The 72,089-nt window shown below is 41.3% G+C and overlaps 1 protein-coding gene and 1 long non-coding RNA gene across 3 annotated transcripts; one reads left to right on the top strand and one right to left on the bottom strand.

Moving 5' to 3' along the window:
• Positions 1-15,705: 15,705 nt before the first annotated feature.
• triqk (triple QxxK/R motif containing) lies at positions 15,706-40,855 on the bottom strand. Of its 2 annotated transcripts, none has more exons than XM_085791669.1 (4): positions 40,837-40,855; positions 36,342-36,416; positions 26,711-26,796; positions 15,706-17,067 (listed from the first exon to the last, which is right to left on the bottom strand). In XM_085791669.1, exons 2-4 carry the CDS (start codon positions 36,400-36,402, stop codon positions 16,960-16,962), a joined length of 255 nt encoding a protein of 84 aa, XP_085647795.1. In that variant the 5' UTR covers positions 36,403-36,416; positions 40,837-40,855; the 3' UTR covers positions 15,706-16,959. The 2 variants fall into 2 exon arrangements, with proteins under 2 accessions (XP_085647795.1, XP_085647794.1); XM_085791668.1 differs by lacking the exon at positions 40,837-40,855 and adding an exon at positions 39,102-39,295.
• A 17,794-nt stretch (positions 40,856-58,649) lies between these two features.
• LOC146978766 (uncharacterized) lies at positions 58,650-68,047 on the top strand. The gene is made up of 3 exons (XR_015037114.1): positions 58,650-58,769; positions 62,777-62,833; positions 67,663-68,047. It is a non-coding gene; the product is annotated as an uncharacterized LOC146978766 (long non-coding RNA).
• Positions 68,048-72,089: the final 4,042 nt, after the last annotated feature.

Raw genomic sequence — 72,089 nt, 5'->3', positions numbered from 1 at the left:
AGCTAGCTACTTACAATTTAAGAATAAGTATATTTGCACTTTTACATTTTTATGGGTTAATTAATGTTCTTTTAATCTGTGTGTTTCTACATATATTTTGGAAGAATTATAAGTATTTCAATAAGCACCCTGTGAAGGTTTAAACTACCAACAACAAGATGAGAGTGAGCTGCTATGCCGTGCCGTCAGAACTGGTCAGATTGTACACGTTGTTCAGTGATTGTGTGTTTTTTAAACTTTTTTATTTTTAACTACTGATTTCATGCTAACTGCATGTTTTAGACGTAGAGGAATACAACTGATTTGCTACAGTCTTCAATGTGTCTAATAGCTTACTGGTCCGTGCCACTGGCAAATACTGGCAAAGAATTACATAAACATGTATTGTCGTGCTTTCATGCAATTGTTTCCGTCCATATTTTTCACAAAGTCTAGCAGTGCAGCCCCTCTGGCAGCCAGAGAGGATCTCTTGGCATGGCTCTGCACCACTCTCTGTCTCCCCTCTCTTGTTTACAGTACAAACACATCTGCCTTTCACGCATAAGTGGCTCCTCAGAGTTGTGCAACGGTAAACGATATCCCCCCGCTCCCAGATAGAGGTGTGTATTGCAGAATAATGTCCCCAAAGCTGGGAGGACTTGGCAAAAACACACAGGTTGTTTTAATGAGCTGCTTATCATCGAGTGGGTGCCTAGTGTGTGTGTGTGTGTTTCCAATAGACATGCACGCCAAATAAATGTTTGAAGTCTATCAACCAAAAAACTAACAAATGTATACAAAAATGTTAACAAACCCCGTTACACAAAAAAGCAGCCATTTATTTTCTAAGTCAATACTGATGTATTGTAGTGCACAACACTGCCTGTAACCTTTGTGAAACTTCTTGCAGCCCAGACTCTCATTAGAGCTGAATCAATATGCCACAGAATGGGACACCTCTGAGAGGAATCTTGATGGGGGAAATTATGGGCCATTACCAGGCAAATGCCTTTTGCGTAATTATTACGTGCTGGATGCGGTTACAAGCCATTATATAAATGTCCTATTCATACTGTGCATGCATATTGATGTGCTGAAATAATTGATATATATACAGACATACAAACACACACCTACATAAGTCATACCTTTTCCTATAGTCTCCACCCTTTTTACTTTTTTACACTTTGACTTTTATTCACTGTATCACAATTTCATGTGCCAGGATTCTTGTTACTTATTATGGGACATTTATGGAAGGCTACCAAAGACCTTTGATTTAAAGGCAGTGCTGCCATATAGTGACAAAGTGAATGTAAATCTCTCACCCACTGGGAATGAGAGCTGAAATAAAGGACTCTCTGCCACTATTCTGACATTTCACATTCTTAAAACAAAGGAGTGATTGAGACCACCTCCCCATTCGAGTGAATGGGAATATACTGCATATCTGGAACATGCAAAAAATGTTTAAGTACTCTGTTTTAACTCACTTCAACTGGCTCTGGTCGGCACTGATTAAAAAGCTAGAATATGTAAAATAAGTTAAGTGTTGCAGTGACATGAAGGGACAACAGGATCATCACTTCCAAAATTAAACAGTTTAATTAACTCCACAGTCAACAGTGCAGGCAGTTTCTATTAAACAAACAGATACATGAACAGACTATAGAGGTGGAACAGTGGTTAGTGCTGTCACCTCACAACATTAAGGTTGTGGAGTTTGGACCCGTGATACATGAGTGACCAGTGTCTATGAAGTTTTATTTTCACAAAACAGGCAACAGTGTTTTTGCACACACTCCTACTACTACACAAAGCCCCGGACTCCATCTGCACTGAACAACATTAGCTACATCAAAGAGCATCACTTTGAAATAATTTATCTCTTTAATCCTTCGTTTCTCTTTAATTTACCAGAACACTGTCATGCTGGGGGAGCTGTTGTTGTGGTGGAGGGTTTAGGGTTTGAGGTTATGATGGTCAAATCAGATACAAATGGAGTCTCACTTTCTTTTCTTTGGCTACTTCTCACATCCTCCTTCTCCACAATGTGCCTCAGTGCCTGGGCAAAGAAAGACAGGGGCATGGAGAGAGCAGCGGAGAGCCAAACTGTAAGGCAACTCCCCAACAACCCACCTAACCAAATAGTCAGCGAAGTAGCCGACCTCGAAACCAACCAGCCAGTCAGCCAGAGCCAGTGCAGCTGAGTGTCTCCTTCACGCTGCCAGCTCTCAGTTTCCTCCCAGTAGCTACAATGTGGGATTGTTTACAGCTCTTTTTATAGTCCAGTGAATAAGCCCTTATTTTCTCCCAATCTACCCCTGCTGGGAGAGCCAGCTCAGACAGTGGGAAGTGGCCCTAGGAAGTCGTAATTATATTTGGCAGTGTGTGCAGACCGACAGACTCTTGCACGCACGCGCTCGCACACGCGCACACACACACACACTCACACACACACACACACACACAAAAGTGTTTAAACGGCATCACTCGCACTTATGCAAAAACACCTGTGAAAGGAAGTGTATTCACAGGTACCCACACAGTGCTGAGTGCTTGGCTGCTGTTGATACACATCAACCCATATGGAACAGTGCACATACAATTTTACTTAAAAAAAAAAACACTCACAAAATACCCAGTGCCACAGCCGCCCTCACAGAAAAAGCCAGCATGCTTATCCATAAAGGACCTGAGACTCCTCCACAGCCTTACAGCTCTCGCTTGAACTCGCCTCCCTCTCTGCCTGAAACATATGTTTAACAAGCACTCTGGACCATTTGGCTGACTCCCTCCAAGACGTGAGGGGACAGTGAAAGTTCATGTGACGCATAACGACAGCGTATCCTGATTGGGCGTGTTGTCTTTTCAACCTGCTCCAGACAGAGAAACATCACCAGTTACAGTCACTCCTTTGAAAGCACGGGCTCCGTGAAGCTTGACGCATGTCTCATCCAATGACGCCTGTTGTTGTTGTTGTTGTTGTTATCAGTATGTGCTGTGAAAAGGTTGTACACCTCTCTGCTTTCACTAGTTACAAGATGATAAATATAGGAAATATATTTGCCTAATGACCATACTACTGAGCTGCAGGTTATCATGTGCCTCAGTCCTATGTGTTACAGCAGCTGTACAGTTTGTTCTATTTCAGTGTAGGGAACTATATGTGCTTCATTTTACAGGCTCACTGTTCTTGTGAGCGAAGGACAAATTCCCTGGAGAGAATGCGCAAATGTGTATAATTAATAGTTAAGTGTTTGTCGTTGCACCTGAACACATTATCCTGCAGAATCTCTGTTACTGTAGCTGCAGATTAAACTGATTTGTAAGAAGTAATCTGGGAGTCAGACTCTCAAGTGAGGGTCACAGTGAAATAATGGGAACAGTGGGTGTAATCCTTTTCCACCAGCAGCAGTTCCAGGGGTCCTCTTAAGCGCTCTTTGTGTCTGTGCAACATGTGTAAATATGCCGTAATCCATTCCTTTTCACAAATGCAATTCAGCCTCTGAGAGTAACAACATTAAATGAGATGAATAGGCCATCAATTGCGCCACAGAAAATTTGCAGCGGAGGGCAGCACATGGCTCCAATTGAGGACTGTACAGAACTGAAACTGCGTATAAATGGTTTATATTCTCCTTCTTCATCTTACATTTCCTAGTTTGTACTTGAGTTTTTATTTTTTTATTTTTTACAAAGAGCCTACAGTATGGTTAATGTTACTGTACATTCTGTTGATGTTTTCAAAGCACAATGGCTATGGGCGGAGGATGAATTGGATCATAGCTCTGCAAAGAGCACCACAGGAATCCCATTTATCTGAGGGTAGTGGTCAGATTTTGTTAAAATAGCGATGCCTTCTTTTGCAAACCTGAGTTAACATGAACAACCAGACTAGATTCATTTGTTCACAGTCAGGTCATTTTGCAGAACAAAAAAAGCTATACCGTATTAGTGGCAACCATCCTCAAAGCACAGTGCTTTCAGGTTTAAGTGGACACTTTTATGAGTGACTTAACCAGCACAACGAGCTGGAGGGAGAATTTGTGAAGCTGTGTATACTGAAGGCTCAGGTTTTTACGTGTTGAATGTTTACGTCATCATAAAACATATTTCCTTGTGTGAAATGTGATGTGAGGAAAGCATGAAAACACTCAGTCTGCACTCCCTGTTTTCTCTCCACTCCACCACTGCTGTTGCTGTGATTGTCCATTACCATCAATCAGAGCAACAAAGGGTCAAGCTAATTGGTGTCCTATCTGTGTCAATTGATTAATGCCTGATTTCAGTGTGATGTGGAGAGATGGGTGCACCTCTGTCTTAGATACAGTCGATAAGTAATTATCTGATGCAATACACTGGAGAAAAACAAAACTCAGTCCTGAGTTTAAAATATGGAAACATTATAAAAATGCTTAAAAGTGTAAGTGAGTCATAAATTCTTTCAAATACTGGACAGAAATGTTGTTGGCTGATTTCCATGATACTGATCATTATATTTAGTTTGAGTCAAGGGAGCAGAGCAGCTCTTTGCAGTGAATGATTTCCCTTTTTTTTCAAATTTCATTGGACAAGAGCAGAATCTTGTAATTTAAAGAGCAATGTGATAGAAATTAGAAAAACTGTGTTTCAGATGACAAAGTGTTTGCTGCTCATTTTCTACAGTCAGCGCGTCATTACAAATGTGTATAAATGTGTTAAACCTGCAAATTAGCTGCGCATGCTAATTAAAATATTCCTCCATATGCTCTGATATTAGTGTTTGTTTGCGGTTTAGCATCTCATAAAAAATCTTGATGAAAAGATGTTAATAGAAAAAAAAAAGACAAAGGTGGAGAATGACACACATCCAAGCTTTTGAAAACAGTAAGAGGGCATTGAGTGCTATGATAAAGAGGAAAAACCAAGAAAATGACTGAAAGCTAAAGCAGTGAGGGGAAGAAAGATGGAAAGAAGACAGAGTAAAAGATAAAAAACTAAATCTTTTACTTCAAATGTAAAGAAAAGGGCGAGACAGATAGGCAAGCTGGCAGGGACAGGCTGCGTGGGAGATAGAGGAGGGGACTTGGATGAGCTCACCCCAGGCTCACGGGTGAGTCAGGGGGCAAGTATGCAGGGGATGCGCCCTGATTCACCCTGGTACCGGCCGGTGTCAAGGCCTGGGATCCGTCTGCCTCACCCCCATTTTACACTGATCGGTGGTAGAAGGAGGGAGGAGGGGCCCGGCCAGGGCTGGGTAGGTGAGTGTGGGTGTGTGTCTGTCTTTGCATACGTTGGGGGCAGTTAGAGTTGGAGCTGACAGTTGTCGGGGTGGGAGAAAGAGATGGAATATAATGTTAAATACTCAGTCAGTTGCGCAATGGTGGAGAGGCAGTGCTGAACCAGAAACAGACAGCAGAAAACAAAACAAAACACGTCTCTGCCTGACACACGCGCACACACACACACACACACTTGTAACACGTATTTAGACAACTAGTCAGCACCTGTAAATGATTTGCAGGGACCTCCGTGCTCCGTGTTTCCCTCTGGTCAAGGTGATGGAATGATGAGTACAACGTGTGAGGAGGACGGCCACTGTTGCCACTCTCCGTCTGCAGCTTATAGACTTTAGAGTCGGGGGTGTGGGGAGTTTACTGTGGAGCATATTTCATGTTAAATCTTAAGAAAACACTGGTTGATGTTAGCCCGAACACAGTGATTTATCAGCCTGCGAGCAGCTTTGTTTATTTTTGGGAAGGAGAGTGGAGGGGTGACAAAGAAACCAAGCTGTGAGCTGGGCTGGAGGAAAATATTATGAATGCTCTGCTTCAGCCTGCTAAGCTGCAATGAATACTTTTGTCATAATATCATAGCAGGGATAAGTAATAAAAGGTACCTTCCCCCCAATGTGTTTGAATATTAGTGCATATTTATTTCTCTGTCGTCTATGGAGTAGAGCATTGATGGGGAGAAGTTGGCAGCAATCTCTAAAGCATTTCATGTAAACATCCAGATTATTTGGATTCAAGGCTTAAATATGCAGATTTATTTGTGATAAAATAACAAATGGACATGACATGTAAGACACAATCAGTGTGTCTATCCTTTGTAAATTTTTATTTGCACTGAAAGACAAAAACAGATTTGGATTTTGTATTCAGGCGAAAACCGGAGACAGGCATGTTTTGTTCTTTGTTTTCCTCATTGCCAATCCTACTTTGTGAATACTGATGCATTAAGGTCATCATTCAACAATCACCGCAACACAATAACGGTAAAGCAACTGTTGTCAAACAGAAACAGTTTTTGAATGAAGGAGCTGTCAAACCCACATTTCCTTTCAGTGACGTTCATGTTTACACAGCATTTGTCTTCTGGAATTGATTTTTATTATTTTTGTGGCTCAACAAAAATAAAAGGAGATATATTCAATACTTTGTTCAGGGAAGTTTCGTGCCTTCTCCCAGATGATTTTCATAATATATTTCAATAATGGAAAACCACAGGCTGCCGCAAAAATCTGGGTTCAGTCTGAAAATCAAGGCAAATGTGATTTGCAGTGGACTGTAACTTTCCTCTGAGGCTTTAAGATACAAACAATTATTATCAGATTTGGAAAGAGCTAATATTTACATAAAGCAAACTATTTGTTCTTAACAGAAATGTCACTCTGGGATTCAGGAACATTCAGGTCTTTTGAGGGCTTGTTATGGAAGCCAGCCACTCTATTCTTGGGCGAAAGATAATTAAGATGAATGAAGAGTTTGGGAGCTAACGAGAGGGAGAGAGGCAGGGGAGGGTGTTGCACTGTACTTTGCATACTGTGGTTTTAACAACGTAAAAAGAAACACCCAAACATCCAGGATGTGACTGTGCATATGTGAACGATTGATCGACTAGTCAGCGGTGGCAGATAAGCTGAAGTCGTGTATGGTTCAAGCCTCTGAAGCAAGTCATTGGACAGTGTGGAGACAAACACAGGATCAGACCCTCAGCCAGCGGGGGGGAGTGTGTGTGTGTGTGTGTGTGTGTGTGTGTGTGTGTGCGCATGTGTGTCAGTAATGAGAAGGACACAGGTGTGTATTCTCTAATCCCATCATTAAAAATAGGTCTGCTATAGATAGGTGTCACATACACACCCCTACACACACTGCGCTCTATTGTGTATTAAATTTAATGGCACATGCCCACTGTGGTGTAAGAGTCGTCCTTCAGAAAGGTATTGGGTATTAGGCCTGTCTGAGTAAATGCCACTTTAGCCCTAAGGCCTGTCAGCTCGCTGTCTCCCTCTCTCATTCACTCCCTCACAGTGGCCCTCATTTATGAAACTTGCGTACACCAAAAAAATGGGTGTACACCAAATTCACCGCAAGGATCGGCATTTATTAATCTGAGCGTGAGCGTACGGTACGCACAAATCTCACGCCAGCTCTGACCAGGTGTACGCACATTTGGAACCAGCGTAGAACATGCAGGAAGGAGTGCTGCTGTGTCAGAACGATTATTAAACCATAGTCTAATAACGCAGCGATGTGGACCACATGTTGTTGTTGTTTATATTGATAAAAAGTTAAAAAGTAGCCAGAAAAGAGAAACGCTACAACCAAGTCCGTGTTGAAAATTTAACTCGACTTTTATTTTGAGCAACTGAGATGAATTAAAAACCATGATGTGACAGATGCTCGTTAATCAGCTGTGTCAACAGAAACAGTCAATGACAGACAGACCTGTTATTGTAGATCACACACACAAACTTCCAACATCTCCTGCACCAGAGCATGACCGGACGGCTCCTCAGTCTCTCTCTCTGCCGGACACCGGAGCCGGCGGGGGAGGGGGGGGGGGGGGGGCTCCGCTACCTGTCCAGGTCCAGCTGATCTCCGCGGCGGAGTGTTTTTTTTTCTTCCCCAGTCACCGGGACCTGTCAGCGGGACATCGGGCCGGTGTTTCACATCCCTCCATCAGCCGAACCATGCCAAATCCTCAGTCACTTGTGTTTAGTAAACTACAGGAGCATTTCATGAGATCGCTGGGTTTCCTGATGTGGTCGGTGACACGTGCGTCTGCAGCCTCCATCCACCGGGATGACGCTTATCAATCACAAAAACTATCAATCTATCAATGTCCAGATATTTAATGTTGCCGCCCTCTCCCTGTTCAACGCGGTAACGCCAGTAAAATCCCTCTTCTTGGCCGTCTTCCGTGTCTCCATGTCGTAAAAGGGGCAGGGCGACGCCTCTAAAGCAGGAATATATCGGGGCGTGACATTTAAATGACGCTCGTTTTCAGCCGCCGGATTTATCACCACCACGCCGGTTCTACCCCGAAATCAGCAGCGTACACACTTTTAGTAAATCACACGTGACACTTGGCGTACACTGATATTTACACCAGAATCTACACCAGATCCTGCGCAAGTTTGATAAATGAGGGCCAGTGTGTGTGTGTGTGTGTGTGTGTGTGTGTGTGTTTTAGAGGAGGATATTTAGAAGTCAAATGCAAATATCACAGGAAGTTTTTTTTTTTCCTGCTTTGGAGAGTGGACACCTGTGTAAACTGCCATGTCACTCGATGTGTCACTGCGTATGTGTGCAGACAGCCCAGACAGCCGCCTGTCAGGTGATGTTGATTCTGTGATAACTTCAAGCTCTTTATACACAATGACTTCAAGGCACATCTTGATGATATAAGCAGCTTTGTAGGGTTTAACTCCACTGGGGCCCCTACGTGTCCTGCCAGTAATATTTCTGAATCTATTATCTCTGAAGGATGACAACAAACTCTTAATGCTATAATAATAATAATTTCGCTCCACTGAAGCTGATGTGGTGCTTTCAGTCTAAATCACCCCAAAACTGCCTGGAAAACCACAAATCAACATAACAAGGCCTACTGTGTGTTTAACTCAGAGCAACGCTTTCTGCTGGCAGCTCTATCCACCACTAAGGATAAATCAACTGGACCTGAACAGAGAACAGAGAGAGAGGCTGAAATAACAGTGAGATCAGAGAATGGCAGGAAAATGAATTATGGGAAAGTATTTCAAAATCTATTTCACATGCATATATATATAAAGTGCTCAAAAGCATTTTTTTTGTTTCACATTATTCATGTGAATTTGTAAATTACACACTATGGGGATGTGTAAGTGTGTGTATCAGTGTGACAGCCCCTCCTTCGACTGAACTCAGTCATCACTAGAAATCTGTTTTTTCACTTCAGTCTCCTTTTAAATCATTAGTTATAAATGTTGAAATTCACAAAGCTTGGCCATGTGCAAAAAAACATCCGCACAGCTAACGAGTATGTTTCTAATGAAAATGCTAATGTGGTGATGTTTAACAGGTATGATGTTGACAACCATGTTGACCATGTTGGTTTAGGGTGCTAATTGGCACTAAACTCAAAGTCAGGTTATTTCAAACATGAGGTCTACAGTATTCACAAACTAATAAAAACATGGTATACTATGTATCCAACTGTAACAGCAGGAGAAAACCCAGTGTCAGTGAAGCCCTCATCCAGGAAAGGTAAATATATTATGTAGCCAAAACTTTCTTTTTGTCAAAACCTTTGATTTCTGTTTGGATTTTAATTGTAATTTCATTTCTATTCGAGTTTTAATTAAAATTTCACTGTTATGACCATTTTTACTGTTCTATTGTTGTTTTGTTTGTTTTTATGTCTCCATAAAACCCTCTGTTTACTTGTTAAGAAAAGTGCTGTATAAATAAGGATTATTATAACTGTTATTATTATTATATTAGACCACTGAGGATTGCCTCCCTACTTACTGACAGAAGGTTGTCTTGCTTAAAAAATGAGAAACAAGAGAGGCGTTCTTTCTGAATGGCGCTCTTTCTTCCACTAATGTCCCTCGGACTGAATGATATCTGCCCTGACCCCTGGTGACCTGTGGCTTAAGAGAGAGAGTGGACAGGGCTGTGCACATAGAGAGGGCAGTGTGTGGGTTTGTGGGACAGAGAGAGGGAAGACTGATAGAGAAAGAGGAGGAGGACGTGTAAGGGAGCCTGCTCTCCCTTTGCCCTTGGGGCATGAGTCTATGGCTCCGACTCTTCAGCAGATCTTTGAAAGACACAGATGAACAACCTTACCACCTTGAAAAAAGGAGCTGGTCTGTTTTTTCTAATGCTGCATCTAAAAGAGTAAATTGGATTGAGAGTAGTGTGTTGAGCTCTCAGGGTCACTGTAGTAAACACCCCCTAGGGACCCCATGAGATACGCACCATTGAGACTGGACAGTAGAGAGGTGAGCAGGTAGACTTTCATACAGTCATTACCCACAATGCACCAGTACTCATATGAAGACACAGGGCTGCTACATACAGCTTACTGCCCCTGCAATATAGCGGGGCTGCGTTCTGGCTCGTTACCCCTGCGTCACGTGATATTTGTTCAGGTTTGTTTCACTCACAAAGAGGGAACAAGTGAACAAGATAGAGAGGTGAACAGAAAGATTGATAGCCACCATCTTCTCGGACCATGTATCATCTGCCATTGTAGCTGTTGCCAAAACACAGCGACTGCTGCTTCAGCCCGTTAAAATGTCACCGCTAATGATGTAGGTTATGGCTTCTAATGTAACTAATGTGTTGTTCCTGTGGGGTTTGGTATCCTGCCCAGGTCGACCCCATGCTTGTAAAAGGTGAGGATGGAAGGACGGCTGATTGTTCAGCTCCTGCTGTCACGGCTCGGTCTAGGGGAGGAAGACAAAAAGAAACTTAAATTAAGGCTGAAATCAATTTCAGAGCGAATTCCAAGTAAAAAAAAATTCTCTCATCAGCCTTGTTCTCAGCCGCAGGCAGCTGTGTGGCACATTTAGCAGCTAAAGAGCCAGATCGTTCTCTCGGGAGTGAGACTGGATATTGGCCTTAAATTCATCAAGTGGCCGGAAACTTGAGTCCAAATGAATGTTTAATGTGTCGTGTGTTGTGTGACAGATTAGCCACATCAACTTTATAATGTGAGAACACGGCGACGTTGTGATAGAAGTCCTCAACCTAAACTCTATTGTTGTTCACCGGATATTCACTTTTACTTTGGAAATGTTCTTTCTGTCTAACCAAACAAACTCATTCTTTGGCCTTTAAGGTTGCCATCATGCTCTCTAGTCGCTAACACGTCCACATACACATGTCTGTGATATTGAAGTGTGTCCACGTCCGTTGTGTGTGTGAGTCCCAGACTCAGTGTTTATGTGGTGGGAAGAAAAAACTGCACACCCCAGAATTTAAATAAGCAAATCACATACAAACAAATGTTCTTAGAACAATGCAATTATTTACTTTAAATGAGAGCACAAGAAGAAGCAACAACTGCACCACTTGAACGATTCAGTTGCTGAACTTTACTAAACTAAGTACTGATTGGAGAGCCTGATGCTTCAACAACAATCAGGCGAGCCGCTATGCTTACCTGAATGGCCCAGCATGCATCAGTGCTTGCCAACTCTCTGGAACAGTGATTCACAGAGAGAGGAGGAGGGAGCTGAGATCTCCTTACTTACTCCAATGAAAAACCACAACAAAACCAAAAGAACCAGAAGAAAACCTGTTGGTGTTATTCCCTCAGGTAATCCCACGCTCACTAGCGCATGGCCAAACACACCAGCGAAACACAGCAACTCGGCTGCTCCGCTTCTTGGAGGCCTCTCACTATAGGTATCACTCCCACATACTAAGAGCCAGGTGTTGAAAAACCCTGAATATGCAAGAAAAAGTCATTGGAAACTAGTGTAAAATATTCTAAATAATTTGCATTCATTTGTTTTAGAGAGCGTTTTAAGATCTCAGAAACAAAACATTTCAAAAGAAGAGCTTGCATATGCTTTTGGCTTCAAAAATCTAGTCATCTTTGTTGCTGAGAAGGTACGCTGATCTAAACAGACAAACGACAGCCACGTTTGGCATCTGCCACTGAAGCTTATTCACTGAAAATGAGCTCAGAAAGCTGTGAAGCACTCTGTTGCTTTTGTTGGCAATGATATACCACTCTTGAAAGGCAAAACAAATGGTCTCCCAAAAACAATCAACCTCAGAGAATCCCACAGAAGTGCCCAATAACTATTAGCCTAATGTGCTAACAGCGTCCTCTGTGCTCTTCTTTCCATTTAGCTGTTGTGTACAAGAGGCCTGATTCTCAGATGAGTTGGATGGTTTACTCAGGGTGTTGGGTCTCCTGGGAACTGAGGGATAGGATGTCAGCTGCTGCTTCCTGCTTTAGCCAGTAACAGGAACTGGCTGTGTTCCAATGTTTTCGTGAGTGTGTGAGTGTGTGCATGTGTGTGTGTGTGTGTGCGACAGAGGACTGGGCAACAAGCCCAGGTGCAGCAGAGCCCAGGTGCTCCTCTATGAAGAACACAATGAGCGTGTGCAAACATGGAGGGACAGACAGGCAAATGGAGAGGGATTGGTATCAGAGAGCACACCTGTTGAGCACCTGCTCTATCCGCTCATGACACACTGATTATGGATGCCACAGTTGTAAACACACACACACACACACACACAAATGAGAAAGCCAAAAGTTGCACATGCACATTTCCTTCAAGTTGCCAGTGCTGTAGTGCGGAGACAGATGAGCGACGTCTCAAAGTCAATCACCGAGACAAAGTCATCGTTTTCCATCGAGAGACTCCCAGACCTCCGAATATATTTTTGTGCCTTTGCAACTTTTCTGTCACTTTCTCCCTGCCCTTCCTGCCTTCCTCTGCTCTCCCGCTGCTTTCTTCAGTCTCTGTGTCATTAGGCAGCGCATCAGGGATTAAGAAGGCGATGGGAGGTTGTGATTTGCAGCAGAATCCACTAAGTCTGGCATTACCACACACCTCACAAAGCACGGGGGAGTTTCTAATCCACCGCACAGCACAATCCTGCTAATGCATTCATATCAGACGCACAAGGCAACAGAGGTCGACCAAGAATTAAACACCAAAGTATTACTGTCAAGTTTAGCGTTGACGTTTTCATGTTTGTTTTTCACATTTAGAGCCTGGAGGTACCTGCATATTTGGTTGCTAAGGAATGCGGGACGATCATTTGTAGGACAAAGACAATACAGAGCCGTGAATATCACATGTTCACACAACACAGAGATATTCAACCACTGCATGAAAACCTTCATAGAATAAGATTCAACTAACAGTTATCAATGAGCTACTGCTTTCATCACTGTGTTGTTCACTGCAACACAGCGTCAAAGTGAAATTTTAGCTTTCATGCTTGTAATGACCCTCTCACCCCGTGTTCACCAACATTACTCACATGATGGAAATCTACATGCTTTACATATTTAAGCAGAACCGCAGAGGCAGCGAGAGATGTGCATAAAGCGGCAAATCAATGAGAGGGGAAAGAAAGAGGAGAGAGTGGGGGTGGAAAAAAAAGGAGGAGACATTATGTGTGAGACTAGCAGTAGTACTTTGTGACATGCATCATCAGTTCTGTCTTCTCACTATATCTCCCTAATGGGAGCACAGCAGTGTGTGTTTGTGTGCATGTGTGTGAGAGAGAGTGGGAGCGATGAGCCTCCCTGTCAGAATGACTTGTAGAGAGACTGTGTGTGTGTGTGTGTGTGTGTGTGTGTGTGTGTGTGTGTGTGTGTGTGTGTGATAGAGATAGGGACTAAATGAGCTCCTGGCGGGACTGACCCTCCTCACTTCTCACCGGTCCGTCAGAGAGACTGAGCGCTCCACTGGAGCATGGCCACAGGCACGGTTCTGAATATTGAAAAATACACACAAAGATGAACACACAGTGGAGACAGGAAGCTGCACAAATCTTTTCTGTACGCTCACACACACACACACACCAAAACAGAGGTAAACGCCATCTTAGAAGCTAAACAAGACACACTGAGGTCAGCGGGCATTTATGTTCACATGACGTCATGGCAGAGACTGAAGATGTGACAAAATGCATGTGTTTGTTTATGTCAAAAGCAAATACCATGCAAGCCAAAGCTCAGCATGCTCAGCAAGTGTGTGCAGTGCAGAGTCGGGTTCACCAGCAGTCATAATTATGATTCATGTCTCGGTAAACAGCCATACATGTATGAGAATGTTTCCTCCTGCCTAAAGTGTGGGAAAGTGCAGCAGCATTGCATTGCCTACTCTATGTGTGTGTGTGTGTTGGTGCATATACACATTTTGGGGTAAGTATAATTACTCTTGGTGACACACCTCACATGACTAATGAGTGGGATTTGGGTGCGTGGCGTACAGCTCATTTGTCACAGGATGGTAGGTAAAGCCTCAGTGCGTTCAGCTCCTGTTAAGGTCGCGCTAAATGCTCATACGCCGCTACTGCCTGATTAATTTCCTCTGTTTGACTCGCCGCAAATAGAAGTCAGCGAAACGCCGTCAATTAGCAGACGTCACATGACACGCAGGGACGTCACACTCGTGTCCTTTTTGTCATTGCTGTGGATTAACGCCGCCGCGTGCAGCCTGAACAACAATGAATATTTCCAATCTCACTGCCGCATCTGATCTCAGACACTAAGGGAATCCTTGTGTCAACATCCTCACAGCTTCACTGTTGACACACACAGATTTGCTCTTAATAAGGAAAAGGCCATGACATGACACGTGGACCAATGAAGTCGATTCAATTTAACAACCCATCACTGATAGAACACTGTTGTTTATGGCTCGGAAATAAAATGATCTAAGAGGAATAATGGCGAGCTTTTAGCCCATAAAAGTAAATCGGCAATAATTTTTTATTCATTAACTTTTAAGACACAAAGTAACGACTACACACCTTCGTTTAACAGCGAAATATAAACCTGTAGGGCTAAAGAAGAATGAAACATTACTGGTAGTTAAACTTAATGTCAAGGTGTTATCTTGGGTATGCACAGCCTGATCAGTTGTCATCGTGATTAAATTCAACCCCCTCTTTTAGATCATTTAATATTTGCAATTACAGTAATTACACTGCCACATAAACGGCTTAAGATGTGACAAATTTGAATCATCAGCTAAAGGGTCCAGACTTCAAAGATGAAAATCCATCAAGTCACACGACATAAATGAATTGCAAGTGAAATTGTCCTTTAATCTTTTAACATTATACACTTTTTCATTTCCTTATAAAGACAAACATGATTCTGGTCATTTTTAAAGCAATAGAACTACAAAGTAATGATGAATAGTATGTCACACAGTATCCAGTAACTGAATCATAATAACAAAGCAAATAATAAAATGTTTATATCTACACCAAACAAAGCAACATAAAAATAGCACTGACCATTACACCACTGGGAAAAGTATAGCCAGCATCTCATCTTGCCAAACATGGGTCTGAACAAATAGGCCGTGCTGCCAGATCTTTTCCACTGTGCTGATGTCAGAGCCCTTGTGTTTGGTAATGGTGACCTTTCAGATAACAGGTGTCATGTATGAAGGTCCATTTGGTCAGGCTGTCTATTGTTACACATGTGGAAGAAGTGTGTGTGTGTGTGTGTGTGGGGAGGGGGTCTAGATGTACCACGGCCTGATAAAAGCCACAGGGTGAGGGTACGGGTGCACGCTTATCATAATGGCTTCTTTGACATGTAGTCTTTTACTAGAGGTCGGAGGGTCATGGGAGAAAAGGGGAGAAAAGGCTGAAACTGAAAGCTCAAAATGTGTCTCACATTTCGAGAATCCCATAAGCCCACAGAACACAATCGCACACAGACATAAGACTTTCTTTTTTTTTTTTTTTAAAGAAGAAGACTGGAAACAAAAGCAGCCACAAGGCCTTTTGTGCATTTGGAATTGGCCTTTTATAGATTACTCAGATATAAAAGAATCAGTTCAACAATCAATGCATCAGTTCAGACGCCGGAACTGCTTATAGCTCAGGGTGATGTGTGATGTGGAAAGCACAGAATATAAAGTATTCAAAAAATGAATAATTATGTGCAATTTCCAACCGAAAAAAAAAAGAGCAAATGGACTTGTTGAAAAGACCCTGACCGTCCACTCTTCTAACAAAGAAACTCAAACAGTGGAAGCACTTGGACTCAAATGGTTAACAGAAGGTCAGTCCTTACATCTAACTGGTCGGGTGCACAAAGAGTAAGAGAAGAAAAAGAAGCATTGACTAGACTAACCTTCATATTTTGCTCCACAGAGACACATCACAGCCTTAAGGGGACAACAACGCATACAGTAATTGACAGGAAGAAAACCAACAAGGTGTTCCTTGTTAGGAACATGTGGGCTCACCTTTATTCAATCATCCTTCATGTATGTCATTTCCATTCAAATGAAAGAGCAGCGTTATATTTGTGATGCTAATCCCGTGGGTGTCTCTCTAAGTGCTGCATGTATGTGCAGCAGGTACAATGTGTCGCTCTGTATTCTGCACACACGCTCAATCAGGACGAGGGCTTTGTGGATTCTAATCTCACACTTTGTGATCTCCAGATATCCGGGAGGAGAGAGGTTTGTGCACTGGAATGTGAGGCAAGTGTTTGTCTGGATGTGACGAGAGCTTCAGCGGGAGATTTACATTTTTCTATTAGAGGAGAAAACACAGGGACGTGACTCTGCAGAATAAGATTAACAAAGCTTGGTCTCGGCTGTAGTTTGGAAGACTGGTGTGAAAAAAAAAAAAGGGGTTCGCTTTCTTTTGCTGATTTTGCAGCAGAATGTTTCAAGTACCATGAAGCAAAAGGGGTCATTGACTTTTACAGAGAACAGGAATCAAAGCTACATCAGGGAAATAATCAATCATATAGATGTAAAACCGTGGTAGAATTAATGTCAGTACAGTTTTATTGCATATCCCCACACGGAAAATAAAAGGACGGGAGGAAATTTATGTCAAATCCCAAAAATGGCCTGAAACTGTTTCATGCGTTGCAGTGTTTCTCCATAAGAGGCAGTTCACCGTCAATGTGTCGGCAAGAAAAAAAGATACAAAACTGGGACAGACTGTGTCCACACCATTTAGACACAAGTCTTGTACAGTAACAGTATTAATCCACGTCCGTATCCAGGTTAATCTCAGTGCTCAGGTTGAGGTAGAAGAAGGCGTAGACGCAGAGCACAAACAAGACGATTGCTGCGATGACGAGGAAGGCATCCTGAGAAGGGAAGAGAAAAACATTTTAAGTACAGGGTTCTTTTATGGAGCTATTTATATACTGTGAACCCTCGTCTGTCTTTACACTTAGGAACAGCTTGAGTTTGTTTGAAGCGTTCTGTAATTCTGGTATTTATTTATTAGTGTCATGTCTATATTTGCCAAGTCCCCATTGTCTTTCTTTTCATCTAGATTTGTTGCATTCCTAATAGACTTTTTTTATATCAAATATTTTATACAAGAAAATTTAAACTGTAACTTTTGTTTATATCCATGCCCTTAAAAGACAAATGTATCTATACCAATGTCAGTCATCACTCTTTTATTTCAGACTTGAAAGTGAAAAAACATTTTGGCATATAGAGACAAACATGTCAACGCTGTTTTCACACTGCTGCAGGTAAACATTAAAACGCTGTGTCAAACACCTCCCTGTCTCCTTGCAGTTTGTGATCTTAATGTTTTCTGTTCACACACACACTGAAGTGCCAAAACAACAAATGTGTCTTCATCTTCTCTTTTACTTTGTTAAAACTTTTGGTGTGTTGTTGCTGGATACAGTAAGTGATGACTTCAGGAAAGTGTTTGACTTCTCACTCAGTTCGGTGACTGCCCCATAAAACACAGTGACTTTGTTTTATATAGTAACTGTAATTCTTGGACTCTGACCAATTTTGAGTTGTTTTTTTTAGTACAATCCTCATTCATGTTTTGTACAGTTGTTTTACATAGAAATGTCTACATTTTACATATAAAAATAAGCAATCAGCCCTGTTGGTTTTGTTTTAACATGTTAACAAGCTGTTAATCATATGTCAGTTTCCTGTCTCAGACTGCTGTTTTTGAAGCAATTTCGCACTGAAGAGGTTTTCTCTCTCTCTTTTTTTTAAATTGTTGAAAGCTTTGTTTGCAGCAACAAGCTGAGGGCTGATGAAAGGCCAAAACAGGCCTAAACAGATGCATTTTAGAATGTACCTTTGTTTTTGTGTGGAAATGGCTTCAGGCTCTTTAAAAGTAAACCAGGTCCCCACAGTAGGTGTTCTCATTCTGATGGAGCCATTTGCACATTAATGACACAAACACTCTCTGCTGCTCTCAGAGACTCACTGTGGGAAATCGTGACTCAATAAAATGGTTCAGGTGACAATGAAGGCAAACATAATACTACAGAATTGATAATGGTAGAAATGCTGTATTGTATATATATATTGTAACAAATCAAAGTTTAGAGTAGTTCCTTAACCCTGGGGCTGGGGTACGCTGCACCAGACTAGGTTTGACCATAGATTGTAAAAAATATGGACGTAGCACCCGTGACGTCACCCATTGGTTTTGGGGAGTCGTTTCTGTGACTCAAATATGGCGGCCTGAACAGCGCCATGTTGGATTGGCCGGCCGAGAACCCGCCCACTGGCCTCCAAGCAGCTGTCCACGGAGCTGCTCGGACCTGTCACTCAACGTTTCCGCGCCCTAATTGGCCAGAATTTTAACCTAATAACAGTAAAACTACCGTAAAAAAAAATTCACCCCCCTCAGAGTGTGTGCGGGGGTAGAAACTATCGATTGAGAAAAAAAAACGTTCTGACACCAGGCTTTTAACATGTTTATTGAGGATGTAAAGTCGGCGATTTTAACATGGGAGTCTATGGAGAATGCGCCCTTCTGACACCAGCCCCCAGAGGAAGCCGGGGGGATTTCAGTTTTTTGAACGCGGAAGTGAGCTTCACTTCTCAGACCGACAAATGCCCCCTTGGGTTTGACCACCAGCTTTAAGATGTTTTTTTTTCTTTCCAGTTTAGAAAAAATGGATAGAATTTGTATTTGGGGTTTGTAAAATTTTGTTTCACTAAAGTGTCACATACACCCTGAAAATTCATGTTTGTTTTGTTCAGGGTTTTTCCAAGATGGAATATATATACAATACATACTATGGAATTAGGGCTGAAACGATTCCTCGAGTAATTCGAGTACCTTGATTACAAAAAATGGTCCGAGGATTTTTTTCTGCCTCGAGGAATCGTTAATTTAATTGTAGTTCAAGCGGCCGCACGGACTTTCAATGTGGCACAACGTGCGCCGTAACGTAACCTATGAACGTAACCGTGCGGCCCCCCCCCCCCCCCCCCCGCGCGGCCGTCCGCCGCGGATGACGGCGGAGATGGGGAGGAGGGGGGCGGCGGCGAGGCGATGGCCGCGACGACCGGGGGGGGGGGGGGGGGGTGGGTTGACGGTGGCGACGGTGGCGACAACACAGCAGAACAATCCTGCCTAGGAGCTATCCATGGTTAGGCTACTTAACCAAGTCTCTTGAAATATCAAACAAAGAAAAGGACTATGGACTGTGGAAGTTTGAATGGCCAAAATACTGAAGTTATCATGACGTGAACCATCTGTTGCGGTGAGACCGTTGATTCGGTAGAAACCTTAACGGGGGGGCGGACGTATAGGTGTTTGACTGAGGGAGAAAAAGGCGACAAAAAGACAGAAAATGTCTCTCTATAGGCACTCTAGTTGTAACACAGCCCTTGCATACCACAACAGCACGTCTTCCATGTTGCAGCATCTCCGCAGAAAACATTTTTGATATCTTGAAAGTAATTTAATTTAATTTATTTTTGATATCTTGAAAGTAATTTAATTTAATTTATTTTTATTTGTGTTTTATTTATTCTTATTTATGCTAGCAGCAGTCGCCTCTTTAGTAATGTTTCAAGACCAGAAAATACTTGCTTGTGAATTTAAGAAATAAAAACAGTTGATTCTACAAAAGGAAACCAATTGGTCATTCATTATTGAGTGAAATATGTTATTTTCTCTTGTGTATTCATAATTGCTCTTTAACCAAGCAAAAATACGTTTTATCCGATTACTCGATTAATCGATGTAATTTTCAGTAGAGTACTCGATTACTAAAATATTCGATAGCTGCAGCCCTATATGGAATAAAAGCTGGAGCCACATCCAAGAAAAAGACTTTTCACAAAGTACAGTATCATGCACCGATCAGTCACAATAACAGCAAGAAAGCAAGCTCTGACTGACCACAGTTATGATATATCTATTCTTCTATCAGCAACCACCAGGCTACACAGCTCGCCTGACATTTGTCAAGTGAAACGCAAACTTTCTTCGAAAAAATGCCCTATTTTTTTTTTTTTTTTTTTAGATTTTCTATTGGTTAATTGTCAAACAAATTCAGGCTTTCCAGAGGAGTGGCATTCAACTTGAAAATGGGAATTTGGAGCGCTCGTTCATTATGTGGCGCTCGCACGATTACAATCTTCATCAGCTGGAGTTTCATTAGGGCCACTCAGAGTATTGAACAATGCCAGTTATTCTTTATCAAGAGAACTCATTAGCAGCAAACTTTCTAATCAACACTGGAGAGCTTGGAGAGCTTTAAAAGAGAGTGCAGAGTACAGGCTGATTGGAGGGTATTAAAAAAATAATAATAATTTGATTTGAACATGGAAATTAGTTTTTAACAAGCAAACTGGGCCACGACAACACAGGTGACATGACATGTGAGTTCAAACCGTTTGATTTTAGTCAAACAGCAGTTTCAATTTCTACTAATACAGATATTTTTAATTTTATTTTTCAATTCATGGAGGGAAAAAAACTACCTGAGCCATGTAAACTAAGTCAGCCTGTAATGTCTCATTATGCTGTGTATTGAGTGACGGTCGAGGTGATACAAGGTTACACTGAGGGAGAATGACAAACAGAGAGGCAACAAACAAGACAAAACAGAAGGAGCTGGGACTGATGTTGAAAGCACAGACGCAAACAAAAACATATACATATGAATGATAATTTGAGAAAACATCAGCTGGGTTATAGCCGTACGCAGCAGGCATACGCTGAGACAACGGCAAATTCAACCCACTGGCCAGACTGCAGAGAGAAAAGACAGAATGAAAAACAAGAGCAAGTACGAGAGGGAAAACAAGAGCGAGATAAGGCTCGGCACAAACGAGGGGTTGGTGGGGGGCTAATAATAATTCCTCTCTGATGAAGGGGGTGGCGGCGGCGGCGGTGGCGGTGGAGGGGGTGACAATTAAAAGGCGTTGCAGCATCCACAGTTATCTGTATACATGTTGTAGTGCCTAGTCATCAGCAGCATTGGTCTTCATTAGCCTCAGCCCACGTTTATCTCCATCCCGACAGCCTCCAAACAGCTTAAAGTCCCCGCTTAATTGGAAAACTTTTAAATTTCATGCACTTCAGTTTCATATATTAACTGCCAGGCTCCCACCGCTTGATTTACTTTTCTATTTTGCCGAGGCCTCAGAGAAAAGAGAACTGTTACCAAATCACAGTGCCTTGATTGTTTTCTGCTTCTGCCTGTGTTCTCTGGCAGCTTTGAAAAAAACATGAAAAAAAAAAGAGAAAGCGTTTGTAATTCTTACAAAAAAAATTGCAAAGAAAATGTTGAGTCTCTGACGTAGGTAAGCATTTCAATCCATTTTTTTGTTACCCTGTCTGTCTGTTCCTCTGCCTCAGGTTTCAAAGAGAAAGAGAACAGCTGGTTATAGTGACTTGTCTATGAAAACAAGCTGGAGGGGTTTTGGTGAAAACACTTGAGTGGTAGAAAGCACCTGCACTTGATTGAGATCATTGTTTTCGAGAGTGGCCCACTGTGTTGACTCTTGTCTTGTCTCACAAACACGTTTATGGGCAGCACACACACACGTGCACACACACACATCCACATACACACACACCAACACACAGTCTCTCTACCCACATTCTGATGGAGACCCCTGGATGGGGCCCAAGCACATCATCATCTTCATCATGTGGCTCTCTTAGCACCGGCGGCAGCTGCAGCACACTCAGCATGCTGGGAGCTGGGTCTCTGTCACCTTGGCGACAAGCCACAGCTCAACAGACATCCCCTCATCTGGTCCTCCTTTTATTCTCCTCCTGGGTTTGTTTGTGTGCGTACGTGTATGTCAGTCTGTGTGCTCCTACGTGCTAAGCCTGAGAGTTTGTCTGTGTGTTTGTGGCTGTATGTGGGCGGCACATACACACGAGCTACCAACAACTGCTCGCCTCCCAGCAGTTGTTGGTAGCTTGTTGGCCTCCCTGAAGTATTCTTAAGCCCCCCCAAAATAATTTAGTGTTTTTTTATTATGTGACATATACTGTATTCTCCTTTTAAGAACCCCAGCTGTCACAGAATCTGTCTCTTGTTATTTGCGATTTGTGTTCCATTTAATTCCATCGTTTAATTCGTTTGTTAAGGACAACTAAAGTGTGTGTCCACCCCCCTCCCAGTTGTGTGTTGGTAGCGCCCATGTAGCTGCGGATTCGTTTGAAGCAGCGCTCCGAGCGTCCAACGACGAGTTGTAGGGAGCTCTGATGTCAACAGAGGGAGATTCCACCTTTAGCTAAAAAGCAGGATAGCAGGCAACAGACAGTAAGCTACTAGATCTCTAAATAGCAGTGTGGTTGTCAAAATAACCACGATAATTTTTTAATTAATGTGAAATATTTATTGCGTTAAAAAATTGCTCAGGTTCTACTTTTGCACAGTTACTCATTAGACATTACTTTACTAATTCTTTGGTTCACTGGGCTATTATCCCATGATTCAATATTCTAAATTTACTCTAAATAATGTGTTTTTTTTCCTAGGCGGAGATGAAAAATTTACATTTTCTACCGTACTCTAGATTTATTTACTCAAACACCTGTCTTCATTCTAACACGTCTATGATCTCACAGGTCTTAGCTTTCTTTTCTTTTTTTAAACAGACTGATTAAAAATACAAATCTAATGGTTCCCTAAAAATTTTACATAGTACTGTATCTTTGTTAGACTTGTCCAAAAAAGTTTGTGAAAAAGTTTGCTAAGCCCCCCCTGTCCTTAAAACCTAGTGACGCCCCTGACTGCTGGTGCATTTGGGCCATGGACGGTTTTTCATGGGTACAAGTCCCAGTAGTAAAATAACCAGCCATCAGGTTACATTTCAAGACTGGTTAAATTAACGCTGTTGTAATGTTTTTCAGAACTGATTTTTCAGGATTGGTGGAGCATTGTAGTGTGCGAGTGTGTGTGAATGGGCGTCTGTGTCTCTATATTGTATCATGTTTTTTGTTCACTTTCTATTATGAACCTGTACTATTGATGACTGAACTCTTGTTTTATATTTTTGTTGTTAATAAGGACCCCCTCCAAAAAGAGGGGCTATCCTTGAACATAAAGTCACATTTTACCCTTTCTTCCCTTTACATCCACTGATAAGTGAAACGAACTGGCTTATTACATAACTAAAGCTCTTACAGCTCTGTCTTTCCTGCAGGCTTGTAAACAGGAACAGGAGAAGCCTCATCACCACTATCACCACTCACCAAGTCTTTTCATACATCTTATTGTCAATTAAATAGCATAAAAAGGCAATAAAACTACCAATCGCCATGTGCTATCTGTCAAACTAAAAAGTTTAAACAAGCCTCATAAACCTATCGGCCAGCACAGATAACAGATCCACACGTCGGCTCCAGTTCAGGAGGCTGACGCAGATGCTACAGTTTGGACTTAGGTTTTCAACACAGCATCCCTCTCAGTTTATCATGAAACATTTTATTAGTGATAACTATGGATGGTGCTGAGTAATTGCAGCTCTTATCAATTAGAGGTGTTCCTTCAGGATAAAACTTCATGACACAGGAAATATTAATGGTATAAGCAAACTGCTGTGCTGAATAGAAGAAATTCAGTAGGAAAGTGTAAACTAAAACAAAATCCTGTTCTATATGGTCTGCACACAACATACATTCAGAAATGACAGTTGGTATAGCCTCCATCCTCTGCCAAGTCCATATTTCCCCAAACTTTCTAGGCTCAGCGACTAAAAAAGACTGAGGGAAAACAGTGCAGAACTGAACAGAAGGCTCGAGTGCCAATTAGGCTTGTTTCCTGTGCTGCGAGCTCGTGTATTGGAGCTACTTCGAAGGTGCTTCTTCTTCTCTAGGCAACCTGAGGAGAGGCTGCAGCAAGACTTCCTGCCAGCGTCTTAATCTCTGCTGACCTGAGGGTGACCTCATGCCTCTCTTCATATGGGAGTTGCAGATCCGCGTTCAGGCGACAAACGCTATGTTCGTAAACACAACACAACATGACTCGACGTCTCTAGGAAAACATGCAACAGCACAACAGGTGGTCGGTCTCCTCTGCTTCTCAGGTCAGTATTTTGCGCACCCCAAACAACTGATCGCTGTTGAGTGAACAGAAGTTCTCCCTTTGTCGCTCTCTCTTTCCTCGTCCCTCCATCTTTTTCTCTGCCAACTTATCCAGACTGCCCTGCTACTAGGAAGAGCCCCGAGACAGGCTGCCCCGGTCGATGCCAGATTCTCTGTGCCCGCATGTCTGCTGGCCCTTCTGAGATGCCAGCTGCATCTGAGAGCAGCATTTACACAGAAGAGAAGAGAAGAGAAGAGAAGAGAAGAGAAGAGAAGAGAAGAGAAGAGAAGAGAAGAGAAGAGAAGAGAAGAGAAGAGAAGAGAAGAGAAGAGAAGAGAAGAGAAGAGAAGATTTATGCAAAGAGCAACATGCCTATATAAACCATAACCAAATCATTGCCAGCAACCAAAGGATTCAGTAAGGAAAGGGGGGGGGGGCGTGTTTCTCCTGTCATCGCCAAGCTGTGTAAAAATCACAACTTTATATAACGCTAAAAGGACTCGATGGGAAAGCAAGCGTGACCAAATATCCATTACATCTGGGCTGAATTTCAATCGAACTGAAGGCCAAGAGGTCTAAGTCAGTTTAATATCCTCGTCCCAGAGGTATTTTTAATCCGACCCCTGAAAATTCTCCTCGTCTTGGGCATGAAAAACCTGAATTATTCATGAGCAATATCAATATTTCAAGATATGGACTAATCTAATTGGATTAAAGACGTGCTTAATGAGGCCGTGCGTGTCTAAGAGATGCATATTTTAAAACCTGACCGTTTCACCCAGTGTTTAATCCTCACTATGATTTGTTCATCTATGTGTACTACATGCCAACTGAAGCTTAATGAGGAAGTGAAGCCTTTTGGCTTTTGATGTACTGTAAACAGAACCAATTTCCAAAGCCATGAAGAAAAACAAACATGCAAAAAAACAACAGCAGACATGTCTGAGATATGTTTTCTTACAACTGACTTTCACCTTAAAGAAAAAAAGAAAAAGAATGAGAAAAGCCCCACACAGGACTTGATTCCATCAAATGGTGTTTGCAATTTTAAAGAGGATTTAAAAACCTAAGACTGTAGATTCACAAACAATTTCACTGGCAAGAGGAAAAACCTTGAAATAGTAAAATTGTTTGTTGGCAGGCCAAATGAATGAGGTAAAGCATAAACAGCGGTGGCACGTTTGCCAGAGTGATAAACGTGGAGTCATCCGTCTCTGCCTGCACAACAGCCCCTAATCGCTGCAGTGTGACAAAGCAGCGGCAAGAGACGCACTTTTCAAGCCTGGCAACACCTTCGCCTCCCTTTTACTTACACATTACCCAACTTTATCTTATCACTTTTTTTTATACCTTTTCTCCTTTACACTCTGTCTCTTTCAAATATTTTCACTAAAAAGCGTGTATAAGCAGTGATGCAGAATTGTTGAATGGACACAATGCTTGATTTCAAGTGCATAACAGCAAAAGACTAACAATACAAAAGACATGGTCAAGTATAATGCCTGTGCCATGCACTTTAACTCTCTGTCCTTTCCACATGTAGCATAATATTTCAATATTTATCAATGTTCAAGTCTGTGCAAGTTCCTTTGTCAATAAGGATATATTGAATTCAGGTGGAGTCATTGTTGTTATCCAGGATTTAAAAGTTGGCATTTAATTCTTTTGAGCCATATGGTCTATGTAATAACATGAGATGATGACTGGGATTGAGATGTGAAAAAATCTTTCATAAAATTGCCAACATTTTTGGTTGAACCTGGAGCTTCATCTGGGTCTGTTTTGTCATTCACATACAGTTGTTTAAATATTTTATTGAGAATGTTCTTCATATTTCTTCTTAATTTAGATTCTTCTGAAATATTAAAATAATATAACTTAGCGTCACTACTTCAGTGTAAAAACTTAACAAAATCTTGTGTCCTACGTACATGCACATCACTCCTCAGCTCCCCCTCCTTTTCTCTTTTTCTTTTCTGCGTTTGTCTTTCCTTGTCTCATTCCAATGGAGATTTTTGACTCTTAAACCTGCCAGGAATTCATTATGTGTTAAAAAGCCGTATTTTATGTCATTGCGGATGTGATTGAGTACATTGTAAATTTTATTCTATAGGGATCCTTCCTTTCCTCACCGATAGTTTTCAGCTCCTTTACAGATCTTAAACAGATAGGCAGGGGGCCACGTCACATCATTTCAGACGGATTTATACCGTTACCTTCCCAAAGGACCTACAGTAAGTTGTAAAGGAGTTAAGGGTCTTGGATATCAAATGTGATCTGGTGAGGCAGGCTCTCCAACCGACAGGCAGACAGACAGACAAATGGAAAGAAGATGGTTGGCAGAAAGACAGTCAGGCAGATGGGCCAGACCAGACAGGCAGAAATAGAAGAAGACATACAGATAACAGACCTCGGTAATGTGAAACAGAAAGTAAGTCCAGGAAAGTCTCACCCTGAATCCAGAGGAATTCTTCTTTGCTTCAGCTTTCAGCCGTGTGGCCTTCAAGACCGACTTTGTCTTTTTGTAGTCCTGTTTGCCTGAAAGAGAGAAGAAAATCAAATCACTGTAGAACTAGCTGGTGTCATTTTGAATACTATGTTTTGTTGTATTGAGTTCTGCTGTAATTTCAAAGACAAGCTCCATTAGCAGTCTCTCCATTTTAATATTTACTCCAAATGACAAGAAGAAAAATGCAACTCATGACAGGACAGGTTTGAGAGAGGATTGATATGTTTTAACTGAGGCAGCAATGACAAGGTCTGAGCCTTCTCACCGTTTTCCTTCTACTGTAACTTGTAAAAACTGTATACAAATTAATAAAAGCAAGAATAAAAGATGGTGAAATGTAATTCTGAACTTTCAGAAGTTCAACAATGTTCTGCACATGTAAGTACAGAGCGTTTGTCTGGTCTGAGCTGCACACGGTTCAACCTGTGCTTCTCTGACTTCCCGTGGGCTCAAGTCTTAAGGGTGAGTCTTTGGGGCAAACCAGCCACCTGGTTGTGTGTGTGTGTTTGTGTGTGTGTGTTTCACACGAGGCAGAGCCGACTGTCTGGGTCTAATTAGAAATAACACACTGCAGGAAAAGGAACTTTGCTAACAATAGGGTGGAAGGGCAACAGCTTGCTAAACAGTGTGGCGGTGTGTGTGTGTGTGACTCATATTGTGGACATATTACCAAGTCCTTAAAGATGGTATTTTTAGGACTTCAGTGTGAGGGAATAGAACAGGATTAGATTAGGGCGAGAGCTGAGATCCTGGCTGGGGAATCTATGGATCGTCTTCATCCTCATAAGGATAGAATAATATGTGTTTGACGGAGTGGGACCAAGCCCTTGGGCCAGCTTCAAGGTTTTTTTTTCAGTTAGTGATGCGACATGCTGAGTTTTTACCCCAAGCCAATTGAACTTCATTTACATTGGAAGAGGAAACAAGTGGAAGAGGGAGGAGGAGGAGAAAAAAAAGCATCCACATCCCTCTGAAAAGGTTGTGGGGGAGAAAAGACTGAAAATGAGCCAGAAAGACAGGAGGGCTACGGAGTTGTGTGTATGTTGTGATTCTGAAAACAAACAGAGCTTCATACTACTACACTGTCTCTTTTTCAACCATCTCACTCCTTTTGCTTCTCTTTTTTCTGAGATCTTCCACTCAATTCCTCTCTCTCTCTCTCTTTCTCTCTCTCTCTCTCTCTCTCTCTCTCTCTCTCTCCATCCCTCCTGGTCACGGACTTCTCCTCCACCTCCCTCCGACTCAGTGGAGGGCTAATAGAAATGGGGAGCATGTTGCCAGGAGCAGACAGTGCGCTAGTGGGAATTCATTAGGAGGGCCACTGGATGTCTCCTCCACTTGTCAGAAAGTGGAGAGGGGGAAATTTGATTGGAGGGCACCTCAGGTTGTTCTCCATTCACAGAAACAGAGGGAAAACTTTCAGACTGCAAAAATGGCTGGTTGTGGCTGTGGCAAGGCTGCAAGAAGCCACATAAAAAACACTGCAGGACCAAATAGAAGAAAGCACAGGGTGAGATAACATCTTGAAAGGTGTGTAAAAAAAAAAAAGTGTAAAAATGAATAGAGAATAGGTAATTATCTTGTCTTGCAGGTAACATGCAGAGAATTGTTGAAACTCTATTGGCCTCATGTGGCCGCCATAAATACAGATTTTTAAAAGTTTACCAAGAAAAAAAAGCTGTGCACAGACTTGAAGCCAGCAAGTCGACTATTTGCTTTTTTCCGTTTTAATAGTAGTTCACTTTGTTTGGCAATCTGTTATCTCTCATGGTACCTTTTCTGCTGCACAAAAAGAAAAAAAGTGCTCAGGGAAACTCAAAAGACAAAACAATATTAGAATTTAAGCAAGCTGGGGTTTAAATTTCAAAGGCAGATTTTTCTTTCTTTCTTTTTTTTAAAGCGGTTTTGCAGTTTCACCTGAGCTGTGGGGATAAACTTGTTCCACGTCTACATGGAGAAATTATGTTTATGTGAAACAAATCGTCACAACCCAATACACCCATAACCATCTGGTAAGAATCAATACTTAACTGGAGCAAAATCAGAATAATTACACCAAGTAGGAGTATGAATCATTGATACTGAGGAGAAATGCCAAAGAATTACGTCTGACTGTGTAAGGTGTTGTAGTGCTGTTGTATTACAGCTCTGCTCCTATTAAAACCTCATGTTGCTTTTCTCCTGTGGTTTGTTTGCTTGGGTCTGAAGCCTGCACGCCCACACACACGCACGCACACACACACACACACACACACACACACAGTCCTGATGATATTGAACTGGGATTATGAGCACTCCTATTTGTCACAGCCGTTCCCCCCGCTGCACCGGTGCTGTAGACACTTTCTGTCACCAATTATCTACCTGCGCTGGGCTACACGCCGTCCCTCCCATCCCTCCCTGCTTCTGCCTGCCACGCTGAAAAGGCATCACTGTCCTCCTGTACAGCAACCACAATGCCGTGTCTCAGAGGAACATTAGCCCTTGTGAGGCGGCCTGGAGTGCCCGCTGAGAGGCTCCGCTGAGAGTGCCTTTCATTGAGGTCGTCAGTGATTTCGTGTCAAGGGGACAAGAGAAAAGTAAAAGTGGCCCTCATCTCCCACGCCATTACTGCAGATTCTCTTCAACGCGTTTCGGGTTTTTTCATCATTGCATCACTGCGTTTTTATCCTGAGCTATTGTTCTGTTTAGCATGAGGAGACAGGTAGGAGTTATTAGCTAAAATTAGCCACATGTGATTGAAGGAGAAGGGGAAAGGTATGTGATTTGTGTGTCACACAATCTGGCCATTAAAATGACACCAGAAGAGCAGTGGTAAATACCTATGCTGCATGTACTACTGTTTGAATATACTCCATGTTCACACTCAGTTTACACAGTGCATTAAACCATAAAGGCAAATCTGCCAGAATATGCCAAGAGAGGAGCAGGGTGACAACACAACAACATATAGGGCTGCACAATTAAACACAACGTAATCCAAATTGCAATTTGGCCAAGTGCAATATCCAAATTGCAGGAGCTGCAACTATTTTCTGATAATATGCATTTTTGTTCAATGTTCATTGTTAGAGCTGCCCAGGCCAATAATTAATACTTGAGACATAAAGGGACAAGACCCCCGAAAAATCACACCATCAATTTTATATTCTTTGAGTAAGAATTAGAAGCAAAAACGATAATTCCAAAAGAAATCACAAATCTCAAAATTTACCCACATTATTTGTCTTTTAAAGGGATAGTTCAACATTCGCCCATTGCCATAGTCCCTATAGTCATAGCAGTAGGTTCGTTACCTTTATTTGTTGGTGCAAGATATTTTTAGAACAGCGGAGCAGAGCCGCGAGCTGCTCAGAGCTACGCTACAGAGGCTAATGGGATTTCTTGGTTTCCCTCATCAAACTCATCAAATACACAATCCATCAACTCCAAAACGCTCTCGTGGACAAGTTGTGACCTGCACATTCACCATGCTTTTGCATGAATTTACATTACGTTATTACTGTATCTCATAGCGTGGTGAATGTGCAGGTCACAACTTGTCCATGAGAGTTGTTGAATTGTGTATTTGATGAGTTTGATGAGGGAAACCAAGAAATCCCATGAGCCTCCGTAGCGTAGCTCTGAGCAACTCCGCCGTTCTAAAAATAGCTCACACCGACAATTAAAGGTAACAAACCTACTTCTATGACTATAGGGATTATGGCAATGGGCCAATTTGCCAAAATGTGAACTATCCCTTTAACTAACAATTTATTCAGTGGTTTCTTCTTGCAGGATTAGATCAGAGATTGCCAACAAGAAGGTAATTTATAGATGCCTCTGTGGATTACTTATCGTATGATGTACAAAAAAGATCGCACACTTACAGTAGATTGGTTATCCATCCATCCATTGACTATACAATTTATCTGTACTGGGTTGAGTCATTTAAAAAAATGTACAGCAGGGTTCATATGAAATGTATCTGGGTTGTTAAGGTCATGGCAGAGGTGGAAAATCCTGCTTTAAGAAGTTATATAAAAAAGGGATTTAAGTATTTGTTTACACAGTGTTAATATTCTGATGAGTGTGACAGGCAGCTAATCTGTGACGGTTTCATGCCACTGGTGAACCATCACTTGCATCAGAACCAGCATATCCAGCCTATAACAATGTGTCTGTTAAAACTGAATCATGACTTGCTTTCAAACATTTCACATTTCAGTCATGCATCATTTAGTAAAGGAGATCTATTTGACATATTTTTGTTATGATTAAAATAAATTAAGAATACTGTATAAAAAAACAGTAGCATTCTGTCTCTAAAAAGCTGCTGTCGTCTTGTTTACTTGTGTCAAATAACTGTGGAAAATCAACTACTGCCACAATAATCAAGGACTTTTGTTATATCGACCAAACATGGGCCATAAATTAAAACACTGGACTGCTTCAGGAAACTCGTTGTTTGTTGTTCATCAATTGAAGATCAGTGGATCACATGGGAGACTGACCTCTGCATGCCGAGCTCTATAGGCTGGTTTGAAAAAATAAAAACAGGCCTTCAGGGGGATCTGGCATTTTTATTATCTCCACTTGTCCATTCAATAGCTTCTTTTCAATTTGTGCCATGTTTTCAAATATGACAAAAACCTGGTGCTTCTCTATTGGATGCAGACATGTGACCTCAGGTCAGGTTAGTTTTAAACAAACAGGCCATTCATTATGTGGAGTATCACATGAACAAATTACAGTAATAACATTTATTATGCTACCATACGCTACTGTACACAACTGTCATGACAACAACAAAACAAGAGTGTCTTGAGAAACAGGCTTCATATCTGAGGAATTCAGTGTACGTGTTGGTGTCCATGGGGAGTGGGACTAACAGTTCTGCATTAAGCACAACATGGAGAGTGATGGGGTGGTTTGGGCAGACAGGCCACCATCCTGTAGTCTCTGAGAATCCTGGGACAATGACAACACACTGACAGCATGTCTGACAGTTCGTGGTGCTATGATTTTCCTCTGTGTCTGTCTAGCATGGCGGCCAAATAGCCAATGACCACATGGTGCAGATCGCTGGCATCTGCCACAATGCATGGCAGTGGAACTGGAGGGCTGATGCCAGACACTTGGGAGATATTTATGCCTATTCCTTTGCATCATGTCACAGGAGGGAAGGGGGCTCAAATCTCAGGTGGAGCTCAGACATGCATGAAAATATGATTACAACTTGACCACAGTCAGCTTTCTGCCAACTAAATGAAGACTATCTGTTATATAAGGAAAAGAGAAGAAAGGCACTCCTTTAAGCCCTATAGCATCTAAATTTATCACACTTGATTGCCAGGTAGACGATTTCCTATACATCTTCTTCAAGATGTGAACGATGCCCTCTAAGCCAATATTTTTCCAATCTGCTGTGCTGTACTTGAAAATGTAGGTGTATCCGTGCAGTCAATTTTCTCTGGCTTGTTCAGTGGGCAGCAGCAGAGTGACCACTTGCACTTCCATGTAAGAACACTAAAGCTTTGCCTCTCCTGAGGGCAGCTTGGAGTAGTCAATTATAACAGGCTTAATAATGGTATTTTAAAAGAGTGTCAGCAGTGGCCCCTTGATGGCCATCTGACATGACAAAAGCACTCCAACAGAGATGATGGTACAGCTCAACAACCAGCCTGGACTACTGCTGATGCACCATGAATAAGTCACCCTATTACGATTTTAAATTACCATGTGTTGCCCATTCCAGCTCTCAGAAGACCCAGCCCCATGCTATCTTTGAAGACTTCATTTTCCTCTCCAATGCCCCCCCCCACACGCACTGTTTTCCACCTTTGCTGTTAAACAGTGGTTCACTGAAATTGCCTGATGGCCATTCTTTTCAAAAAGGAAGGGAAAATGGAAGAAATTGAGGGTTTGGAGGGAGGCGGTGGAGGAGAGTGGACCAAAGTGTCCCTGACACCTCTGTTACATATTTTTGAATTGATGAGATGTGCTGAGAAAGAAAAACACTAAATGGGAAGGAAAAAGGAAAAAACAAGATTTCTGCGCCCCAGGTAAGGGATGTGACAGTGGGAGATGAGCTTGTTATGTTATGTCTGTCTCTCATTTGTTGAACCTGCCGCGTTTTACACAATGGCAGGCGGTTAAGGGATATCTGCAGGCTAAATAATCCAATTCTTCTGTCCCAATATGAAAACATACGCAACCATGGTGCTGCTTTATGAGGCCCAGCTCCTATAGTCTCACAGAGTAAACAAAACAAGGAAATATCTCAAAAGGCTATGTTGTACATGAGAGAAAGATAAATATAGTGATCTCTCTCAGTTTGACAATGACATTTTTTTTTAAACATTGGCAGATGGGATTAGAAAAGATGGATAGGATACAAAGAGCACAATGTAAAAGTGATAAAAATGTGCAAAATCTGTGCTCAAAAGACCATCTCATGAACCTTTTAATACTTATCCCCTCACTATGAGTTTGAAACCCCAGGAAAATCTGAGGCTTTGTATCAAACGACAAAGAGCCATCTTCTGAGAGGAAGGGGGCCGGTCCACTGTAAACATCGATTAGCTACTGTAGCTAACTGGCTGGCCGAACAAACTGTGGACTACATGTCCGGTGGGCAGTGGACATTAATCCAAGAACCTGTATGTTCTGAAGAAGTCTGGATTGTGTGAAAAGCATTAGTCGTGAAGACCATGACTATCTCAGTGCTGTCTGCTTCAGAAAAGGGCTCACTGAAGCACGGAGCTGATGGTCTTCCTGAGGGCAATAGGCAAACTCCAACAGGAAAATAGAGATTCTGGCAACTCCTTGTGATCATGAAAGAGCTGCTGTTTTGAATGATTTACCAGTCATGAAACAACTTTTTTTTTTTTTTTAGCATTTTAACAAGCAAGTCAAGAACAGCATTTAAAGACTTTATCCAAGCATCTTTTATTCCCACTTCTCTGGTTAAGAAAACAAGTTGAGGGCTTCTAACACCCTCAAAGAGGTATATTTGTATGCAGGGATAACACATCTAAGGTCAGCAGGGTTTCAGGATCCTCCTGATTAATGTTTACCTTGGATGACTGATCAAATAAAGCTCTTTTTAACATTGGATGGCAAATTGGATATGATAAAATAAGAGAATCTGTCATGTCCTCACCACTTCCGGGTGAGGATTTAAATGGACATTGGTAAATATTAAGCCAACTTGGAGGTTCTCTTTCAAATTGCATCCTTAAACACAGTTATGTAAAGGATAATGTATAGTTTGGAGGTTGTTATGGAGAAATAAACCCCGACAGGTTGTATGGAACCCCGACGCGAAGCGGAGGGGTTCCATACAACCTGTCGGGGTTTATTTCTCCATAACAACCGACCAACTATACATTATCCCGCTTAGAACAGGGCCTACAACTAAATCATTCAATAATGTAACACAAAATAATGATAAAAAGAGATTTTATTCATGTAAAATTAGACCGTTGCTCGGGACGCCGCTCTGACCAGCGCAGCACAGAAAAGAGAAAGTATGCAGGATATTTACCTTGTGTTTCATTTTTACCGTCATTAAATAGCTTCGGACTAATAGTGATGTTAGATAAACGACTTGTAACCTGTTACAGGGAGAGTGGAGGCTCCTAAGTTATTTCCACATCGTGGCTGAAAAGTAAACTTGCATCAGAACCTCTGACCGTGTCACAGCTCCTCTCCTCTCTGTAGCTCCGCGACACAAACGCACCCCATAATCTCTTGTTTATGACAGATAGGACTACACAAAATACACGTAACGTGTATGGTAATCCATCGATCCACTGTTTGATTATCAAAGGCTTCAAATGCACGAACGGGAGGAGGCTCAGCAAAACAGCGGCCGTGACCGGACATGCAGAGTCGGCCGTTGCTATGGAGTCCCTAGCAACGGTCCGCTCAGCGGTGGTCTATCGAGAAATAAACACCGCAGAATATTGGTGATTGACCAATCAGAATCGAGTATTCAAGAGAGCCGTGTTCTAAGTGCACTGAATGCCTCTGTGACTCCTCTTCTTCTTGCATCGTGGTAGCATGGATGAGCTACTAATGAGATTAATTTGTCTTGTCTTCCAGATTTAAAAACCTTCAGGCCTGTCTCACTGAATGACATGAAAAACCCCAGTCATTACCAAATGGGAGGCTTGAACTGAAACGTGAAATGTCAGAGGACTACCTCTAAAAACCTTCTTCTCAGACTTCCAACAATCAGAGGAATCACCATGGATACACTCATCTGTCATAAAAATCCAAGGTGTTACTTTTACAGCTTCCATCACCTGGATGGTGTCACTCGTGTCGGCTCATCCTCCAGAGCTGTGATTGTTATCATCTCAACTGAAGGAACGTGTTTCTCCTGGTTCCTGGTAAGGTTACTCGTTGATGAAGACCAATACCAGAGATTTTGTGATAGCCTCGTCTCATTTTGTTTAAAAATCTTCTTCCTTTGATCTGTAATCAGGCACCTTTTGTATCTAAGAAGACTACTTTGCAGCATTTCAAGTGCACAATATACCACTCCTGGGATTTAAAGTAAAAACTTTAAGCCTGTGTGTTTGCGTCACTCATAGCTGCTCACAATTATCCTGCTTTGCCACTGGCGACTTTTTGGTTTTGCTCCACAAGAGGAAAACAAAAACAAAAAGACATGATATGAGCTGTGATCTTCAAGCAACCACAGCTGGCATGCTGAAGGGGACCGAACTTTTGATTGATACCAACCATATTGCCTTAGTTAGGCCTTTGTGATGTAAGGGGAAAGATGGGGAAACAAAGTACCGCAGGATTAGAGCAGTATTTAACTTTGACAAAACAGCTTCTGACATGATATGAAAGGGGCAGTTTTTTAAGCACGAAAACTTGCTGTCCGTCTGTAACGTGACCTCAGAGGCTGCTTGTTCATCTCTACATGTAATTACTTCCACAGCATGTACTGTATACTAGTTCTAATCCAAAGGATCTGCATTGAAGTTTCTTAATCCACTACAAACTGGAGAAGGGTCACGGTGCTAAGAAATTATGTTATTTCTTACATAGCCAATGTCACTAAAGGTCTTCAATAAAGTTGAGCTATTAGGCACTTTGGGAAATACACTTAAGAGTTTTACTGCAACACAGTACCATGTATAATTTATTATGCTTGACATTAGCTTGTTTCTATGAACACTGAGTTGATTACTGTGTTGTGGTTGAGACGGCTCACATCAAGCAGTGAGTAATGATTTTTGTTGAAATGCAGTTACACAATCAGTCGAAGACCAATCTCAACTGTCAAAAAGCATCATGAATTAATGAACAGACCTTATTGTTTTAATTGCCAGTTAATGTATTGATTATCTTTTTGATTAAACTGTCAGTCAAAGAGCATACTACATGCAATATTAAAGGCAGACGCCCGGAGAGCCCAGAGAACTTCTTTAAAGTGACGAAACAATGAGGCAATCTGAGCACTTCTTTACATCTGTTTAAAACCAATGTCAAAAACATCTATACGATGCTTCTTGATTGGATTGCAGCGGACTAATTTACCATTGATCAATAAATTGATTAACAGGAGACTCACCAATCTGCTTTCGGTACTGATCAACTGGTAATCCGGTGGCATTGGCATCCTTCTTCCCCATTTTCCCTCCTCAGCCTGATAAGACGAAAAGGAAAAACAACCTTCAGAGTGAGAGAATTTCACAGCTGGGCCTCAGTGGTTACACCTGATCATTTAGTTTAATCAAATACGGATATAGCTCCATTCCTGTTACTGTAGGCTGAGATAACTTGTGAAATCGGTAGCAAGGATTCAAGTTAATACACAATCATATATAGAGAGGAGTAGTCGGTTTTGATCAGGCAGATGGTTTATCTTACACATACATCTGCTAGACATAATTAAATTCATTCTCACCACCTTCGATGTGTGTTATGTTCACAGTATGTGCACTTCCTATCCATCTCATTTAGTCTAACGCCATTTCCCTTCACACCACGAGTTCTCTCTTTGATTACCCTGACAGCTCACAGGGACGTAAAGAGAAAGAGTTGAGAATAATATAAATAGCATGCTCAGGTTTCACATGTAACTAACCAAGTGTGTGACCATGCTTGTGTAACAGAATAAAATTCCAGGTGGCACAGCAGGGCTGCCGCGAGTGCACGTTAATGTCAAAGCATGTGCATGTATAGATGTATAGACACTCAATAGAAATAAACAAGTCTGTATAATACTTTTTTTCTCTGTGTGTTTCTTGCATCCATCCAACATCCTTGTTTCTCAGTGAGCACTCTGCTCTAAATTCCAGACAGGCTCCCTCACAACACACTGCATCAATCAATAGTCTAGCCTTTTGTTTAAAATAGTGGAAAAAGCGAGTGTGAGTCGAGGGGCAGGCCCAAGCTTACTGATGATACCGAAATCTCTAACATGTTCCCTTGGCTAAAAGACATGAGAATTATTAAAAGGAAACATTCACGCCGTCGCCTGCTCATATGCTTAAGCAAATAATGCTGCACATCTATCACGCCGTGTTAATCTAATGATAATTGATGATAAGTTGGAAAAAAAAGTTAACATGTGACAGAAAGAAAAATGTGCAAGCAGGTGCGCACAGGGGAGAACTGAGAGGTGAATACGAAAGGAAAAAAAAAAAAAAACCTATGTGCATCCAAGAAGAACAAGAGCGGTGGAGAGTCTAGAGGTGCAGCCGGGGAATAGAGGGAAGAGACTGAATTAGCATGTTCAAGAAGCGTGGCTGGCTGCCTGTGCTGACTGATACCTTCTCATGGGAGACTGCTGCTGCTGCCCTGGGAGACCTGGATTTTACCTTACACTAAAAACACTGTTTTCACCTACATTTCAAACACTGTTAGTGCCAGCAGAAAAGGGAGGATATATGCACGGCTATTGTTCTCCAGCAGCTGGAAACCACAGTCAGCAAATTAAAGGAAGCGAGAGGAGGACAAAAGGAAGAGAGGAAATTGTCCAAAATGTAATGTTTACAGTTGGACACAGTATGTTGTATTGTGCAGCATCGTCACAGTCAGTGTTATCATAAACCAGCAAAAACAACACGTTTCAAACCTTTGCCATCACCCGTAGTGATTCCCCTCGGAAACTTCTACCCATCATGTGTTATGGTATGTTTTGAATTTGCAGCTGTGAGCTATAAAAAGCGAGGCAATATGCTGACTATTAGAGAAAAAAAATCTAAGCACACTGTAGTCACAATCACAGTGTTGGTGCTCATGAAATAATTTACCATCTATTTTTGTAGTTAACAAATATAAAGGACAATAGGATTAACGCATTTTAGTCAGTGTAAACCGTAATCTCACTTAATTGGAAATCTAATCTAGGCCTAGCAAGTGTGACATTTTTTAACAATGACTTTAATGATTAAAATTATTATATGCAGGTGCACTGCGCTGCATAAATTAATCCAAGGAGTTAAATGTCAGATAATAATAATATTTGCTGCATGGGTATGGTTACGCAACAAAATTTAGAAAGTTAGCATCAAATTTCCACAAGACTGCATAGAAGGAATAGAAACCAATACGCAAATCAGTTTCCCTTAAGACTTGACGCCAGAGGGCATGTGGACAGAACAGAAAACAGGAACTACACTGGATGAAAATTAATTTTAGGTCCACCAAACTAAGAGAAATACAGTCTGATGCAACAGTTCTGCATTAAAATCCACCTTCATGAGAGCTTTAATGTTCAGTTATTGATGAAAATGTGTCAGAGAAGTGATTACTACTTGGAGTTGGTTTTAGAGGTTGAGGTTTTTTTGTGCCCCAGCTTCTCCAATGTGCACAACTTCTGCTTTGCTCTGTTTCATTGAGGATTGGACTATCATCAGAAAAACACAGAGCAAAGCAATGTTACACTGGACTCAGGAAGTCAGTTACTGTATCTGTGCCCTCTCACTCTGTTGCAGAGGTGGACAACATTATATCAAGTACAGTTTAATTGTCTATCTATCCTAATTGCAATGAAATGAATGTGCTGATGCTCACTTCTTTTAAATTCATCTAATACCTTCTTAAAACAGTGTCAACAGAAAACTTATTAGCCTACAGGGTGCCTGTATTAGGACAGGCTTTGTCTCAGGACAGATAGCTATATCAGGATGCATTAGGCTTTTACTTTTCTCTCTGCAAACCGGAAGAATGTTTTCAAGACTGACATATTATTGAATTAGCAGAAGTGCTTTATTAGCCTCCGAGCAAACTCCCATTCAACACAACACAGCGAAAAACATTTCAATGCAGATGTAATTGACCTGAAGCAGCCTTCTTCAGTCATTGTATGGGTGAAGATACTTACACTGTCGTTGTTTATTTGTAAAGTACGTCGATCAAGTAGAAACGTCTCTGCATCACGAGGCGCCTGGCTCTTGTACGTGGACACGCAGGACGAAAGAAGAAACGGCTTTTTATTGCACTTTGATCTAATTTTCGCCGGAATGCCAACACACCACTTCTTTCCTGATAGTTCCTGGTTTCTTCGTCAACGTCGACGACGGACGGCCGTTTCGTCCAATCAGACACGGGGTATGTGTCCGGTGGACCAATAGGACGAAGACGGGGGCGGGACGATCAGATAAAAACACCGGAGGAGCTGCACATGAGCCGCTGATAGTGGGGATACTCCCATCCTCTCAACACAAAACCTGCTGCAGGTTGTAGGATGTAGGACAGTATGAATACAGTCAGGACAGTAAGCAGGAAAATGTATGGAAAACATACGACATGGTGTGAAAACAATAAAGTATAACAATAGGCTATAAAAGATAGATAGATAGATAGATAGATAGATAGATAGATAGATAGATAGATAGATAGATAGATAGATAGATAGATAGATAGATAGATAGATAGATAGATAGATAGATAGATAGATAGATAGATCATATTATATATAAATAGTGTATAAAATTATATTGTATACAAACAGGTAAATGATTGGCATATGTCTTCCCGTATCGTCATCACAAAGCCCTTGTGTACACCTGAACGATATTATGCAAGTGTGTCGGCAGTCTTGTATCTTCCTGAAGTTGAAGCATGTTATTATTTCAAATGACAAAGACATGTGTATTATTAATTTAAAAGTCATATTAGTGTGACACCTTTGCCTTAAGTCATCCTTCCCTTGTCAGAGTGCAACGAATGGCTTGGTTATCCTTGCTGAAAACAGTAGCATTACGCTGTGACAATTAAAGAAAGCAACAGCCAACCTCATCAAAGCCGAGGCAATCTCACTCCAGGATGTTCATTCCTCTTTCAGTCTTTTTACATTATTTCTTTGTTTACTGTGTAGAATTTTATTTCTCCCTTAATTGCATCCAGCCTCATTGCTGCCTGGGGCTTTGTGCAGATTATGGGTAGACTTGCCACCGCTTGTAACTTATTGAAGTTTAAAATGATTTCCTGCTCTCCCATGGCCATGCCATTTACATGCAGCACAGCAGTAACTAATAGATGTAATCTGCCTATAATGTACTGGCATTATGCTTTACTTTACATGAAACTACCATTGACAGCGATTGCTTTTATCCTGCCCCTTCATGAAAAAAACAAGTATTTGAGTGACATGTCAAAGATGTTATTTCTTATCCACTGAAACATTGCCCTGCATGGAAAAAAGAAATTGTTCCGCACATCCACACAAAGGGTTTGCATAAGTGTTACACAGAAATTATGTTAAAACGGCCAACTTTACAACAGAAATAGACGTCTTCACAAAAAATGCTTTGGTCTCTATGGCTACATCCCCTATTTATAACGACTCTACGAGCAGATTAAAGGTTTAAGATTTTCCATACTTGAGAGCATATGGCCTCTTTGAGTGACAGTTGGGTGCCATCACTATTTGTCTACTACTACCACACAGATGTTAGAAACATCATTGCTTATTGGGCACTTAATTGAGTAACAGAACAGGTCTTTCTGTTTTTGTTTTTTTGTTTTTTCTTGAGGTGAGAGGAATTCATGTTTTATTTATTTAGTACTAATAAGCAGATGTCAGTGTCACTTACAAGTTGTGGCTCTTAGGTTACCATGTTAACTTGCCATTAGCTGGCATGTGAATCAGCCTTGGGTTAGCCTTCGAGCAAGACTCCCAGCTCAGTGGTAATGGAGGTGTATACTGTACTGTACTTGCCACAGACGTCCACATGTGCTCCCGTCTTTGGTTTACAGTAGGTGTGTGTAACAAAGTAATGTGCTGCCAAGATTGCGTTAGTGGAGCAGCCCACTCTGAGCTTCAAAACCAGTGGAAAAGACAGTCGGTGGGAGTGGCAGCATCTGAAATGACAGTAGACATATTACATCAATGCACAAACAATTACACTGAATGAATGAGTAGACTGAAACTCAAAACCATGACACACTCTACAATTTCAACTAAGATGCCATGACAGTTAAGTAAGAGCTGTTAACAAATAGCGTCAATGAGAAGTCTGAAAATGTTGTCTTAATATGGCCATCAAAACCAGCGTGAGCGTAGTTAATGCAGAGCTGAAATGTTCTCTTGTTACACTAAATGTGTGTGATTAATTTCTCCCGTTGAGTGAAACAAACCAACGTGCTGTGCCTGTCACATTGATAGATATGGAAAGCATTAGAATCAACTGCTAATGTGAATGGAAACTAAGCAGGATGGATTTGCCTGACGAACAGTTGGAGTGTATGGACTGGGCACATCACTGAAATGTATAGATAACGCTTGGGAGAAGATGAGAGGATGTCCCTCAGGGCCTGTTAGTGTGAAGTGAAAAATTACACCAACAACAACTGAGTACTTCTTGTTAGATTAAATAGAATTTCAGGTACAAGTGGCTGCTGTATTAGGTGACCACACCACAGAGACTGTGCACAATAGAGTTAAGGCTTTTCTTAACAGGATCATCCCGTTTCTGATATCTATTTGTGTGTGAGCCTGTCTTTATGTGTTTCACTCCTTTCTTTTCTGTCTCTACCACCTGTCTCTCTTTGAACCTCACTATTTAACAGTAACTCTCTCTCTCTCTCTATTCCTGTCTTACTCCATCTCTCCTTCTCTCAGGCCGTTAGACGGTCTTTAATTGCCAGACATTAGATAGAATGCAAGAGAAGAAGCATCGCCCGGGGCCACTGGCAGGCTAAATGGCAGCTCTGCCGCCATCGTCTCCTCCTACATGTAGCAATGAAGGTGTCTCAACATAATCTTGGGCAATTTTCAGTCATCATCAGGACTGATTAATTTCCTGACTTAGATTCAGTTGTCAACAGCAAGATTGTCTTTATGCATTTCTTGTCTTACTTCCAATGTCGCAACGCAAAGCAGTGATCAACAATCAGCAAAATGCTGTCACATAAATCCACCTGTTTAAGATACTGTTGAATGCAGGTAAAAGGCACAAACATATGACAGCATTCATTGTATGTCACACAATGTGAAACATTTTAATTAAAATCTCTGTGAATTTGGTGGAGGCATAACAGATTGTTAAATGGATTTCTTATGAATTGTAGTTTATATATATATACAGTATAATGACACATCATCCTCGTGTTTTTAAAATGCAGCCTGCAGTATTTAGCAATATTTCAAGTGAATATTCAGTTTGTAGGCGTGGATTGTAGACACAGTCATATTATCAGAATCTGGTGCTTAATTTCTGACAGAGCCAAAATGGATTCCACAGCTTGAAATCAGCCATGATGACTAAATCAAAATTGCATATTTAGGATGTTTCAGATTACCTTAATTTTATTTGAAACATGGTACATAAATGAAATGAAGGAACATTCGTAAAACAATGTATAATTATTCCATAACAATTTTTGGAAACTGTGCTGTGACACGCATGTTCATACACAAATACACAGAAACACACTCAGCCCTCTAAGTTCTGTCATGTGAATTCTTAGACTGAAGTTGAGTGTTCCCTTTTCATTTCCATCCTCAGTCATCTTAGTGGTTTGCAGAAGGCACAATTCTTTCTCCTGTTTAATATTCTTATCTTGGTTTTCCCGCTACGCCTGCAGTGTGCGGTGAATTCTCTCCCCCTCTCTATCTCCCGGCCCCAGAGTTCCCTCTCATTGACGGGGAAACTGTATCAGCACAGATACAGAGTGAAATGAATTTGGGGTTTATGAAACGCAAGGCCTCATATAAGAAAAAAAAAGTCCCACAGACTTAGAGAGATAAGTTATCATACAATGGATTTAGTCCCGTTTTGCTTCAGTCATTATCCTGTATCGGAGCATAGCGGCTCTGATGGCTGGGAGTTATCCTCTAGTGTGTTGGGGATGGTTTGGATGTGTCAGGGCCATCACGGCAGACATCCCTTTGTGATATGCAGCAGTTGGCAAAGACTGGAGTAGAATGGTACAGTATTGTGTGCTGTGGAGATTCAGGTAGAAAACAGAGTTGAACAATAAAAAATAAAAATAAAACTAGTAAAAAAAATGCAAGAATTACAGAAAATGTATAATTCACAAGCCTTGTTCTTATTTTTCCTACAGCATCTCATCTTTTTATTGTTTTTTTTTTTAAACATAATAATTCTGTTATTTATATAAAGCATCCGCAATAAAAGCAAGCAGCATGTGAACTTGAACCCTTTCCGCCCTGTCAAGCCCTTATTCCCCATACACTGAGATCTTACAGTATATACATTGTCACATTCACTCACACCTGTATACACAAAGGTAAAGAAATATTTTTATTATTATTATTAAATCAGAACACAAGCACCCTGGAGCTGATTAACACACATTTGTTTAATGTTCACTGAACGTGGAGGAGAGAGAGTAGCTGAAAGCGGGCTACACTGAGAGTAAAGAATTTATCTGTAATCAGCAATCAAATTAATATGCCTTGTTCTAATTTTATTCTGATATTATGTAAAAGGAAATGCTGCTATCTGGCCTTGGACCTTGCAGCTGCCACCTATCTCAGCCTTTTAGGAAAACCTGTACATCTAATTATTACTGTAGTTATGCAATCATGTGGATGCAAAGTCATGTGTAACACAATACAGATGTTCAACTACTGTATCACTCATCAGTGTCGTCCTCACTGAGTATAACCATCTATTGCAAATTCATGTCCCAACTCATCTATCTTGAATTAAATTAGGCTTCTAGTGAGTTAAAGCTGCAATACCATCCTTTCATTCAGTCATTTTGGATCTAGTATCTAGTGGCAATTAAAGAACTACAATTTCTGTCACTTAGGCACTGGAACTTTATTCCGATCCCCATTAGTATCAACAAAGTGGTGACCAATCCAGGGAATCGCAGGTGTTGTCATGAATGCTGATATGCTGCCTCGCTCTTCCCGTCTCCCTCCCCCACAATTAGTTTTCTGGATAGAGATGGTACATCGGCTGTCCACGACAAACTCCAATCAGATAGCAGTGTCTACTTCATTCTCCACCACCACTCAACACACTGCTTTGCCTGTGTCCCCAGCTGTGTGTGGTGGCTGCCCACACTGAGTTTTAGTGTTTATGCAGGTGCTGCAGCTGGATCTCTACAAGGTCCCCCCATGGACACAGTGCAGACTAGCTGGCTAGACGAGAGTATTTCTTTTTCACTGTTTACTCTGGCAGGTCAAGTCCAGGCCCTGCTGAGAGCTATTCTTGAGGTGCTTAATTTTTGTCACTTTGACTCATGTGGTGATCCACACCAGGGCCGACACTTAAAACACCCATTCTTTTGCTGTTTGTCCTGAATGCACACACACAAACACACAATAACTGACTCACCTACTAAGTAAAATACCCATAGTAATCCATGTCTCACACACACACACACACACACAAACATCCATATAATCCAACGCTACCCTGCCAATAAAAATTGGTACACCCCACCACTACCTCGCCCAGTTGTCACGAGACAGCTGCAGAGTTCTGACATGTTAATTTCAGCCCTGAGTTGACCCCCAGCTAATTATCCTTCAACTCTGTAAACACTAGTAGCACCAGTTAACACCAATTAATGGCCACTAATCATTGCCAGATGCTGCACCTTGAGTAATTTGCCCCACTTCCTACACTTGCACTTACAATTTCACACATTCACATGATTCTGGCTTTCTGTGAGTCGTTGAGCCTTCACACTTGTGCACTGCACAGTTTTTATGGATGCACTATTTCAAACACCATCACATGCGTATGTTGTATATTAAAATATGTAGTAGGTATTCTGTATGTAGTCAATATTTAAGCATATGACACAGTAGCTATTACTGTATTTGACTCAAGTGTGGGGGTGTAAACATAAATGGTGTCTATGTTTCGATGGTGTTATCAGAAAGATACACAAGGGAATGAGATTTCTGCTGACAGTCACATAACAACAACGCATTAATTTAAACACACACACACACACACACACACACACACACACACATAGGGGGTAACATAAAGAAGAGTTGAACATTATGAAAACACATTTCACTAGATCCTAAAACAAAATCATTTTTGAGCACCAAATAATCAAATGCTTTATCCTCGCTCTCATTTCTTTCCATGCCAACATTATTCTTGATTTGCTGCTTCATTGTTTGTATTGATTAGTCGAGTGCATACTGCTTGCTGTCTTGCCTGCCAACTGTACTGTTGCCAAGAGAAAGCATAAACAAACCTCTGCCAGCACCAGCCTCCTCCAGCAACAGCTGTGCCACATATGCTGCCAATCAATATAAACAAACATGGCCTCCCTGCACCAGGGATAAGGATTGACAGGTATGATTCATCTTCTGTGCCGCTAGTGGGAGGTGCAAGTAATAATAAGCAGAGATAGATCTTTTCCCGTTGCGAGATGAGCACTGGGGTTAGTAGGGGTAGGTCGGAGAGATCATTCGTCCCCCAAGGTAACTGGCAGGGTTCCCCGCATAACCCCTCGCAGTTTTGCTGAGGATTAGAGCAGCGTGAATCCGCCAGGGCTGTAATTTGTGGCGTTCTGTACACAGAGTGAGCGGCGAAGATGAATGGGGAGCGGGCATGGATCATTGGTGCTGTGCCAGTTGCACTGCAACTGAGCATATTCAACACAGACAGTGGGGAAGATCACAGTATCCAAGTGATTCATGACACTCTGCTTTTTAATAAGTACTTTGTAAGCTACACCATTTCAGCATATGATCATCTCATCAAGTGAATTGTGTCTGATGCATCTCACTCCCAAAATAATGATGAAATTTCTATGCAAGCCCCATTTAAGGATTTTGATCATTGCGCTGATGTGCCTTTGTGGCTACATGACTGGGGTTCAACATCTTGTACATCACATATGCCATTGTCTCAGGGGCACAGCTGAAGACACAGGCCGAGGAGGACAATAGCTGCACAGAGTGAGTATGACGTCCCCTTGATGAAGAGTAATGGCTTGAAACAATATTTCCCCAAGGGGTGGAATTGAAATCTGAACACTGTGATATGGTTTCATCGCCATGCAATTTGGAGATGTCAGATCAGTTTTGCTGCGGCCAGCACTGTATGAAGGAGCAAAGCGCAACCACAGGAGGAATGGGTAATACACAGATAGCAATGCAGCTTTCATCGGTTGCACCAAACCTGGGGTATGTCACGGTGAAGGGTGAATAGATATAGATTCTCTGAGTAAAAATAAAATAAAACCACAAGTTAGTTTTTCAAAGATGTTCAGGATGTGTAATGAAACTTATTCAATACATGATAGGATCCCAAAACACTGATAAATTCCTGGTTAACGCCAGGTTATTAGAAGTGCTTTAAAATTAAGTATGTTGTTAAGTGCACGAAACTCTGCCTGACTTATTTTTAACAACAAATATATAAATTCTGAGTTGAAACAGTTTATCTACTCTATGAAAAATAAATATAATCTTATGTCAGTGTTTTCCCAGCATGTTCTCCCATTTTTCGACAACTCATTATATCTAAGACGAGAGTTTCTAACTCTCCAGCTTCCCCTATTCCTCAAAGTCAAATTCAAATCAAGTCAAATTCAAATTCAAAAGTTTACAAAAACAAGAAAACTACATTGTAACAATCCACACTAGAACAGATAGATAAACAAATGTGAGTGTTTGGAAATCTACAACTTTTCTTTGTGTTGACTTGATAACCTTCACCCAATGTGATGCTCCTTTGCTTAAGCCCACTGCTTAGTGCTAATGAACCAAACTTTAATTAAATCCCAAGACCAAAAGATACTAGAATTTATTGGAGGATAACTATTTAAAAACATGATATTTTGAAACACAATGTCTCCCTGAGCTGAGATTATTGGAATAATTCATAAGAAAATGTCCTCAATCAGTGATACTGATATGGAGCTACTTAATAATCAGGGTTGATATTTAGATAAGGGTTGATTGGTGCATTTAAATCAGGCCCATTGTGCGGTGCAGTCATTAACAAGACCATGACTCTGTTGGAAACCTCCATCACGCAGGCTGTCAAAAATCACTACTGACAGTTCCCTGTGGCAACCTATTTGCTCCACACACTAACGTCACCACGAGTAACGGCTGCTAACGGGGATGAGGTCAAGACAAGTGAGACCAAGGCACAAGAGGTTTATATTAGTTACTGTACAGCCAGGTTCAATATATTAAATTGTGAAGCAATTGACATATATTCATCACTTTTTATTTACAATGCATGAACAGAGTTTAAGATAACCTAACAACTAACAGCCTGTAAGAAGACAAGAAAGTTAATTCCTATGTCATGGCATCTTAAGGATTTGACGCATTCTCCCCACCATAGCATTGCATTAATGCTTCTCTTTGACTCCTCACCTGTGCTAATTGTCTGGAACATGAGACAATGACTGCCGAACGACTGGTCCCCAGCACAATGACAACTTCAACACAGACAGGTTAACATGAAAAACAAAATATTAGAAGTCTCGATGACCCAATTACGTGCCGTTAATTAATCCCATTCAAAACACAACTGTGGGAACTTTAGCTGCAGCTTCGATCAAAAGATGGACCAGGTCGGGACATCGCTTTGTCTTTTTTGTGTATTTTACTGAGGGAACGATCATCATCATTACATACACATCTCTTTTATTTCTCTTGCTCTTTATTGCTAACACCTTTTCTTTTTCTCCAGTTCTAAACTTTGACCTTTTTTCACATCACTTCTAGTCGACTCAATACACTAATTCCACCTTGTGGTGTGCAACATCAAACAAATACTCTACACTATGAAATTACATGTGTAATATTTGAACCTTAATTTTCAAATGTATTTTTTTAACAACTTGAATATGATTTATGAAATATGAACCATGAACTAATAATAATGATTAAAGAATACACCAACAACATAGTCAATCAGCAGTGAAACAGTAGACCGCTCCTCTTCTCCTGAACATGCACCATACAGGGCAGACTCTCTTTAATAACAGATGTTGGATGAATGTTACATTCAGAGCCTTTAGGTGATGTTTCAAACACTTATCCTATTGGTAGCAGTCACTGACACTGAATACTAAAGCATCTCCAGTCAAAGCCAAGGCGAGAGTCTTTTTCTTGCTTATTCGTTGTCTAATGCACAGCTGTGAGATAATTTATTTGTTTACTTTATTTACTGGTCAATTACATTTTAATGCGACTTGCCTAATGTCCATATTCTGTCTTCAGATGTGGCTCATGTAATGACTGTGATAAATAAAAGACAGTTTAATTACACAAGACCCTAATTGTCTTCATGCAAAGCCTCCATTACAGCAGCCCTGAATCTATACCATCATCGAGAGGGAATGAGGATAATTTGAAGTCTTCGTCTGATGGTGGATATTATGGCTTCCTAAAGAACGTGAGGCTGATGTTGCCGGCGGGGCAGCAAATGATGAAAACAGAAGAGTTGTAGGTAGAAATTCAAAACAGGCAACAAAGCTGGAGGAGGAAACTGCAGGGGTAGAGGGAACATTCGAGCGAGCTACACAACGGCGAAGATAAAAGATGATGAAGATGTAATGTACGTTTTATGGCGGCAACAGCTGCACTCCCTTTCTGTTTCTCAGTGACATACACAGCCACTGCCCACACAGTTATCATTGTGCCCTGCGCACAGTCACGAGCGAGAAGTTGTTAAGAGGAAATAGAATATTCTGGTCATTCCTCGCAGTTGCTGTGGTATATTTTAGTCCCAGTGTGATGCCATTCATTACTCCTCTGTCAGAGCTCTCACGACTCGGGGCTCAACAACTAATTGAGATGACATTTCCAAATCACACTGCCCACGCTGCTATGAGCTACGAGCAGTTACAGCCACACACACATACACACCGGCCTATATCTCAAACAATGACATAAAACCTTTATTAGAGCTTATGTCAACAGAGTGGACTCCTGCAGCAGCACTTGCATTATTTTCCACTATTTTCTCCAGCGCTCATGGTTGCTCTTCTTATTTGTAAAACTTTTGGAATTTCTCTTTGTGTTTGATGCCCTCCTGCTCTTGTAGTGAGAAAAAAAAATCCAAACTGTTTTGAAGTGGGAGTTTAGAGAAAAGGCTGAGGAATGAGGAAACAGGAGTGAAACACAGGCAGAGGATCAATTTATTTTCCCAAAGTATTGCACCATTCAGATAGTTAACATGGTATTTTATTTTTATTATTTCGTTTTATTTTTTTTATTTTGTTGCCCAGTTCAGAGCAGTGCTTCCTTAATCACTGATTACACAGATCTATCTATCTATCTATCTATCTATCTATCTATCTATCTATCTATCTATCTATCTATCTATCTATCTATCTATCTATCTATCTATCTATACCTACATAAATTATATAGCAATTTCTCCCAGCACATCAAAACTGGCTATTTACATTTACTGAATCACTTTGTGTTATATTATATCCTTAGAATGAACATTCATCAAATTTGTGAATTGATTACAGATCCATTAATGAGAATGTGCTCAGTGTACGCTCATTAGTAGAACAGGGGTATCATGTACAGCTTTTATTTCACTTAAAAGAAAGATTGAGGAGCTACACAAGTTCAAGGAGTCCTTCTGCAGTGAGCACAGCTCAGAGTCGTAATGTGTGGGCGCTCAGACTTGTTTCACAGAATCTCGGCCTCAGGTTGGCACAGCAGACAGTGTGATCACACTGTCGAGTTTTCAGCTTGTGTTGCCATACAAAGAAAGACAGGATCTGTTTAAGTTTTTAACTCAACACAGTATAAGTAACATGTTAATTTATCGATGTTTCTTTCAAAAAATAAAACAGGTTTTAGCCATCATATCAGCTTTTCTTCTCAATTTAATGCACTTTGGTCATTGTAGTATTTCAGGGTGTAGCCTAGTTTGACAGCTGAAAGACTTAAATACAATCTGTATTGTTAAATACAACATGACAGCCCAGGGCAGAATTTTACTGTAAAGCAACTTATTGAGCTTGAACAGTCTCGGTGGATGCAGGACGGACGGTGGAATTCATCCTTGTGCATGAGCAATGGTAAACACCAGGAATGCTGTTTGAGGTTGAGGTTGCTAATGTGGACTTTGTACTAAACGTGATGTTAAAAGCAGAATGACCAGCAGTGGAAAAAAGTGCAGGAAGAAAGATGGTGCACACACACAGAAAGTGAATTATAAATACACACACACACGCACACACACACACACACAGACATCGAAATGCGTCATTTGTCCCATTCGTCTGCAATGTCAATACCTGATGGTCTTCCCATCTGTGCTGCAACCTGATGTCTTTGTCTGTCTCCAGAAATGGTCGAAGCCCAAAGTGTCTCTCCCTCTGACTCACCCGGGATGACATCACACTGGCACCCTGACCTCAGTTCACGGCCTGGAAAACTGACCATGGAACTGATTTTGTGCTCACCAGTAGAAAAAATATAATGTTGACACAGCCAATAACACACGTTATTACAGACACGTGTTATATTAACCTTGAAACAGTTTCCTTATTAATTACATGCTGAAATACAGCACGGTATCTTATGTCAACCATAACACACAGCAGGCAATTATATTTTCCAGACATTTTAACATCGTTTTGCAGCAAACTCACTGTCCTCTTAATTGTTAAATCTGCTAAAAGATCATAGGTGTCTTATCTTCAAAAAAAGAAAAGAAACAATTTCCCCATTGTGGGATGAATACATATCTTTTCATACCTTATTAGATGACAATCACTGTCTGTATCTACAGCTGTCAAAGCCTGGTCTGGTAACTAGGTGATAATTACCTTATTGTCTTTATCTGAAATATCTGAAATGGACAATTATTTTTGTTAAAGGGTTTATTCATTTTTTACTACAGAAGAATCTGTGCTGCATTATTTATTTTTTTATTATTATTATTATTTTTGGCTTTTCACGCGTTTATTAGATAGAACAGTTGAGAGAGACAGGAAATGGGGAGGCAGAGAGAGGGGAAATGACATGCAGGAAAGGGCTTCCTGATGCGGGATTCAAACCAGGGCTGCCTGCAGCGAGGACTGTGGTCTTTATACATGGGGCGCCTACTTAACCTGCTGCGCCACTCAATGCCCCCTGTGCTGCATTATTAAACTAAAACATACTTGGGGAAATATGCTTTTTTGCAGTTCTGCTAACTCTACCGGCGATGTGCATTTGTTTTCCGAAGCCGACGAGAGGGCAATCCATAGAGCGATGGATAACGTTATACGTGTTACGAAGCGTATATTTGTGTAGTCTTATCTGTCATAAACAAGAGACTTTAGATTAGAGCATGTTTGTGTCGTGGTGCCGACGAGATGAGATCTGGGATACTGGGGCTGGAGGCGCTGATCTTGCAAGGTTGGTTTTCGGCCAAGAAATGCTAGGTGGAAGGTAGAGAGGCTCCATCCTTCCCATAACCAGTAATTTAATCATCACAATTACTCCGAAGCTGTTTAATTTGGGTAAATGTTTTTGCTCTTTAAATGTCCTATATGCACCATTCAGAAAACCGCTGATGACACCGGTGGCCTTTAAGTGAACTGCAGTACAATGCTGTTGAACGTACATGAGTGAGCATCCTGAGGGTCAGCCAAAACCGTGACGTGACCTGGAAGTGAGTGAACAGCATCATTACATCATCGACACTGACAGATGAGTTACACTGTGATTATGGTAACATTTAATTGTATAGACTATGTGGACAAACTGAGGAGGTACGGCTGGCTGATGTGGATCTATGATTTGACTAACGTGGAATTAGTGTCAGAGCTGAGGGATGGTCATTTGTGACATTAGCAGACTCTGAGAGACTCTGAGGGAAGGTCTATTTTTTTTATGTTACGCTATAATCTGTTCACACATTGGCAATAATAAAGTGATTAATGCATGTAAATTGCTTTGCATTTCTTACATCGAAGCTTTAATAAAAACGGCCCGGGGTCAGATCTTTTAGCTTGTTGTTTCCTTTTTTAGTTGACTACAAGCAGAGGGGAAAACATTTTCATTTCTTATTGAATGAGGGTGCTGAATAATGATTTGATTAAAACACAGGCATGTACACACTCACACACACAAACACACGCACACATTTTGTCCTCAAAACCTGGGACACATTGCACATGAAAGGTGCTCGACATCAGAGGGAGTCAAATTGGCCTTGGCTGGGAGGATTGGGCCAATCAACCTCCAACCGTATAATTAGTAATTAGATTGGGATTAGAGTCAACTCTGAGTGGAGGAGCGTGGCCAATTCAAATCAGCATATGAAATGTGATTAAATTAATAAGAGAAAAATTGAAATATTAATGTCCTTTTTTCCCCACTGGATCTCAGTTTGATTTGTTTGAACTTTGGTTAATGGTAATTACGGACTCACATAAAATAAAAGAGTTTTGGCTATTTTTAATGATGTTAATTTATTGTACATTTCAGTGGACAAATTGTATTCAAAATAACACAGAGAAACAATGCTTCAAACAGAGCAAATTAATATAATACAAACAAAACCTAGCCCTCATTTCACAATATACGATTTCAACTTTTATGAATGGGCAAATGTTGTTATTTTCCCTTTTTTTATGTTTATCTGTTCTGTATCTGCTGGTTTGTGCTGGTTTACAGTGTCTGTCATAGTATATTTGTAAGTCCCTCCAAATAAGAGATTTCAATCTCAAGAGTCTGGCCTTTGTAAATAAATGTCAAATAAGATTAAAAAAAAACAAAACAAAAAAACAATAAATATATAAGAAACTCACTTATCTGAAAAGAATATACCACTAGACTGACTGACAATCCACCACCAGCTCAAAATAATCCTTCACTGACTGATTGTTTGGAGGAAGCTGCTACCTCCAGCCCCCCGAGGGTCTGTCCTTCTCTGAGATTCTCCAAACTTCTCCAACAGGCTGCAAGAAACTCCTGTTCGCCTTGAATCTTCACACTTCAGTTTCCAGAAGTTTTAACAAAAGAGTGGAGTACAAGACTGATCAGATTTCCTGGACTAATGGCCATGGAAACAGGGATTGGTGCTCGCTGAACAAAATGGACGTGGTGATTGAGCTCCTTTTTTGATTCAAGCCATACGTAGGAGCTGCAGATAATTTATAATCAGCCTCCCTTTCAGTTCTTCAGTAACCATTGTGTCAATTGAGTGACCATTTGTGTCAAAAGTTTCCTGCATGATTAGTGCTTAAGAATTAAAAGAATTAATTCTTAACAATATACCTGTCATTAGAGCTGGAATTTAAAAAAAAAAGATTTAATAAGTGTAGCGATCAAAGGGGTTCTTGTGTGAAGGTGACAACCATTCATTTAGAAAGGGCAGGTATTTCTCTTTACCTATTAAGACCTCAGTTGAAATTTGTCCAAATTCCATTATTTAAGCTTACACTGTTCAGTTTAGTCTATCAAAGAAAAACTTAAACGTACATTGGAGACTGTTCCCTTTTGAGACAGTTTTTCTATTGAAGATGCATCTTCGCTATTTCAAAAGGTTTAATAATTTATCCCATGACTTAGTTTTGCTATATATGCATGTAAACGTGTGTTTGACATTGCTGTGCAGGCTTTTGAGCTCATATGAAAAATTCAGCTCCGACAAGCCAAGTATGAAGGGCAGAAGTTAAATATTGAAGAGATTGCAAAGCTATGTTGTTACACGCGCTGCCGGTGTGTTATGTTGTGTTTCAGCAACTGGGAATAGTGGATTTTTATCAGCAGCCAGGTATGTTTGACAGAAAACAACAACCAGGAGTGATGGTGGAATTAGTCCATCGAAGGAAAATGATGGAAAGGGAAGAAGGAGGGGGAGATAATGAATTCCTGCTCAAACATTCAAATAAGTGTCTGCCCTGTCTGAATCCCCCGGAGCCAACTAACTCACCCTCTGGTGGCCTCAAGTGCAGCTCATGACTGGATATTGTATCTTTGCTGAGACGTGGGTAGAGTTTGAGTCTGAGAGCAAACAAAAGCTAGAATAAATGATTGAAGCTTTTACATTAGCTTTCACTTTGATGAGAATGTAATCCCTCAGTATGGTTACTGTATAACATAGCTGATAAATTCAGTATTTTCACATTTTTCAGAGTTGTACATGTAATGTAAATAGAGTTTCTATAGATGAACCCACAGCATCAGACAGAGCAGTTCCCTCAGAGAGTTTTAGCATCTTTCAACCGATTGTGTTGGTTTCCAAACTTTATATCCAACTGTAACAAACAAGCCCATAGTTTGTTTGTGCAGCACATCATTAGATCCATAATTTAGGGTTTGTTATTAGGCAAAAAATTGTGACATGCCAAGCTACAAGACGAGACTGTTGTTCACTCATGACGGATAAATATGGACACGTGCAGACACACGGTAATGTTGAGAAAGTACCTATTGTGATTTGAGTTAATCAAATCATACCAGTTATTTTGTGCCTAAATCTACCCAAGCCATTAGTTTATTAGTAACCATAGTGACAATTGGTATATGGCAGCAAACATAACCCATCAAACACCTGATTCAATAGACCTTTTTTTTTTTTTTTGCAAAAGTTACACATCAAACATTGCATTCAACCAAAATATAATTAATAAACAGTGGAGTCCAAAGGTCTCAGACTTCAGGACCCTACTCTACCAGCTGATTGTTTTTTAATAACAACATTCCCAATATAAAATGTAAATGTTTTTGATGCTTTGATCATAACACCAGATGACGCGTGTCATAATCATTTAAATAGATAAGAGCTTTTATGCCAGTCTATTGTACACTATATTTATTTAAAGGGAGTGATTCTTGGCAGCGGCGTTCATGTGTTTTATTAATGAAGGTGCTTGCACTACAGAGGGAGGGGTAGAAAAACTCGCACACACCGCTTGTGGGACACGATCACTCAGTGCATTAAAATGTATGATACAAGGGAGTTAGTGAGACGGTTATCTACGTGGCAAAAAAAGATGAATAAATATTGAAACATCTTTATGAAATATTAACGCCAACACAAACAATGAAAGTAACTAAGGGATTTAGGAGTGGCCAAAAAGCCTGCAGGGGATACATTTTCAAAGGCAGCAAAGCTGTACACTGTCTTTTAGACACTTTCCACTGAGGGGGAATAGAGGCAATTTTCTGAAGCATCTCAGATGAACTGCTTCACAGCATGAGAAAATAAATATTTCTTTGAGATCACAGGTTTCCCCTCAGAGAATCCTGTGTTTTTAATGCATCACTGGGAAACAGAGGGGTGGAAAAAAGAGCTGTGTATTAAATATGATGACTCCTGAGATGTTTGATTTATGGTGGGTGTATCTTTTGATGCAATATTTAACTAAAAGAGTGCTTGTAAGAAGATGGGGACCTTTTTTTCTGATGGACAGGTTTGTCATGTAGCTCTGTTATCAATGTATTTACTGTTGAACTGGTAAAGTTTCCATCTGTTCCTTTGATTTGCCTGTCATCCTATCATTCACGGTTGTAGTTAAGAATGTGAAAAGCTTTTATGTCAATACTCCCTGCAAAATAAATATGAAGGAGGATCTTACAGTCATACATCCACAATGGTTCACATTCAACAGGACTGTGCTGATGAAGTTTGTGGGAATAGATTTCCTTTTGTCTCAAAAAGATTTGTATACTACGGATGTTGACTTGCATACAGGCTGATTCTGTTGCATTGATCATGCTGGCAAAAATATGTAAAACACTAAGATCCTCTTGGGATTGGAAAGGGCAAGACAAATACAACCTCCACAGACACCATCTCCCTGCAGGAGCAAGAGAGAGAGACAATGCCAGAATGCTGATTGATACACTTCTGATCTCTGTGCAGCATTCAAGGCGCAGAGCTTTTAACAGTGGTGCAATAGAGAAACTCTCTCTTTTGGGAGAATGAAATCTGAAAGATACAACAAGCCATCCATTTAAAAACAGACCAATACAACGTGATATATGTACTGTAATACACAGCACTGGAAGTCTGAAAGGCTCTATGAAGACAGGTCTCGTCTGGGTTCAGTTTGCAACCTAACATTCATACACATGTCTCTCACTCAGCCATTCACATCGTGCATCCACACTATCCTATTATGTCATTACTTGTGAGAAGTAGGATGCAAGTACAAGAAGGATTTCTGGAGGATTTCAATTGACTAAGTTGCTATTGTACAGAGTCGGTGTTAACATTAGCTGCTGTTCAAGGAAATAAACTCAGCATGAAATCTGGTGGCAAACAATGCCATCACTATCTCTTGTCAAAGAGGACAGGATTGACAAAAAACATTATCGCAACTCACATTTATCCGGCAAAGAACTGTTTCCATCAGCATAAACTTTGTATAGATCAAGAGAAAATCTGATGAGATCGACCGTATTAACTTTTTATCGATATTCATGATATTTAGTCGAATTTTACTGTTTCCATAAGGCATTTTTAATTCGGTATTGCTTAATGCAAATAAAAGCGTGTGGATGGAAACATGGTTACAGATGCACATACTGTTATTAATCGGTTAACGAGCATCGGTTAGGCTATCGGTTATAAAATATATTCAGAATATGCATCCCTATTTTCAATAAAAAGATTATAAATCGACATGCCTTGATATCATTCTTATATAGCCTGCATATCATTTATCATTTTAAGCTCAGTAAATTCAGATAATAGGTTACTTGACCAGAATTTCAAACAATTGTCCGGTGACATTTTTTTCTAGTGGAAATCCTGCACACGTTAAAGCAGATATCAGTGGAATGTTTTTGTTAATATAAGTCCTAAATAGTCCTATTTTCCGTCAGCAATCACTTACATGAAGTATTTCAGCCTAAACACGAGTCTCTCCGTCACTCTGCTCTGCTGTAACCCGAGGAGAAAATTTTCCTTGTGGGATACAAGTGTTATCCAATGAGGGGAGAGAACGGCATGAAGGGCTGTGTGTGCAGCCAAGGGATGCGCGTGAATGTGGTGACGTAGCACGAGGACCAATTGATGCCTGACAAGGGCGGGGGCTGCTAACTCATGGTGCGTTCAAGGAAACTCGTACTTTGTGTTTTTCCTTCCTGTGAAGTCATACCAGTTCGATCTGGTACGAGTTCACGGGTCGGAAGTTACGAGTGGCCGTTATAGGGAACTTTCACAGACAACAGGACGGTAAAAACACGAGCTACGGGTTACCTGGAACGCTACCAAGTCGTAGTTGTGACTTGAAGCTGTAACTTACGGTTTCAAAAGCCTGCCTTGAACACAGCATTAGCCGAAACGGCCGTGCCGATGATATCTGCTTTAACATGAGGTGGAGGTACAGGTACGACAGCCACTTAGGAGACAGGAAGTGTACCATTTCATATCATTGGCGCAGCTTTTAATGAGCCATCTAGTCATAGTAAAGTATCTTTGCTATATTGAGGTTAGTCCAACTGCCCTGAAAACACAGTGCTGCTCATTACTACTCTGCTATTTTTAGTTTTTAGTAGTATCATGAGACAACAGTCGTCAAAAACTGTTGTCACCATCATTCGCTCCTTGCCAGCTCAGAAAACTCGCAGGCAGGCCCTTTAAATGCAGAGGTGCACATTTTCAGACAGACTCTCCTCTCTTTTAGTCGCTTGTTCACATTTAAAAAGGACTCTCCTTATCCGACTTCGAAAGGAGTGGGGATAACAACATCCATCCAACAAGCATGTCTAACCAAGCATTAGTGGCTCATTAAGGCTTTTTTTTTTAGTAATTGTCCACTACTGATCCTTCTGTTGCCCACTACACACAAATGAAAGGAGAGTGACGTGATTCCTGCTGTGGGGGGAAAACAACAGGGCGTCCACGTGTTCTCGACACAATGTCTCCCAGAGCATAAAGCAGCAGAAATCCACAGGTGGGGGTAGATTTTCAAAGCAACGTTGAAGGAGTTCGTGCACCACGCAGTTTGTACACAGAGCACTTTGTCACTGAGGCAAAACAATTAGATAAATTGTCAGGAGAGCCCTGATGTGATGGTGAATGACAGCAAGGTAAAGGATTGCAACTTTCCTCCACTCTTCACTCTTCTTGGCGATGAATTTAATTGAAGTTCTGACAGCATCCATCATTTTAATTGGATCAAGTGTGAGGTAAATAAGACCATGCTGTCTTGTTAAGGAGGTAAGAGATCTACTATCCTCACGTTCCTATGCACATATAAGAATAATCATGCAGGGAGCCGTAATGGACAGTCTGCAAACAGAAGACAGAACATATATTGTTTTATTGCTCCATGAGGAAAACAAAGGAGTGACAATAACATATTCCACCTCGCCCAGGTCACACCTCCTCCTTCTTTTTCTCCTCCTTCCTTCCTCCACTGTAGGATATCACAAACTCTACCAACCCGTTCTACCCACCTCCTCCACCCCTGTGCCATTTAAGTACCAGGCCCTCGGGTGGGAGCCTGAGGGATGGGAAAGAAACGTGCATGCGTGTGTCTCTGTGTGCGCCTCATGCGTAGGAGTCCACAGCTGCATGGCGCGTCTGCTTCCCCTGCCTGTAGACATGCTGCCATTCAACGCCTCATTACCATGGAGGAGAGGAGCAGAGGATGGGTGAAGGTAGGCTGCACAGACTGCAATCAGCTCCCTGTTGCTGTTTTTTTACGCACGGCATATCACATTTTAGTTTCAGCATGCTCCATAGCCTCCAGAACCAAAAGTTAGCACAAGCTGATAAGTTTAAAACAATATATATTTTACTTTGGCTATGGCGCTATGAATTATGAACTCGAATCCACAGGTAAGCTACTTACTATTGATTTCATATTGATACCTTGATGCTCTTAACGCTGCAGTGCCGCTGTAATACAATCTGTATTGTACTATGCCATGTTATGCACACATTATCATCATCCTTTGACATTACACGCCATCTATTATGATTTATTATCTTTCCTTCCCTGCTGACTTGGATATAAAAGTCTATTCTCTGATTTTACTGCCAGCCTTATAGTGAATATTGATTTTGTGGTGTTGCCTGTGCAACCTTTAATGGCCTATAGGTAGTCTGCCATTGCAGCCCACAGTCCTGCAAAGCAGCTCTTCTTCTTCTGCAGTCTGTATTGGACATCTTAGCATTCAACCAGACAGGCCATTTGGGACAGCGTGTGTGTGTGTGCACGCGTTGATGAACAGGAAATGGTGTATAAGAAGAAAACAAAATGCAGAAATCAAAAAGGCAAACATGTCTCAATTATGACTTGTCTAAACAAGACAAAGGATTTTAAATTATTCTGTTTATAATATTGACAGGATATTGTTTAAATAGGCTCTTTTAGATTGTGGGATTCAATGCAAACTCACTGAGCAAATAATGTAGCAAGATGGATTTTCATAGGCGTCTCCTGTGTTTCTCGCTATTTAAAGTTTGGCCATAAATTAAGAAGTGATGCATTATTCATGATGCCTCCTCTACTCCCTCCTGGGAGGGTGAGTTGGGGTGGGATGGTGGTCTCTCTCTCCCTCTCTCTCTGTCTTTCTCAATTTCTTTCTCTCTCCCCTTGCTAACTGTCTACATCAGTGTATAATGGGCTGAGTCACTGAGTCACTCTTAAACTCACAAGTGTCAAAGCCACAGGATCGCACAGGTTGTTGAGACAAAGTTAGCAGCAAATTAATTGCCTGAGTGCACTATGTTTTTAATGGAAGTTCAGACAAGCAGAGTACTGTTGTGGTCCAAGCGTTGATTTGATTTAAATGCTAGGCATCTTTCAACATTTGTTTTCCTGCATTATATTAATGATGGTTACAGCTGCCTGTGCTTTTCATCCCGCAGCAGCAGCGCAGACAGTAGCCTAACAAAGAAATCATATTTCAAATTCACAGGACACTTCTCTCTAATTTGCCTGCAAGCTAAAGCAAGCTGTAAAACCAATTTGCTCCCGGATCCCTGGTTTTGTGCAGCCAAGTCTGACCAAGTGCGAAGTGATAAACACAGAAATGAAAGACAGCGAGGTATAGAAAGAAACGCACGCCATAAAGAAAAACAACATCCATTTTCTCCGTGCGCGTCGGCGAGCCCGGAGGTAGTAAATGTAGAGTTGTGAATGTAGCATGGCGTTCCTCTCAGTGGGGGAGGGGTAGATAGTGGACAGAGCCAGGCCACTTACCAGAGCCTACCACCACTGAAAGGAGGGGGAAAAGTGTTGACAGCAATTTCACCACGGGGAAGGAGCACACACACAGAGCGCCCCAGGTGCCCCGGCCCATACACAGTGTCTGATTGCAGTAAATTGTGGTGCTGTTTTTAGTACACAAACAAACCTGACTGTGTGTCTGGCTGCTCCGTTCACTGAGCAGGTTCGTTGAGGACAGAGAAGAGGCAGGGGCGTCTTTTGTTGCATCTTTTTATGTAAGGTATTCCTCATATGTACTTATTTTATGTGAGGGGGTGGAGGGGGCATCAACACCACTAATGTGAGGAGTTGTAAAAAAGAAAAAATATATATAATATAATATCTGTGTTATGTGATATTGTAAGTGCAGAAGAAGTGTTTACAAGTCCAAACTTAACTGAGAGAAAATTTTTCAAAATGCATTTTTCATACATATGTAATTACTACAATATTCAAATACATGGAAAATGTAATTTTGCAATAAAAGGAAGCGCTCCTCACTGCTGTGATTCATTCACGAATAATCCATAATAAAGCAAAATGCACTCTCTCCTAGCATTTTGCAATCACACTCTTTTTTTTTTTATCAGTCAGAGCTTTTTATCAAACGCTCCCAACATTTAAAAGTTATTACACCAATACGCTGCATGAAAAAAGGATGAAGCATGGCCGTTCTAATGGGCTGCGACATCTCATCTGAGATTCCCACTCCGTCTAACAGTGCACTTATTTTCCGGAGAGAAAAGTATTTTCCTCCTATCTCATCCATCTCGCTTATGCAAATGAGCGTCTTAATTTGGTTAGGGGCAGAGTCATGTGGGAGATAGGAGAAAGTACAATCTTGTTTACCTTAATGGGGAATGTTTTCAGCCCAGTTAACCAATATGGAGGCTCATTTAGCCATGCTAGAAGCAGGAATGAGGAGGCTAATAGAACACGAATTTGACCACTGTGTAGGTTGTAGGAGAATGAAAACAGTCAACCTCCTGCATACATATTAATATATATTTAAACATAGATATTATCTTAAATGTGTGTATTTTTATATTAATAACTACTGTAACTGAGACTATGTTGCATCACTGCATAGTCCATAAAGTCACCATCCCTGCAGCTCATTAAATCTTTGTCTTTTATGTGTCACTACTCATATGCAACATAATAAGTAATGTAAAGTGACCCTGCTGTGCAGATAACCATGGAGATGTGAACAGTTCCTCCACAGAAAGCAACAATGATCTAAAACGGTTCTGGGAACAAAGGGCTAAAGTGTAATAATTACAGCTGCCACTGACCCTTCTACGATAGCCACACACAGCGAGAGGGCACAGGAGAATAATTACAGTAGAGTCGGTTTAATCTCAAGTATTTCACTGCGAATGTCCACTCGGTGTACGGTACACTGCGCTCCTTTCTCAAACTGTCTTTCCGCCGCATGCTTTCAGGCAAAAACATAAAGTAAGACAAATGATTTTTTTTCTCCCCCTCTCCCTTTCTCTGTCTCTCTCTCTCTTGGGCTCTAACATCTTCTCCAGTCACAAACAGCTGTCAGGGGTTTCACAGTCTGAAGTCATAAAAGATGTGCAAATGTGCATGCGCTCAACATGCTTATATACATAAACTCACATAAACACAGCTATGTTTGGTCTTTTATGGTGCAGCATATTAATGCATGTGGATTTTTTTTTTTTTTTGCACTGATATGTCATTATCCCTGTGTTTACTTGCATGAATGATGCTTTATTAAATCAAAGTCTGCTTAGAGAATTGCTAATTACTACATTTTCACAATTCATGTGCAGATGCATATAAAAGGCCAGAATGGAGGACTGGCTGAGGAGGATTATCTCATGGTCACGACAAAAATGGTGTTGTTTGTTATCCCATCATAACAAGCTTGATACAGTATCTTGAGATTACATCACTATTTTATGATCATGAGAAAAGAGCTTGTGTTGATATTTCAGTCTGAATAGTTCAAGATGTCTGAACTTGTGATCACTAGATAATTACTTTTTCTACTTAAATGCAATGTCTGAATTTTTTCTCACAAACTAAAGAAAGCAAAGCGTGCTGTGTCAAGATCACGAAGAAATCAGGTCACAACGAACAAGAAAACAAATGAGAAATGATGTGTATGTTCTCACTGGCCTAATCAACAGGATGATTAAAGCCTCTACTGTTGCTCACTGTAATAACTTTATACTGCACCGTGTCTGTATTTACAGCTAATGAACTCAAGTCAAGGGTTTATACTGTAGCAGTTTTAATGGTAGGACTTCATATTCAATGCCCACAAGAAGCAGGATGGAAACAAACTCTGAAAATCAAAGTATGCCAAATGCCAATGGGTAATTATTATCCTGCCAATTCTTTTGCATGCGCAGCCCTAACCTTTAACACCACCACCACCACCTCCCACCATCTCTCCTCCTTACTCTCTGTCTGCAGAGCCTGAGAGTAGAGTCACACCAGCACGCTCCACTGGGCCCTGTGAAAGGACGCCAGGTTAGTGTGAAAGGCAGCCCGGGGGTCTCTCTCTGTGTGTGTGTGTGTGTGTGTGTGTGTGTGTGTGTGTGTGTGTGGGCAGGTAAGTGGACATCCAGGTTATCGCCTTGTAGCAATGCCAGCTACAGTGCATCATTACCTGTGCACTTTGATGGGTGTGACATTCACCTCACACTCTGCTGTGGTCACTCACCCGCTCAAGACTCACACACACACACACACACACACACACACACACACACACAGGAATGTTCAATCAACCATACGGGGAAAACTGTCACCATGTCCGATTTCTGCTTCTCTCACAGACAACCACCTACGATGACTAGATTTCTTTTTCTTCTTTTTTCTTTTTCCAATTGCAAATTAGGCAGAAGTAACAGCCTTAGAATTTTTTCCATTGTAATTTTTTATTAAAACTTTTTAACTAGAATCCAGTATCTCTGAAAAAAAAGTGCTTGAATCGCAGCCCTCTGTGGAAGCTGGGGTTAAACTACATTGCTGGTTTGAATTTGTACTGTATGAATAAATAGTTGAAGAAGTATCAAGAATAGGAAAAATTGTAAATTATATATTTATATTTCAATTTATATTATTATTATTACTACAGCTTCTGAGAGTTTTGATGAACACAAAAACATGTGAGCCGCTTGAATAACTGAACAATAGTGTGGGGTTATGTCACAGCCGTGTATAATGGTTAATTCAACTTCGCTACTACACAGTCACATTTTTCCATGATTAGTTTGAGCCTCAGCAGCAGTTGCTATGGAGAAGAGTTCAGCAAGTCGAGGTCGAGACCATTCAGAGAGTTTCTTCGTTAACTGTGGAACTGATTCAAAACTGCTCCTGAGTATGAAAGTGAATAGCCTACACTTATGTTGCTGAGTGTTAAAAGAATACTGTAGTAGGTTTACAACATACGGAGAAATATTATTATTTGTTGCCGACAGATGAGAAGATCAATACTGTACCTCTCATTTATTTGTTTGTTAAATGTGAGGCTTAGCACATAATGAGCGGTCGCTGTAAGGTTGCCAAGCAACCAACACATAAGCTCCGGGAAACTGCAGTGGACAAGTTTTTCATTTTAGTTTCAGTCAAGATCGATGTTAACATCTTTTAAAAGGTGCTAATAGGCTGAGTTCTTCCCATTTTAAGTCATTGTGTGTGCTAAGATAACCAGCTGCATGTTTAAGAGACATCAGAGCAAAATGAAAAGGACAAACTTTCCCTTTAAAAAGGTTACAGAGGGGTCAAATCCCATCGCTGTCAGTTAAATTGTCACACTGTGGTGGCTTTGCTATCTACCGCTTTGATTTCTGCTTTACAAACACATGGAGTTGTCAAAGTCAGAAACATTCAGTTTTCCTCAGGACTCATATTTGACTTGAAAATGTTACTGTATATATAGAGAGAGCCACGTGTTTATTAAAAAAATTAATCTGTGGTCCAACATGGTGAGGAGTTTTTGGGTATTCTGGATGTAGTTCAATAATATAACCTGACACTCTCTCTCTCTCTCTCTCTTCCATCCCAGTGAACCCCTCACTAAGTCGTACTCTGACATCGTGCTGTGTGTCATTTCAGTGGCCCGAAGGCACAGCTGAACTCTTCTTCTCCGGTATGCAAAGAAAATACTTGAGGCATTACTTGACTGAATGAGCTGCAGTTTGGGACCAAGGTGTCATCGAATCATATCCCCACATACACAAATTATCCCCATACCTTATGATGTGCTCACTTTTTCTTTTTTTTTTCTTTTTTGCCTTCAGAACAGTTGCAGCTCTCAGAAAGCTGCTTTAGTGTCAGTTAAGCCTCCGGTGAATATGAGCTGGGATTCACTTCTTGAACTTTTACTTTATAGATTTTCAAAAAAATCGTGCAGTTTTTTTTCCTTCTCTTTCTAATAACTTAACCAGTTGTATTTCAGTGTATTAAAAAAGTGCATAAAGTTGTAGAGGAAACAAACTGATGTGATGGTGGATACAGTTTTATATTGGCGAAGTCTTGACAAAGCCCAAGTACACATTTAACACATTACGGACTATTGAGATCCCATTAGTCAATTTTACATTAATTCGCACTAGTTGGTTTTGGATACTCCGCACATGGTTGTGTTGTATCAGCCCACGCAGTTCCTCATAGCCTCGCAGTGTCTCTGTGTGAGCATTGGAGCCATCTGTTGGGGTAAACGCGTTGTCAGAAACAGTGAAAGTGAGATGGCAGCGAAGAGACGCTCGCCCTCAGGCACTTCCTCAGTCATCACTCCTAGAATCCCGCTGTGTAGACCATGAACATTAACTTCCCAAAGCACTCTGGGTAATCACTTGCCACCTCACACTAGCCAAAACAAAGATTGCAGGGGATTTTTTGATGCTCGCAGTTGGCACGCCGAGCAGGAACTGACAGTGAATGAACACTTCATTCAAGAATGTTTTATATAAACAGCGAGTGTTGAAAATTGGGGAGACGCGAGGAAGAAAAAGTGACTTAATTTGTCGAGAGATCAGCGTGGCAGATCTTTTGTTGATGTTCATGCTAATGACTTCTTATCATGAAACCATACCAATCTCTAGTAAGTATTCCTGTCCCCCAGGGCAGCGTTTGGCATCAAAAGACAATCTGTGGCACAGTGCGAAGGTGAATGTGCGGACGCTCTAATCCACTTGAGCAGTTTTTTTGTTTTTTTTTCCTGTCCCTCTGCTGCATTTTCTGCTATAAAGACCCGCAGCACTGAAACATCTGCCGCAATACAAAAACAGACAGGCTGATGTATGAGGAAGCAGACAGGCATCTGTTGAGGATATAAACAGATAGAGACAGGTAGAAAGACAGACAAACATACGGGCAAGCAAACAGTCAGGTGCATGAAGCCCGTGCAGCATCACAGGCCAATTTATTTTCTTCAAACTCCATCTGGACATGAGACAAATAGAGTCATTTGCCGACCAGTGAGGTGACTATAATTTGTTTGCCTGCATGGCAGTAATATTCAGTTTCTCTCCAGGTTAAAACACAATTACTTCCTAGCAAACATGACCGGACTGAAGCGACCACAGCAACCCTGTCCTGCCATCTGTTGCTTGCTTGCAGCAGGATGTGAGCATGGCTGGAAAAAAAGGATGTTGGACACATAACAGACGACTCAGTGGCCTCATCTATACATGTATGTAGCCTACTGTATGTTTAGACAAACATCTACACAAAACTGCTCAGACATTACATATACATACGGCAGACAAAGGAGTACGCTGAAACAAAACACACTCGCACTCCATGTCTGAAGTCTGCAATCTGGTAGAAAAGCGAAGCAGCTTGGAGTTGGTCTCCACTATAAGACTCAATACATATGGAATGTGTTTTCGACCGAGCTCAGCTGGATGCCCAATCACCTCAAAGTGTCTTCGCTTGATTCTGCAAAACTGTCAACTTCAACCAGAGGGTGATAACTTTTAAGGAACCATTTTCCATATCCACGACAAAATGTTCCATCTTCCGATGTCGCACCTACTGCTACTTTGAATAAAAGCACTTCCAAAGAGCTTTGCCTCTAAAATATGATTGTATCGAACTTAAAAACACAAACAAACAGAAAAAAGCTGTAGAATTGTTGAAATTAATCTTAAATGCAATGAGAGGAGAGTTGTAAACATAATCCGTTCATTAGATTTACAGTGTTGTCTTTGTGCCAAGAAAGAAGAGTCAAACACCAGAGGGATGTTGTTAGGTTTTGTTTTACATTTGGCACAGAAAGAAAGAGTCCTCGCAGTAACAGCAATCAGCCCCAGCACTTCCAGCCCTTTGTGTGTGTACACCATGGCAAGAAATGGCCCTTTTCTCATCCCAAATTACACCTTCTATTGGTACAGCCCATGAAGAAATTAAATAAATACAATATGCAAAACCATGCCTAAGCTAATTAGCAGCAGGATGCCTCACAATGAATGAAGAATACAATTAATCAGTGTGTGTGTGTGTGTGTGTGTGTGTGTGTGTGTGTTCAGGGGGTTGCCGATTAACACATATGCTCGCTTTTTATTGATGCTCCCTTTGTTTTTCCCTGTGCTAATCTTCAGCCTTGTGTTTTTATTCGACAACATTGTTCTATGAAATCAGTTATTTGCAATGCTTACAGTTTTGCATATGCACAAACAGAGGCAATGTGGGTTTATTTTAAATGCTATTCTTAAAATAGATAATGTATTCGCAAAAAAAAATCTTCTTTATTTTTTAAATAAATCACGTTTGGTAGGTAACGCACAACTACTGCACGAGATAAGGCGCTCACACAGAATTCCAGCTCAGATCAATAGGGGTTTGTCCACAGTTGGACCCTTTCCAGATGCAAATCATAATGTAATGATGTGGGCCTATTAATAGATTAGATACAGTCTTGTCTGCTGCAATTTATTAAACATGATTAAACATCTTGGCAGTGGTTCCAGACTTGCTAACCGAGCCTGGAATGAAACACTCTAACTTCTCATAGTTAGAATCAATTAAGCCATCAGTTTGATTGTGTTTTTGTTTATTCAAGTTCTTTAATTAAAAGTCTTTGTTCATTTATAGTAAGTCTCAGCAAAGCAAAGGCTCCCATTACTGTGTCATCAGCAAATGAGACAGCAGCATCTTTCCTCATTAAGTGGTGTCATTTTGTGGAATAGCTTCTATATTGGCTAAATCATATTTCTGATCAAGAAATCATTAAGGGTGATAATTGCCATTAAGCTGAGATTTAAAAGAGTTACGATGTAAAGCTCATCAATTCCAGTGCTCATTTAAAACCAGGAGAGTGCAAATAATTCAGCTTTTTTTTTTTTTTGAAGGATGACGATGCCGAAACCGCCGCTGTCTGATGTTAGCAGGGGTCTGTGGAAACTCTGTGACTGCATCAAAGTGCCACCCGTAACAAAGAGGGCCTTATGGCCGGGCCCGACGGTCTAACGTGTACCACAACCCCCGCGACCCCCGTCGGCCATCAGCACATCAGAGTGGAGACAGACAGCGGAGGAAAAGGCTGGACCTCATCTCACCTCTCAAAGAGCTTCATGACCCTGTTGCTCCCAGCTGCATTCATGCCGCCTGACACCAAGTTCAAAGTAATTTCTTCTCAGTGTGTGTGAGTGTGTGAGTGTGTGAGTGTGTGTGTGTGTGTGTGTGGCGAGTATGTGTGGGGTGAGGAGAGAGAGTAAATTAGGGGGTTTGTTCAGGGTGCAGAGTGTATATGTGTGTGTCCTTTTGTGTACGTACAGTATGTGTGTGTGTGTGCGCAAGTGCATGCTTTGAAACCCTTGTGTACACGGCTATGTGTCTTTGCAAGTGTGTGTTATTACAGCCCCTGTTTAGCTGAGCTGAACATCTGTCACAACAGCCTGCTCTCTGGTCGATCAGTCTCTAGTGGGAAGAAAATAAAAATAGTCCCTTTTCAGCAGCTTTATAGCAGTGGAGGGATATTTTACACGTACAACATACACGTATAGAAACTCATAATGTGCCACATGTCTAAATGTTTAATGTCAAAGATGTTTTTTTTCTTCAGATGAGAGCTGGTGTCACATTAATTTGTCTCAGATAGTTTTGAGGAGAGGAAAGTGGCCACGGCAGCTGCGTCTTTTAAAAAAAGAAACTATAAATAGAGTCATTTACTTGGCGTGATAAGAAAATAAGTTCCCCTCGCACGCGGTGAGACTCCGTGATTTTTCAGGAGAAGATGGAGAGAAGTGAGAGAAAAAGACAGAGAGATGAACAGATGTAGGTTGATGCACCTCAGAGGACTCGTCTTAACCCCATTCTCTCCCCTCCATTTATTTCAGCACAAAGGCATTCTCTTCTGTCTACAAGACCCATTTAACACATGAGTGGCAGCGAGCTCGCGAGGGGGGTGAAGGTTCATAAAATTGATGTACCTCGACATCAGCTGACCTCTGTCAGATAGTTCTGTCTGCTAAGGCTTTTTTCTGATACACGTAGCAAGTCTCCTGCTCCCAGTAAACTCACCTAATGTGTTTTTTTTTTTAATCCAATATAATCTCTAATGCAATTTAAATTATCCCTACAAAAAAAAGAAGAATAGAAAAACACATTGCTCTGAGAAGTAATTTTGTGCACTCAAGACCTGTGAATATCAAACAATTTTTCCGAGGCAATTGATCGTATGTTTGAGAGGAGCAAGGCATCAATTTCATCGCAGGGAAATTTGTACGGGGGTGTTCTTAAAGTGGATGGATTTCACAATGTAGATGGAGGCAAAGAGGCTGGATCAAAGAAACCTCCACCATAAAAGCTCTGAGAAGCATTTCCAGCAGAATGGTGGGGTTAAATAATACATGTCAGTTTTCAGCGAGGGTAGAAACTGAAGATATATCATCAAGTTTTATCCTGACAAGCCTGAACCACACGGAATAAGATACTATTTCAAGTAAACTGCAGATCTCCACGGTGCTTAGTCAGAGTTGAAGACGCATTTTTGACAGCGTCTACCAAAATGACTCCCTCCTTTGAACTGGATTTGCATGTGAAAACTAAGGCTAACACACTTGTCACACTCACAAGTCTCGAGCACCATTGTGTAAAGCATTTTACCGTGCCTTCTCTTGCTGTATACTCGTGCAATTATTCCTGAAGCATTCAGCGTTTTTTTTTTTAAAGTACTGTATATACAAACTCCCCTACTGACATTTTCACAGATTACTGGTTTGGCTCAGGTTCAATGTACATTAGTTACATTGATAGACACATAGTTTTACTCTACTTTGATAGATAAGAGGTTTTCTTACAGTTCAATAGACCAGATTAGATGAGAGTTGCAACTCGACAGAGGTGTTAACGCACTGACGCCAAATTGAGCCGGTGAAGCAAGGACGAGCGATCAAGTGTTGATGTCCCTGGCGTTGTGTCAAAGCCTACATTAAGGCCCGCGTCCTTCCATGTTATTGCCATGAAACTAAAGCTTTAATTTGTCATTGTGTGCAGTGCCAGCAAAACAAGCCAGCGGAGGAAATAAATAAGACACAAATGAGTTCCTCTAAAAAAAGAGCCATGGCGTATAGAAGTGAGCAGAAGTAATTGACAAAACGTTCCTTAATAGGCTTTTCATCGCGGCTGACTGAAATGGTGGGTGAATTTCTACTACCACGTCAATTAGTAAAACTTTTCTTTCTCTCGCCCTTCTTTCAGCTCTGAAAAGACTATGAAATTGCCACCGCCCGGCACAAAAAGAAAAGCCTTTTATTACGCTTGCCTTTCAAACAGGCTGTCGACAAAACAAGTTTTCTGCCGGCAGTAGCGAGCTATTTAGGACCTGAGAGAGAGTTGGGGGGGTGAGGGTGGGCTGCAGCAGTCACAGCATCTTTCCAAAAAGGCTTGAACTGGCTGTGACAGCATTTGCATCGTGGGCTTTTTCCTCCATATGGTGCTCTGAAGATTAACCAATGAACCGCAGAAGACAGACTGAGGAGTTTTCTAAATCAATGAATGATTACATCAGCTGCCATTAATAAATTAAATGAAAGAAAATGCTTAAAATCCTATTTTGAATGGTTTGAATTAGCGTGTGTCTCTTCTGCCTTGTTTCATATTCTGGCAGAAATTGTATAAATATTAAGAACTGGTATCAAATCACGAAGACAGGAGTCATTAACACTGAATGACATCAACATCATAGGGAAAAATATTTTTTAGCCAAACGTCAAATGTGCCAGAAGTGGAATTTTGACTCTGACGATCGATAAATGCTAAAGAGAAAAAAGCAAACTAATCTCTCTCCCTTGGCTACGGCATCAGGATCATCTAGCACTGCTCTGGTTAATACTAAAAACAGGTGCCACCATGTATGTGTGTGTACATGCCCACATGTGCCACAGAGACCTTGCACCCCTGTGTCTCCATACAGCCAGCAGCTCAAAGCGCACTGAGAGTGCTGATGGCATTAGTCTGCACAGGGGCCAGAGAACCAGCTGGCCACCAGCTCCCAGCAGCCCCTCCAGCCCCAGGACAGGCATGAAAGGGCCCCTTAGACCTCTGGGGAGTGCTTAGTGTCTTGTCGGCCATTGTGGCCCTAATGGTACCCCGCAGTCGCACTCAGCATTCATAGCTGGCCATTATACCAGAGCGAAACCAATCGCTTTGCTATGCCTGTTGGAGTCAAGAGGGGACGTAGCCTCCTGTTGAAACTATGACAGTGGGGAGAGCTCGCTCAGACTCGGACACAGGACTCCTCTGCACGTCCTTCGCTTTTCCACTGGTTTCTTTCTATTTTCTGATCGCTTTTGTCTCCCCTTGCACTCTCCCCACCCTCTCGCTATCCTTCCCTTTCTCTCTGGTCAGCTGCCGGACTGTATGGGGCTGACAGGGCCCTCTAGGCCCACCAGCAGTCGCCACCTGTCCACCTTCTAGAAGATGAAGGGTCACACAAAGACACAGCGGACATCCATAAGTCTGGAAGGCAAAATAAGATCCAAAAAGGCTGCTCTGAGCTCTGAGCAAGATTGATTTTTCACACTTTTTTTTTTTTCTCATTTTCTCTGATTTAGGTCTGTTTACATGTCACATTTTTGTTACATATTTACATACAAGCCGGGAGTCACTGAGAGTGGGAGCAAAAGAACAACAAAGCAAACGCAGGAGCATACACGAGCTTTGTAGCTGGTGATGTATCACACCTTGGATTCCTTCCTCTCTTTATTGTAAACTTTCATTGAGGTTGATTAAAGGCTCACACCGGGGCGCCTGCTAATAGCATTTGTTACAATACCGCAGAGTGCCGACGGAAATGACATTCAAGGGGAACGACAAAATAACTAACTGTGCAAACCTCAAATCTACAGTCTCAAAGTCACCCCATCAAAGCAGCTATCAACTGGGCGGCGAAGCACTTTGATGTCCCAACTGTCTCTCAGGTGCACGCGGGCCAATTAGTGCGAGTTCTCTTTGTGCAGAGGTTGTACACAAGTGACCTGATGCTTGATGTCACAGTGAGTTCAAAGGGCTGACAGTGTCAAAGAAAGCCCCCGTGGGGTCTACATGAGCGAGAGCACAGCCTCTGCTATGCAAACAGAAGCCCCCCCCTCCTCTTCAGCCCACGCACGCACACACACACACACACACACACACACACACACACACACACACACACACACACACACACACACACACACACACACACACACACACACACTCACGCTCACACCCCACCCTAAAGCCCCGGAGCTCCAGGCAGGGGAACAATATCATGTCGAGACAGTGAATTTCTAAT

Source organism: Trachurus japonicus, chromosome 11, assembly GCF_045865225.1.
Source record: "Trachurus japonicus isolate A0001 chromosome 11, Traja_1.0".
In the NCBI taxonomy this organism is placed as follows: domain Eukaryota; kingdom Metazoa; phylum Chordata; class Actinopteri; order Carangiformes; family Carangidae; genus Trachurus; species Trachurus japonicus.
The sequence above is the reverse complement of the archived record's forward strand: the minus strand, read 5'-3'. Positions and strand labels throughout refer to the sequence as shown.

What these genes read in the sequence shown, in the direction of transcription:
- triqk (XM_085791669.1), bottom strand. Translation starts at nt 36,402, where the DNA reads ATGGGGAAGAAGGATGCCAATGCCACCGGATTACCAGTTGATCAGTAC. An exon ending in TCAGTACCGAAAGCAGATTG is followed by an intron (nt 26,797 to 36,341) that starts GTGAGTCTCCTG and finishes TCTCTCTTTCAG; the next exon opens with GCAAACAGGACTACAAAAAG. An exon ending in AGAATTCCTCTGGATTCAGG is followed by an intron (nt 17,068 to 26,710) that starts GTGAGACTTTCC and finishes TTCCCTTCTCAG; the next exon opens with GATGCCTTCCTCGTCATCGC.